This window comes from Bemisia tabaci, chromosome 8, assembly GCF_918797505.1.
Source record: "Bemisia tabaci chromosome 8, PGI_BMITA_v3".
In the NCBI taxonomy this organism is placed as follows: domain Eukaryota; kingdom Metazoa; phylum Arthropoda; class Insecta; order Hemiptera; family Aleyrodidae; genus Bemisia; species Bemisia tabaci.
The window spans coordinates 4,410,104-4,482,035 of record NC_092800.1 but is presented as its reverse complement, the minus strand read 5'-3'; the positions used below and the strand labels follow the sequence as shown (position 1 = coordinate 4,482,035).

Sequence of the window (71,932 nt, the reverse complement as noted above, 5' to 3'; positions counted from 1 at the left end):
GCACAGTGGCATCAAATCTAGCCGCACTGGGGAAGAAAACACATTGGATCTAGAGTCCAGACTCTTAAAAACACCAACAAGAAAAAATACTCTTGATTCAATCAAATTTGAGCTTAAATCAAAAGGAAATCCGCTCAAATTAAGAGGCTTGGTTCTAAGCTCTTGCACCTGCAACGAAAGCTTACATTCATCATAAAAATCTGTTGTAATACAAGGTAAAATATTTTTATTTGAAAAAAAGAAACACATTGGATCTAGAGTCCAGACTCTTAAAAACATCGACAAGAAAAAATACTCTTGATTCAATCAAATTTGAGCTTAAATCAAGAACCAAGCCTCTTAATTTGAGCGGATTTCCTTTTGATCTAAGCTTAAATCTGATTGAATCAAGAGTCCTTTTTCTTGTCAATGTTTTCAAGAGTCTGAACTCTAGATCCAATGTGTTTTTTTTACAGTGCGGCCGGGAAAACGAGAATGGAGCATTAGACATCATACAAAACGCTAGTGGCAGTGATTTTTGAGTCTTCCAGGGATGCTAGAAACTTTTTTTTTCAGGGGCTCAACTTTTCATAATAGGAAGCAACTCTGCCGTAATAACGAAGAGACCCGTAAGTGCAAAATTGATGTATTCAGAAAATGGGCTCACCAGGTACCGAATTTTGTCGGCTCTTACGGCTCACAGTGCAACATCCATCGATGATTCCAAGCCGTACCACTGGCCAATCAGAAGTGCTACGCCGGACTTAAGTGCAGTCGAGACCCGTCCTAAGTATATTTAAGTACGGTGGAAGAACCGACAAAATTCGGCCCCAGCGTCTAAACGCAATATTTGATTGAAAGAAGCCTCCATTATTTGTTAAAGAGGTGAAGTTTAGGTACACTGGAAAAGAAGTATAGCAAATTGGATCAAAAGGGATAGAATCAACCTAAGCCCCTAGGTAAGGTGAATGTTATTTATGAGTTTACTTGATTTTTTCCTAAATGATACTGTAGGGTGAAGATTGCCAGACATACCTGGTGGCATTTACCATACTTTTGGTGCATGCAATTAGAATTATGGCATTTGCTACCATAGGGTCTATTGGCGATTACCGTACTCATGTCAGTATACCTCAAACCTTAATTTTTTTGGTGTATTCGTGTTGAAAAAATGAATATAAAATTTACCTCGCTTAGGGCCATTGGCGGTTCTAGCAACTTGGCAGCACCGGATTTCTTCCATTGAAACTTATGGGAATGTATCGATTCTTGGAGGGGCAAGGTGCTCCGACAAAAATCGATTATTTAGCCTAGGTTTAAATGGAGGAAATCTAGTGTTGCCAATTTGCTGGATCCGCATCTGCTTAGGGCTGAGGTTGATTCCGTCCCTTTTGATCAAATTTGCCTTACCTTTTAAACAGCTCTGATGTAGAATTATGTTGAACGTACATCTCATTTTCATAGTGATAATTTTGCATGCACAGCTCATGATGTCAATGGTCAGACAGCAAGCCACCAACATTTGTTGATTGTTGCGCATCCATCGATGAGCGAGGATCCATCCGTATTTCCATCGTCTCGGAAAGCGGAAACTGCCCCTGACATTCAAGTAACCTTAAAGTCTCCTCCAGGATGAGGATAGGAACATCGAGGCATCATCCTCAGCCCCAAATTGGTTTCGAGGATGTTTAATGTATTCACCGCCGCGCTGTCTCATGGACGAAGTCGGACGCCTGACAGGCACATAGATCAACAATTTAAATTTTCCAGAATAACTGCCTTGTCCCCAACCGTCTAGACCGGAGATTTCCAACTTTTAAGCGCTCAGCCGATAGGCGGCGCTTTTTGATTTCGATTTGCCACTAGAGCTCTAGTATAGTAGGGCGCTCAAGCGGTCAAATGGCGCACCAACTCATCGATGCACGGAACGTCATTCAGGAAAATTTATTTTTTGATTACCTCATAATAGCTCTGTGAATACGATTAAATGCAAATTAGCGTGAGAAATAAATAACAGTCCTAAAACTCTCTTCGCTATGCGGTTTATAGTTATTATATAATTACTTTCGAAAGTTCAAGATGCGCGTTCTGATTTCCGAAAACTTTTCCACCGGTGATAACTTTATTCGGAGACCTTAGTAGAATTCGCTTACATCTAGGTTATGTGTCTTTGACTTATTTGTCTTTGGCTCTGGCGACGGTAGGTAGTTGTTACGCGTTTACGGTTTCCTTGGTAACCTTTGTTTGCTATCAGCTGATGTCGAGTAGTATGACTATAGGAAGCTCCAACCACGGCATTCTTCGAAAAAAGCGCGAAAACTTATAGATTTGAATTTTCAAATTTTAAGAAAAAAAAAATTCTATTTAAGAAAGCTTTAATTTAGTTTCTGTAATTTAGTTTTTAATAAAAATTCTGAAATAAAGTAAATATATATTGGTTTAAAAGTTGAATATTTCTTCACTTCAGGCAGACCCTCAATGCTGAGCGCTTCTCTAATACCAACGTATTAGAGCTTTCCCGCTTGTTTTTTCTTCGTTTTATAGCAACACCCTTTGCATCAAGATTGTATGCATTTACGTAAGTATAGGGGGATTGTATGCTCATGCCCCCCCCCCCGGTCGCTACGCGGCCCAACTCCCAGAGGTGCTTCGCGCCCTCTAAGACCCGACTAACGCACGGAGCAAAAACTTCGTGCATGGAACCCGAAGTTGAGGTCATATGGATCTCTGAAGTTTTCTGATCACGCATCCGAAAACGTTAGGTCGAGCTGCCGAAGTTTGGGTCAGACATCTGAAGTACTTCGGTATGTACCGCAGTACTTCAGATGTGTGATCTGAACCCTTCGGTATATATCGAAGTACTTCAGATGTCTGACCAGACCCTCGGTAGCTGGACCTCAAATTTTAGACACGTGCTCCGAAAACTTCAGAGATCCATATGACCTCAACTTCGGGTCCCACGCACGAAGTTTTTTTCTCCGTGCGGGGTCCCGTGGGATACTATAAATAGAAGGGGCTCATTTGCGCACTAATTTCTATCGACAATCGACAGTAGCAAAAATCATGAATGAAATTAAATATATTTATTTGATCTGTTTTTTTGTTTTTTTAAGCATGGTTCTTTCTTATTTCGATCCTGATTTATTGCATGTATTACATATATATGGACGTATTTATGCTGAAAGGAACCATGTCGCACACAAGCCCTATGCACGTAGTTCCTTTCAACATAAATACGTCCATATATCTCACCCAGTTTTTCACAATTGCCACCAAATTATCTGATTTTTTTTATTCTTTTTTGAAGAACACTTAAATTGTTATTGGTATAGTCAGCATGTTTCAACTAAGTTTCTTCAAATCAAGCGTATCCAACGAGGCAACGATACTACGGTGCACCGTATGTTGCCCCATTTCCTTCGATAAAAAATATATTTCCGAGGAATTCGTGAATATTTTCCTTCCAATTGGACGTATTATTATTAAACGGAACTAAGCGCGAATTGAGTTCCTTCGGAGGATTTTAGAATCCCGGATAGGACGATCTGTCAAACGGAACTAAGCGCCATGGAAAAGCATTGCGAGTATAGGACGGAACGAGCATCGCGTTCCGCAACACCCGCCAATCCAAGCCCCCCTCTCCCTTCCTCCCCCTATTGCGCTCAGTTCCGTTTGGTAGAAATACGTCCAATTATTCTGGAAATTTTGTTCGCAATTGTTCGCGATTTCATCTAAAATAACTACGAATTCCAAAGAAAAATATGAATAACTTTCCTCAAAAATAAACATTTTAGTCGGAGGAAATTCGGCACCTCTCGAACGTTCATACGGCGTCCTTCCTCAGCACGACAGAATAGCGCTCTAAGCTTCGCCTATTTTGGGAAGGGCTTTGAGTTTAAACTTGAGTTAAAAGCAGTCGTTCAATGTAACACGGAATAAAAATGCTTCTAAACAACCGTTGATCACGAAAAACGACTCATCCTGAAAGGAAAGGAGGGTACTTGTCTCCTCCCACTTTTTTCCTTTCCCTCTCTTCTTTTGAAGAACAATTAAATGTTCGATTACGGGACGACATCTCTTCGTTCTCCACACGAAAGAACGTAACTCCATTTCAATGTTGCCAAATTTATCCTCGCAAATTTTGTATTAATCAGGAGAATCTTGGGTACTTCTAACTGAAAATGCATGTTACTGATAATTCCTCAGATTTCATACAGAAATTAGACAAATTGTGGATAAAATTTGCACAGGTTCGTTTTTGTAAAATAAATAATTTGTTTAAGTCAATTTTGCAACCTCGCAATAGGGTTACGTTCATTCGTCCGAGAGACGACGTCTAGCAGGGGGAAAAGATTGAGGAAAACACCACAAGCTGCTTTGTCTAGATGCAGTAAATTCAATTTTCGACACGTCTGGCGTAAGAAAATCATTGAAAATTAGGATATTCTGACACGCGATCGCCAAAAGTATCTCGTATTTAATATCGCCTTCAGGCATAGTTGCACTTGGGAGTTAGTCAGTGGCGATGCGTGAATGATCGATTACCGATATTTTCTCATTTGAAACTATGGTTAAGAAATTAGGAATCTACTATTAAGGTGTTCGTTGCGAATACCCACTACCCAGTTTATCGATCCTTTTTCATAGGTTTAAATGGCAGATCAATCGATATATCGCAAAGCACGCCACGTCGTTGTCGATGCTACTCCGAACGAATTTTCTTTTTATGAAAGAAAAGGAAAAAATGACCTTTACTTAGGGACAAAAATCTAAAATTTGCCGCTAAAAAATATGATTTTTTGAATCAAGAATGATGCTGCTTTAATTTAAGCTAATTTATTGCTTACCCTGGACATTTTTTTCTTGGTCCTGGGAAGATTAAACTTTACTTAAAAGAAAAAAACAACTGGCGGCCGATTGAAAAACCATCAAGTCAAGAACAAGCCATGCTCGGCCCCGTACTTTCTTCAATGGTGTTTTTTCGGCAGTGGGCCATTTTCCAAGAAATCAACGTTTTCCTGGAAAGGCCGTTTCGCTGAAAAAATTAGACTTTTCCTCAAAGTTTGGGCTGATTAGCTGGAAAGAGGGTCATTTTCGGAATCTACGTGAACAACTCAGGCAGAATCAGCTTGTGACTTGAAATTGATGAATTGTGAGCCAGCGTATTTATCAAAATCTAGCTTTGTGTTTCCTTAATTTCAGGCAGACAAGAAATGCAAAAACAGCTTCTCAAGAGCCTCTTTAGTTGTACTTGCATATCAGGAAGAACAGAAAAACGATATAACGGAGATTTGCAGCTGGCACGGCCGGCAGTTGTTCCCTCTGATTCTACAACCTACTCACTAACTAAAATTATTTCGGACAGGATATTCATATATTCCAGCTTAGGAGCTGCATTTAATTTTTGCGGATCTTCAGAAGGCGTATGACAGTAAGCCGTTGGTAAAACTTTGGGAGGCCTTGGAAAAGACAAATTTAAACGAGGAGTTGATTCACGTTGTTAAGCGATTTTATAAAGGGAGTTTTTGACTCAGGGAAACAACTTTCAGTGCTGAGGAGAGACATTTTTTCTCTCCTGGGCAACAATTTCTTGCTTTATGACGGACAAATTCCTCTCCTAAGCGCCAACTATTTGCCCGGGAGAGGATTTTGTCTCTCGGAAACAACTTTTCAGTGCAGAGGAGAGAAATTTTTTTTTTCTCTTGGGCAACTACTCAGTGCTAAGGAACAGATACCCTCTCCAAACCACCAACTTTTTCTGGAGAGAAAACATTTCTCTCGGAAACAACTTGTTGATGAAGAGGAGAGAAATTTTCCCTCTCTTGCGTAACTACTTAGTGCTTGGGAACGGATACATTCCTCTCCAAACCACCAAATTTTTGCTCCGGAGAGAAACATTTCTTTCGGAAACAGCTTTTAAATGCAGAGGAGAGAATTTTTTTCTCTTCTGGGCAACTGTTTCGTTCCTAGGAACGGATGCATTCGTTTACAACTTTTTGCTCCGGAGAGAAAGAGCCTCCCAAACTTTCGCCCCTTTTTCGGTATTCGATTCGACCATCGAAGCAAGGTTTAAATGGAAGCTTATAATAACAGAAAACTCTGGAAAAAGTTTCAAGATGAGTACAGGAACCGTTTTCGAGTTACAGGGGGGCAAAGGGGTCAAACTCCGGCCTTATTTTTCGCTATTTTCTTGTTGAATTGATGTGTCGGGGTTGTTATCGTTGTTTACACATCTTATACACATTAGTTCCTACGTATTTTTACACGCAAAATCGAGTTTTAATGTTGACGAGTCGATATATCGATCGGTTATATCGATTTTTTAAGGTTCTTTACGGAAAATCGACGATTTTTTGAGATTGAAATTGTTCGATTTTGATTCGTGGATGACTATTGACTGAATGCACCTAATATGACTGTAGTACACCGACACCTACGTATTTTTTCTTGTAGAATTGATTTTTAACGTTGACGAGACCATATATCAATCGCTTATATCGAATTTTTGCGATTTTTTTAGGAAAATCAATGATATATTGGTATTGAAATTGGTTATTCTCCATCCGAGAACAACCAAATTTTGGGTTGGAGCACATTTCCGGTCGGGTCGATTTCCAGTTCAGTCAAGTTTTCGATTTGGCCACATTTCCGGTCGAGTAGAAATGAAGATTTTCAATTTCCGGTCAAGTGAATTTTCGGGTGGATAACGAATCCCGTTGATTGTGGTTTCCGGTCGGTCAGATTTCCGATCGAATCAAATTTTCAGTCGAGTCAAATTTTCGACAGACACACGCTACCGGTTGGAAACAGTTTCCAGTTGGGTTAATTTCCGGTCACGTCATATACAGATGGATTACGGTTCCAGTGAATTGGAATTTTGGGATGGGTCGGATTTCAGGTTGGATCGAATTTCCAGTTGGGTCAAGTTTTCGATTGAAGCAGAGTTTACGGTTGTCAATTTTCGGTAAAGTAAAATTCGGCCGGACGATTGGTCGATTGATTTGAGTTTCCAATGAGTAAGATCACCAGTTGAGTAAAGTTTTGGTTAGCAGGGTTAGATCAGGTTTTCGGTTGAGTAGGATTTGTGGTAAATTTGAGTTTCCAGTTAATTTAAAGATTCACTTAAGTGAATCAAGTGTCCCGTTTAATTGAACGATCCCAATTTTTTAATTGACGACTTGCGTTGTCCAGGAAGATCATCGATTTTTAAATCCAAGAAATCCGAGGGATGCACCAAAAACAAAAAAGAAACACACATGCTGATTAGAAGAGAGAAAAGTACATGTAAACTTAAAGATCGAAATAAATATCTCTGAAATCTTTATCAGTGTAATAAGTCGCAGGGAGTCAGCAATCGCCAGCAATTTGCAAGCTCCATACTTGTCAATTCGTCAAATTGCAATTACGATAACATCGATAAAGTGAAGATTTCTTTACGCCTTCAAATCCAGCGATACTCTCCGCTTTGCCAAGGAGTTAGTTTAGTTGCTTAACCGAACCTAACACAGATTATTGATGACATTTCACGAACTCGCGAGTGTGCTAGCTGGCACCATGTATCCAAGAAGAAGGGGATAACGTATTTTTGAATTCAAAGCATAATAATCCCTACTTCCAATCTCGTTTATTCACTTTAAAACGATTTAATTTGTTGACTAAACACGAATAGATTGCAATTTGCCGGCGATTGCTAATTGCCTGCAACATATATACCTAAGAATGTTTGTGAAGAAATTAATGAGAAAAAAATTACTGACTGAACAATCGCAATCTTTGCCTGTGCAATGTTAATTAAACAATACTAAAGCACTTTATTGATGGTGAAAGTGCAGACGTGCGAATCTCGGAAAACACGATTTTCCAGGAGAGAATAAAAACTGTCTAAATTCTTCTTTATTGTCGGTAGAAGGGTAATAATTCTTGAGGATGGCAAGAATAAGATGTTTTTTCAAACTCCATCAGCAGTTTCAATAATTTCTCGAACTGTTAGAAAATACGGCAGAAATGCCGAAATTCGCGTTTTTGGCACTAAGAATCGACCCTTCATGGGTAGATTCGCATTTTTGCACTTAGTGTTTTAAACTTGTTGGTGGATTTGGATCATTTAAAGACGGCGCGGCGCAGAGGGAATGATGACGAGAACTTGAGATGAAAAGGAGAAACCCTTGGCGCGGAGCGGCGGTCGGCTTGTAACACATATTAGCGCCTACAAGACTGCATGGATACTTCACGCATTGCGTCAAACACAGTGCGTGCAGCAGCGGTCGGCGTGAAACGCATAGCGCCTACAAGACTGCGGCGGAAGTTAAAATTATTAAACCACATTTATGTTTGTTCTTCCATAATTTGTTCGTTCATTTCATATAAATGGAAGGCCTTATTCACACAGATGTATGTTTACAAAAATTAACTTTCGCGCCAAGTTCCGTGAACTTTTGCTAGTAGTGTTAACAAGGCTCTCGCAAAAAATGTGCCCAGCGCGGTAAACGCGTCTTATACACCCCTCCCCCTCCGGCACGCTCACTTGATGGTTTTTATTGATGTTTCAACACGAATGAGAAGGGGGCGGCAAGTAAATAAATCCGGCCCTGTGCAGAGGATAAAAATGTTTCTTTCCTGGGCAACTATTAATTGCTTAGGAACGGATTCATTCCTCTCCAAAGCACCAACTCTTTGCTCGGGAGAGAAAACATTCCGTTCGGAGACAACTTTAAAATGCAGAGGAGAGAAGTTTTTTCTCTTCTGGGCAACTATTTCGTGCCTAGGAACGGATACATTCGTCTACAAAGCAACAACTTTTTGCTCGGAAGAGAAAACATTTCTCTCGGAAACAACGACGTTTCAATGCAGAGGAGAGAAATTTTTTTGCGGAGACGAGAAAATTTCTTCTTATTCAAAGAATTTCCGCGCATGTCGACTTTTAGTGACATTTCAAACATTGAGCCCAGATAAGACATAATATTTTTACAATATCGGGCAAATATTGTCAGTATTGTCGCAATATTCACACAATATGACAATATTTTGATCATATTTGAATCAAAATCATTTTTTGAAAAAATATATTTAATGAATCTTTATTTAGTACTTCGAAGAATAATTTGTTTACCCAAAATATTATAAAAATATTTTCACAGTATTTGCACAGTATTTTAAAGTATTGGCACAGTATTTATGCCAAAAGGAAATATGGTGTACACTTTTAACATTGGCTCAATATTTAAACAAAATTGGCCTAATGTTTGCATAAATATAATAACAATATTGTTTAATTATTGGCTAAATATTTCTGTCTTATCTGGGAGCATTGAGGCATCGGGCTGAGACGGCACCAAGAGTCCCTTTATACTGAGAGTCAAGACAACACCCCCTCATGGCATGGAGTCACAAACGGGAATAAAGATTACAGAAATTGAACGTTTTTTGTAATCTTTGATCGGCCGATTCTCAAATTCCCTTCTCCGTTCCCTCTCTAATTCCGTTTCTTCCTTGCCGAACCCGTAATTCCCTGGTCCATTCCAGATTATAATCTTTGCAATCGGTGAAAATGTAATCTTTATTCCCGTTTGTGACACTGTGAAGGCCTAAAATACGGGAACCAATCAGAAATGGATTCACATTGTCTTGACTCTCAGTATAAAGGGACTCTAACGGCACCCAGGCGACTTGGCAAAGGCGGGAGCTTTTGAATCGGTTAGCCGGTGCTGTGAACATTTGGCGTCCACTCGAACCGTTGCGTCCGCGTCGCCGTCGCGCACCTATCACACACGCCATTAGCCGCGTCGGGGCCGGGGCCGGCACCGGCGTCCAAAAAGTAATTTTCCCCGACACTCGCGCTCGCCGCGGCCAGAGTTGATAAACGACACCTTGTCACAATACAAGTATTAAGTTGTTCCCCGCCCCCGTCGACCCACCCCGACCCCGGCTCTTGTCCTCGCACCTCGCCCCGATAAATTCACCTACTCTTCACCTACCCAAGATTTCGATACTCGAAAGAATTCGTCGCCTATGCTGCCGAGCTAGGGATGAACGCCGTATGAACATTCTAGAGTTGCCGAACTACCCCGAATAAAACACGTATTTTTGACGGGATTCATGTATATTTTTCCGCAAAATTTTCTGATGTTTTAGATAAAATTGCGAACGAAATGGTCTGAAAAATTGGAAGAAAAATATTTACAATTTCCCCAATAAATTCGTATCTTATCAGAGGAAATTTGGCAACGCCTGAAGGTTCATACGGCGTTCTTCCTTGGCACGGCAGTATATTTCCACGTTCGAATATTACCAAGACAACTGAACTTACTCACTTCGAGATTTTTGGTTTGCAACCCGGGAGAGGAAAGGCAGGTCTGGATTTGCCGATGGGGCAGATGGGGCAGCCACCCCTAGCGGCTTTCAGGGGAGGGAAATCCCGACCTAAAAGAAGGAGGCGGGAGAAAAAATAAAAAATTGAGACCACAAATTTGCAACAAACAGCGGCATCGAATTCCGGTGCATTCGTAAATATGAACTCACAGCCGTACGCCTGTTCTACAGCCACCTATGAAACATTTGATTGATACTAGTAGGTAAAGAGTATTTGGAATTCAAAAATGCACAAAATAATACAGCAAAATTATGGAAAAATATGTGGGAAAAGTGTTAAAATTAAGGTTGTAATTTTATACATTTTATTGGTTGAAATGGACTTTTTTGGTTAAGAGGGCAGTTTAATTTCAAGTATTTTCCTCAGCAGAGCCCCTACACCCCCCGTTTCTGGCCAAAAAAAAACCCCGCCATCGCAGTCCTCTTTCACACAAGTTGGGAACGGTGGCAATTTTTCCGTTGCCCTCAGCGGCAAATAAGTACATCCTGGCCTAAGGGGGTGGGCCGGTGGGGGTGCGTTTGCAATGACGTAATTTGTAGGGGGGACTGGAGATGACACGGGGAAGGAAGGGGTCAAAGAGTCGGGAGAAATGGGTGACGTAATTATGGACGGTCTCTAAAGCTGCAAATAGAGGTCGCTCAGATTCGGAAGAAAAGTTAAAAAAGCGAGGCCCGATTACGTCTCTTCTATCTTCTGCTGTGTTCCGCTCCAGTGGCGTGGCGTAAATAATCGATTATCGATATCTCGCCATTTGAAGCTATGCTAAAGAATCGATTACTGAGGTGTTCGCTGCGAACACCCTGATAATCGATCTTTTTTCATAGGTTCAAATGGCACCGCAATCGATGTATCGCAATTCACGCCACGCCACTGTTCCGCTCGTATTAGCCCTTGAAGCATCACTACAAATAAGATAAACGGAACTATCGCAAAATTGAAATAGAGCAAGAGAATGGTCGCTTCTTAAAGGACGTCCGTGTGGTATCTGCAAAATGGAAGGCGCGATGGCACGAGCCGTGTACTTGCAATGATTCGCATCATGCTAGCAATTAGGTATCACTTGGATTCCAGGCATTTTTAAAACCTAGGCTTGTTTACGTCCCTTCAATTATCCGCTGAGTTGCTCACATAGCCCTCGAAGTATTACTCCGAATAAGATTTACGGAACCTACAAAACATTGAAAAAGAGCGAGCGAATGGGAAATTGAAGGCGCGATGACACGAGGATTCAACAAGAATGTCGAATTTTTTTTTCTCCGTCCGTAATCTAGAAAAATCGACAGGGGTTACATGGACTAAATTTTCGGGGTCAAAATCTAAAGTTCTCGGATCGGGCTGAAACACCCTCATGGGCATGGCATGCATGGCAGGCATGGGGCATGTACCCTCCAAAATGAGCCACTGAGTCCGATTTACGGTCGGGAAAGCTCCAGGAGTCCGCTGATTCGCAACATCGGCAAAAAGCGCCTGTTCGGTGAGCTTTTGCAAAAGGGTCAAAAACACTCGTTTAAGAAGCCCCGCGAAGCCTCGGGAGGGGGTCAATTAATTCTACGCCTCGAACACCGTAGGACTCGACCAGAATCTCGAATGTTTTTTCCCCGTCCAAAATCTAGAAAAATCGTCAGGGGTTATACGGACTAAATTTTCGGGGTCAAAATCGAAAGTTCTCCGATGGGGCTGGAACCGAGCTAGGCCCCTTGCAAATGAGCCGCTGAGTCAGATATTTAGGTCGGTAATGCTCTGGAGGGAATACAATTTCCGGGTCAAAATTGAAAGTTCAGATTCAAGGAAATTTAAAAACCTAAGCTTGTCCATGTCACTTCAATCATCCGCTGTTTTGCTCACATCGCCCTCGAAGTATTACTCCGAATAAGATTTACAGAACCTACAAAACATGGAAAAAGAGCGAGAGAATATATGCGCGATGGTGGCGGCGCAGAGATACAACTATTCGTACTTGATGGATGTCCGTGTGGTATCTGCAAAATGGAAGGCGCGATGGCACGAGCCGTGTACTTGCAAAGATTCGCATCATGCTGGCAATTAGGTATCACTTAGATTCCAGGAAATTTAAAAACCTAGGCTTGTTTATGTCCCTTCAATCATCCGCTGTGTTGCTCACTCAGCCCTCGAAGTATTACTCCGAATAAGATTTACGGAACCTACAAAACATGGAAAAAGAGCGAGAGAATATATGCGCGATGGTGACGGCGCAAAGATACAACTATTCGTACTTGATGGATGTCCGTGTAGTATCTTAAAAATTGAAGGCGCGATGACACGAGGATTCGACCAGAATCTCAAATTTTTTTTCCCCGACCAAAATCTAGAAAAATCGATCGGGATGATATGGACTTTTTCGGGGTCAAAATCGAAAGTTCTCTGATCGGGCTGAAACCGAGCTAGTCCCCTTGCAAATTAGCCGCTGAGTCCGATTTTTCCGTCGGTAATGCTCTGGATGGAGTAAAATTTCTGGTTCAAAATCGAAATTTAAGTTTTATTCATTCTTTATTTTATCGGAAGTCAAGAGGAATTGATACCTAGGCGTTTTTCTGGGTCATAATCGAGGCGTCTCCGATCGGGCTGAAATCAAGTTAAGCTTGTCCTGAGGAGTCCTATTTTCTGGCCTAAAAAGCTCCTTGAGCCTGCTGGTTTGCGGCTTGGGCAAATAGTTACTTGAAAAGTGGGTTTTTTTTTTATCGGGTCAGTTAAGAAAAAGGCACTTTTTTGCTCCCTCCTTTTTTTTCTATTTTCTTGTGCTTGAATTTGATAATAAGAGTTCATCATAATATTTTTATTTGTCTATGCTAAAAAAACAACAAAAAAAAATAAGTGAGAGAAAAGTTTTTTTTTTCTAGAGAGTAAAACTCAGATCCCCCCCTGGATTTAAATTACCATGAGATATGCATCCTCTTTGTTTATTTGCTACAAAAACGGCATTATTACAAAGATATATTTCTGTTTGTTGGACAAAATTATGAATGAAAAAGATGGGAATTGTTCAACTTATGCTCTGATGTAATACTTGAACTCAAACTGATAACAGAGGTCAAACAGAAAATGTGCAGACTTTTCAAGACAAAAGTTATTATCTTTAACATTCCCTCTTTTTATGAAAAAATGGATCACATTTAGCAAAAATGAACCAGTGCAGTTACAGTGTTTTCAAAATTGAAAAACTTTCCTTTTCTTATAGAAAAACTTAATAAATGTACAGTATTAAAATTTACACAATCATTTTCCCTTCAGGATTAACAATTTTTAGGAAGGAAGCCACAAGTATTTGCTATTCTGAGATATTTTTTGATAATTATGAACAGGCAACATTTTTACAACACTGAAAACACTCTGGTTCCTTTCTGCTAAGTACGATCTGAATATTCTATCAAAAGATAAAATTATCATACAGGCTTGTCTTTTACTCTGTATGAAAGTTTGATGATTACAAGAGTAAAAGGCAACCACATTTCCGGCCTTCATCCAGGCTAGTTATGCATATATTTAGTACACATAGTACAGAGAGAAAATGAAACAAGTCAATAATCGAGGAAATCTTCTCCAATTTTTTTTATTTTTAAAATTGAAAGAAAAACCGAAATCCCGGATATATATTCATAATTACACAAAGTAATTGAAAACTAATAATTGAACAATAAAATTATTATAAAACTAAAAGATAAGAGATAGAAAAGAAAAGGGAAAATATTACAAACCAAAGAGATGGGACAAGGGACTAACCTACATTTGTATTAGTAAGCAAATAAATTTTTGTTTTAAATACAAGGATTCACTTCTTCATCTCCTATTTCATGTTTCCTTCTTCGAATGATAAAACAAAAAATTTGGGTAACAGAAAATAGTACATATCAAAATTATATATGTATAAAAACAGATACATATACTGATAACATCCGAAATAAAAAATAATTTTGAAAGAGGACAGGGGTTACTATAAAAATATAATCATTGGGAGCAAAATTCAACTAACTTGAAGGTGAACGCTTCTTTAATCTAACTTAATTACATTAAGCATTACGTGGGCATTACCAGAAAGAAAAACACAAGATGGAAGGGATAAAAAATATTTCCTTTCTTTCCTTCTTTTTACATCGAGACTGTTTAGGAGAAAACCAAAAGAAAAATAAAACGGAGAAAAATAAAATAAAAAAAAAAACAGTAAGTACAATCAATGCAAACGGTAAAACATTGTTACTAACATGTCACAAATTAGTTGCGATTCAATCATTCTCGCCTTCTTAAATATCTTACCCACGATGAGAGAAAAATGTACAAGTGCTGATTGAACAACCATTTATAGGAAAATAATGAAAAGAGTGAGAGTGTGGTGTGGACTGGATCCAGACGATAATCAAACACAAAAACGGAGCGGGGACACAGTCAAAGAATATTGTACAAAAATTCTTAGTTCTTTCATATCGAAATAATTCTCTTTCCTTGGCATTTTAGTCAACCAACATGCTGAGGAGAACTCCTTTGTATCAGTTCTGCGGCCAGAAGTTGGAGGAGCTGTAGCTTGGTTTGGAACCTGTTTTATTCGGCTGCGCAGAGGCTGGCGTTCGCGATCCGGCCACATTGCTGCTGTCCTGCAATTTGAATTCAAATATAAGATATTTAAAAATAATAAAAGTCAAATGTACAGCAGCGTTAGAAACTTGTATTTTAACAATATAGAAAAATCGAACCACTTAGAAAATCTAAGTCTGCTTCTTATGTATAACAAGGACAGCAACACGGTAACAAACGTTTACAACTTCCTAAATAAATCAGTGAGTTTGAAAACACACCAACTCGATAACTCGAAAATACTCAATTTTCATTGAAGTCAGTCAATTTTTATAAAGGGTATGAAGTCAGTGCATTTGTTCCAACTTGGACCTGCAACGTGTCCTTAAAACTTGTCTTTTGGCACCAAAAGTCTTTTTCTTGGACTAACTTCTTCACCTACTGTGCAGTTTCGTGTCTGCCTTCATTACTTTCAATTTTTCGAGTTGGTGTGTTTTCGTTTTTGCTAATTCAAATGCTGCTAGGAGAATTAGGTCTTTTATACTTAATGAATGAATGAATAGAAAAAATATTGGTTTGTTAAAAACTGAACAATGTCTTTGAAAAATTTGTTGAACTTCCTTTGTGAAACCCACAAAGAGTAATAATAAATAATTATCCATCAATCGATCTATCCAATTAAAAATAAAGGATCACCAACATGTACATACACTTGTTAATTTAAATTAGGAGCAGGCCTCCTCTAAAGTATTTTCATTTAAGGCTTCACTTTTAACTTCTATGGTATTTTCAGATGCCGCTCAGCTCAGTCAAAACAATGGGCCTCTAAGCAAGGCATGGATTAGAGCACAATGCTACCTGCTCTCTCTTCAAAATTTTAGGAGGAAAAGGAATCACACTACGAGAAGACTGAAAATCAACTCCTGAACAAGGTATATGTATTTTCTGTAAACAATGGTTAAATGGCAAGAATACAAATGATGTCATTTGTATAGAAGAACTTCCATTTGATCTGTGTTTAAAAAACTTGTGAAAATCTCCTTCAAAAACTTCCTGTTGTGTGAATTGTGTTCTATGTAAGATTTTGAAGAGAAAACATACGTTGTTTTCCACGACTTTATACCTCGTCTCGTGACCCATTAAACAAAAAGTGTCTTTCACGATATTGAGTGCCTTGCGTGTGATGTCTCTGCATTTTTATCCTAATTTGGATATTTTGTTCACCATTGAAAGGAAAATTGGTGTTTTTTTATTGCCTCAAAAACCTCAAGTGTCAAATATTTTTGTATGTTCGACATAAATTTTTACCCTGATTATTTAATCATTACTTGACAATCTTTCTTTAGCTGGTTGAAATGAAAATAAATGATGGCTCCAACCAAATTAGGGCCTTTGTAAAAGCATTTAAAATGAAAAATTTCAAGCTTCAAGATATTTACTAAATATATGGCTTCATCATCTGCCATCAATAAGTAAGGGTAAAAATTTCTGTCAAACATACAAAAATATTTGACACTTGAGGTTTTTGAGGCAATAAAAAAAAAACACCGATTTTCCTTTCAATGGCGAACAAAATATCCAAAGTAGGATAAAAATGCAGAGACATTTAGGTTATTACTCAAAATTCAAGAATTTGCAAATTTGCAAGAAATTTGATAAAAAATTCAATTTGTTTACTGTCTAGAGGAGGGCATTGATGAAGAATACTATACACTTACCGGACGTCTGGCTGGATTCAAATGTAGAGCATGCGCTGACTGCACCATAGGGTTGGTCGCTGAGATGAAAACTTGCTGATATGCTCCGGCAGACTGATTGCCAGGCATCGGGAACGGTGGAGGGTTTCCTGAGTGAAAACCTTGCTTGTCGTAGGACTGAAAACAAAAATAGCGTCAGATTAAATATATTCAGCAAAAATTTAAAATGAGACAATACTGAGATGCTAATCCTTGAGTTAAAAGGTTTGAGTAATCAAAAACCAATCAAAATCTTGTCCTTCTGACTCCATAAACAAGATTTCTTCATCTTGACAATTGAATAAAGGCCGCGACAAAAGTTGAAAGAACTTCCAAATATTCGAAATGCTGCTTCGTTGCTGCCTTTTCATGAAAATAGAACCTGAATTGAAATTGCCAATTGAATACTTAAGATTCTGGAAAATTAGAACAAGCAGGTATTCTATTTTTGCTCTTGCAAGGACTGACGTTTTATTTAGGTTACCGTACTTGCGACTAAAAAAAATGAGGTTCAGTCACTCATATTCTTTGATTTAGCATCCTTGTTTAGAATGACAACTGCATATGCAAAAAATTGGGAATTGACAATGCAACTATGCAAACAGCCAAATTATCAACAATTGCAGTTCCAACAAGAAATGTTCAACTTACAAAACTTACTATGGCGATGCTCTCTCCAAAAAAATCCGCTGTAAGCTTGAGCTGCTAATCAGGTGAAGTACAGCTCTCTCTCTTTCTCTTTCTTTCTATGGACACACTTTAAAACGAAAAGCAGGGGTTGCGATTTGGGCCGAAATGGGCCCCTCCGCGGAATTGAATAATTTTTGGATATTTGGCAGTTGACGGTGCATATATGGCGGAAATAATCGAGTTTTGCCGATACTCACGTTTTTTGACTGCGAAACAGGGGCCTAGACGTAGCTGCAAAGGCAAAAATAGCTGAAATTTCGCATTTTTCGCAGTTCTACCTCAGATTTTGACCTGGGCTCAAAGGCGACATGTGATGAGCTTGGAATATGGTGTCAAGGACACCTGAACACGTACAATATATACATGAAAATGATCAACCGTCGCCTTTGGGCCCAACCTCAAAATCGAACTTTTCCAACTTTTTAGCCCCAAATACCTAAAAATTCATGTTTTCCGCGGTTCTACCTCAGATTTCGACCTGAGCCCAAAAGCGACAGGTGATGAGCTTGGAATATGATGTCTGGGACACCTAGACACATAACGTACTTGAATATGATCAACCGTCGCCTTTGGGCCCAACTTCAAAATCGAACTTTTCCAACTTTTTAGTCCGAAATAGTTGAAAAGTCCTGTTTGTCCAACGCTCAATTCAGGTTCTGGACTGAACCCAGAACTTGCCTTCGAATACAGAGAATGGATTCATATCTTCTTGCTATATTGTCTGTCACAAGTCGCTTGAATGACTGTGAAAACTGAGTTTTGTACTATTTCACGTAGAGGTTAACTTGTCAACTCCAGATTCTTTGATCGCTTGCTTGAGCTCTCCAGTGCTTGGTAATGTTACCTTTATGAAAAGCTCACTGTAATTAAACAGCATACAGGTTTGTATTTGATGACTATCACAGGTGAGTGATATCTGATGATAGGAACTTCAAGATAGGTTCTTTTTGACTGAATGCAGCTTTCACCAAATGTAACTCTACAATGCCTATCATGGCCTCAGGAAGTCAGAGAAAGTTGCTTTGTTGGAAAGTTGGAAAAGTTTGATTTTGAAGTTGGGCCCAAAGGCGACGGTTGATCATATTCAAGTATGATACGTGTCTAGGTGTCCCAGACACCATATTCGAAGCTCATCACCCGTCGCCTTTGGGCCTAGGTCGAAATCTGAAGTAGAACCGCGGAAAACGCGAAATTTCAGCTATTTTCGGCCACAGAGCCATGTTTAGGCCCCTGTTTTGCAGCCAAAAAACGTGAGTATCGGCAAAACTCGATTATTTCCGCCATATATGCACCGTCAACTGCCAAATATCCAAAAATTATTCAATTCCGTGGAGGGGCCAATTTCAGCCCAAATCGCAACCCCTCCTTTCTCTAAATCGAACAATTTTCTGGTCTATTGCTCACCTATTATACAGAGAGAGTACTTTTGTGAAAAATAGCCACAGTGATCACAGTACTGGGGAAATAATATGCTGAATTACTCAGAATGGGGGTAATTACTTACATTTACTTTGGCAAGTGTAGAATGCGCTGACTTAGAATACATGTTCGCGGTTCCTAGATCTGACGCTGTTGCTGAGGTTGTTTGGGTGGGATTATTTGTCGTTGCTACACCTTTTCCACTCTGCGACTGGGAATTGGCATAGACTCCACTGCCTTTGTAATCACTACCGGTCTGACCGCTCAATCCGTTCGCATCATAACCAGTTCCATAACCAGCAGCAGTACCATATGCACCAGGTCCTTTGCCGTACTGGCCACTTGTTCCTGCGCTATGACCTCCCGCTGATGCAGCTGTTGGCGTTATCTAAGACAAAAGAAGCAATAAATGTGGATGTAAACTCGAGAAATCTGTATTGAAACACAATCTGAACGCTTGACTAGTGGAAAACAATGAAGAATAAAATATATTGTAAATTTTATCAACATGGAACTACAATTAATTCCTGAGATAGAGAACTAAATTGACAAGAAATGTAAATGAAATAGCTGACATGATTTATAATAAAAAATTCAGCAGAAAAAGTTGCAATTCTACTGTTATCACAACAACCCGACTTAACTTACATCATGGATTAGTCGAACTTTTATTAATAAAATGAGATTTCTACTAAAGTTACTCTCAGCATCTCAAAAGAAATATTGAAATATTGTAGCACGTTTTTCTCAAAACCACATTATTCAGTATGGGCTCTTTCTTCAAAAAACTTCTCGTCAATAATCAAAATAACTACATTAACCCATTGACTGAAAGCGACGAGTGGGACTTGTCCGCGCTGCGCCGGGCCGGATCTGAAGCGACGAGTCCCACTCGTCCTGAGACTTGGCAACATTATTTGCGTTGTTTTGGATGTCTCCCGATAGAGAGCGCCACATATATCGACTCATGTGAACACAGTGACAAAAAGTTCCCATATTTTCCCGATCTGGTCCATTATTTCTCCGATTATACGATAAATTTCAAGTTTAGAAAATAACCCTCATTTTTATTTTTGCTAGGAATTTTCTAGTTTTTCTTTGAGTTTACGCTTTCTATTTTATTTGTTTTGCACTGGTTGCTGCTTTATTTTTTGCACTCTATCTTATAATATAAGTAATCTGCGTTTTCTCTTGGGTTTGCAAACCCTTTTCTCTTGTTGCATGCTGTTTTTTTGTCAAAAATACATGATTTTCCCTAATTTTCCATGTGTTTTTTTTTTCAATTTTTCCTCACAGACTTCAACAACACAGATGTATAAAAATGGAAGTCATATTCATCAACCACGCAATTTTTCTCTCTTTATAGTCTAGTAATAAGACAATAAAAACACACTAAAATACAAAAAACAAATGGGTATACAAGGCTAGAGGAGACTTCTCCTCTAGCCTTTTATACCCATTTGTTTTTTGTATTTTAGTGTGTTTTTATTATTGTCTGCATTCGGGCTATTGTGTGTCTCTCTCTCTCTCCAGTAATAAGTAACCAATTAAATTTTTTTGAGTTAGTGGCTCTACAAGCCCCAAAAATCTGATTTTATAGGGTAAATGTGAAATTAGCAAATCAGGGCAAAAATCAAATATTCATTCTGGGCGTGTAAACCCAAAATTAATTAATCAGTCAATGGGTTAAAACCAAAGCACTGAAAGCAGAGTTTATAATAAAAACTGAATCAATATTCACTTACGGGATACAGAGCTCCAGGTGGTCCATACAAATTTGGTTGCACGAAGTTAGGACTGATATAATATGTTGCATAGCTCGGCTGGAAAGCTGGGTTCATCAACGGCTGCTGATGCGCTTGCGAAGCATTTTGTTGACTAATCGTGGAGGAAACTGGGGAGGCATTATTGTCTGTCCTCGTAAACCTGGCATCCGACATGGAATATGCTACATTTGGTATTCCTTCGCGGCCTGCAGCTAGACTAGTGGGAGCCGGGTAGCTCGTGGCGGAGATATCATAGTACCCGGTAGGCACTGCCGGCAGTCTTTGAGGAATCATGTGAAGATCTTCGTAACTGTATATGGGTTGTTGGAAATACGCAGGAACATTGCCTTGACTCATGATAGTGTACGGCGTGCCCACCATCTGAGGTGGTACACCAGGCGGGAGACTAGGGACGATCCCACTTTTAGCACCTGCAAAAATAAAAAAGAGGGAATGATTTTCATTCATTTTCACCACACAATTTTCATTTTACTGAATGCTTCTACAGGAATAAAAACATTTCGATTTATCAATCTCTCTTCATATAACCGCATGAAACAGGATCTGAAACAGGATCTGACACTTCACTCCTGTTATTTTCATTGTACTAAATAGAAGTAGGTACCCCTTCTTAAAATACAAAGGCTGTTAAAAAAGTGTGTAGACTGAAGCTGTAACTTAAAAACCAATGTATGTAGATAGCTGTTCTTGGTTTCATTTTAAAGATCAACTCATTATCTATCGATTGAGACCAAGATCAACTCATTTGGTCAAAAATTGAAAAAGTTATGCAAGTTTAAACTTTGAAAGTAGGTTTTAGCCCTACGGTTTTTATTGAAAATTTTCGCTTGCCAAAAGTTGTCACTTGAAATACGTTTTGATACATCATTTTACCAGAAACACTTGGCAACCATGAATAGCACACTGTGTAAACACTTTTCAAAGGCCGACCAGACTTTGGGAGAACTTCAGCAGACTTCCAACCATCTTCAATTTTTTTATGCCAACGGAAAATTGCGGCCCGACACCAACACTCATCTCCGTACACGTCTTTCATCTCATTCAGCATGTCCGTTGCTGATAATCCACGTCGAACACAATAACGAATGACAAAGTGTTGTTCTTTTTCAACTTCCTTATGTTTTTCCAAATCGACTGCATAAAAATTAGAGCAAATTGCAACAAAAATCACTAAGAGACTGCGATAAACCCAGGCGCACCTGTGACTTGTCACCGACTGAGGAAACTTCTCAAGTTTACGGGGGTAAGTCTAGCCGATCGGGCTTCTTGCCCTTTGGATCCGTATGTACCCTAGTCGGTCGACGATTACGGAAAAGTATTTACACAGTGTGTTATTCATGGTTGCCAAGTGTTTCTGGTAAAATGATGTATCAAAACGTATTTCAAGTGACAACTTTTGGCAAGCGAAAATATTCAATAAAAACCATAGGGGTAAAACCTATTTTCAAAGTTTAAACTTGCATAACTTTCTCAATTTTTGACTAAATGAGTTGATCTTGATTTCAATCGATAGATAATGAGTTGATCTTTAAAATGAGACCAAGAACAGCTATCTACATACATTGGTTTTTAAGTTACAGCTTCAGTCTACGTACTTTTTGAACAGCCTTTGTATAACTTGAGTTCTACTCCTACATGTTGTCTACAGGCTTGGCAGGAGAAAATTCCCAGACCTTTCTAGGTTTTCCTGACCAATATAATTAAAGTTTCCTCACATTTCACATCAACAATTTTTACCTATCAAACTGAAAATTAAAAATGTTTGGCGCTAATTTTAGACAAATGACAAAAACCTGTGAACTCTATCGATTCAATTATTCAAAACTGACTAACATTTCAATTCTTCACTGGAGATCGTTCCTCTTCTTCACTATTTAGTGTAACTCAACGCATTGAACCCCAAACCACAGAAAGACTCAGTTTGATTGTGCTTAGCACTGAAATTTTTCCAGATTTGTTCAATATTTTCAAATTTCTAGTCTTGATTATAGACTTCCTTGGCTTTTCCCTGATTTTTCTGGTCTGATGAAATTTCCTGCCAGTTTCTATTTTTTCAGACTTGTGGTCTACACTGTCTTGATGCTTGCAGAAAATCATACATAGCGGAGGTTGGCTTTTACTTGATAAGTATAGATTCAGATTTTCAAGTCAAAATACTTAATCCTTTTATGAAAAAGCTGCCATGATCAGAAATTTTAATTATGATGATGTCAGAATTCTCACTTCGTACCGATTTGATCAATAGACACATGATAGTAAAATTTAATTCTACCTGCCATTCGGGATATTTAAACGATACGATTGGTTTGGAAAACTTACCAGTTGAAGTGGAGGAAGCTTTCGTTGAAGAAATAGTAGTTTGAGATAAGGAGGATAGAGCTGGGGCAGCTGTTGTAATAGCAGTGCTGCCAGTGTCGTACTGAAAAAAGATAAAATCAAGTTAATAAAACCTATATGAGGTGGGATATTTTCAAAACGATTTTCTTATGGGATATCTGGTCTAGAAAACATGAGTGATATCAAAACACCTAAAAAAATAAATTCAAGCAAAATGGATTTCCATGGTTTGCCACAGGCAATTTTCTGGGGGAGAAAAATTAAAGCAGCAATCACTTACGCTAATGACTCGCAATTTTCTTTTTTTCATTCTTCTAAATTCTGATTTGAGGGTAAAGCTTATTGAGAAAACAGGCTATCCTGGGGTTTGGAATCATTGCTACGGGGTGTTAACCTGACCAGACATCGACTGATCTGTTGTGAGGTCAGGACAAGACTTTGATTCTCAAAAGCACTGATTCTTAAAGCCATTCGTTGCAATTTGTTATTTTCCAAGGTTGCTGTTTGTTCGAAAAAAAATCTAGAATTTGGCACCTCAGCAGGCATCTCAGTTTTTAAGCGAGACTTAGTGCTTTGGAAGTATATCGAGATAATATGTTATGGGCCTGTTGCACCAATTTTTTTTTATTGCTTTAATCAAAAGAACTAAGGCTCTTGATGTCACAGGAATTTTCCAGGAGTTGTTCGATCACCGGAAACCCCCAAAAAATCAACTTAAAAACGCCTCAAAATTCGGATTTTCAAAACGGTCTTTTTGATGCGGTAACGGATCCGCCATACTTGTGAAGTGAAATGGTTCGACAAACCTGGTCTTTTCATCACTTACAATGTATTTTTCCATAAGGAATTGGCAGCCGCTTTTCAAATGCAAATATCAAGTCAATCTATGATTTTTTGAACAAAATGGAATTCAGAAATGGATTCCTCGCACGTTTAAATGATTAGAACCTTCATTAGATAAATAAGAACCGACAGGATAAACACTATTTTAAGGAAGACTGTATTCAATGGGCGATTGTTTATATCTGCTTAGTGATAACAGGTGCATGGACATTAGCTCAATATTTAGCCATTTCATGAGTTTTTACTTTTTTGTCACTATTTGGAGGTAAGTTTCATTTGTAAATCAATTGTTTAGTGCCTTAGGATCATGCTAAAAGCTGTAACGGTGCACACTGTTACTTATTAATTCAGAACACACTCCGGCAGCCCAATGCTCAAACCAAGGATGTTCTCTCAATGCGTGTAGATCATTCTTAACTCTTCAACGACGATTCAATATCATTCAGAACGTTTCCACGTTTTATAAACTTATCGTTATTTTAAAATCCTGTGTGTTTTTAATGTAACACTATACAGAAAAATTTATCGATAAGTCTGGTAACCGCACAAGGATTCTACGTCTACTTTTCTTGCCTCCATCTAAAACATACCGGTCTCCTCATCTCATCAGCATTGTCAAAGGTAAGTTTTTTTTATTATCAATGATTGATACTATCATTTTGGTGTCTTCAGTGAAACATTGAAGGGTGAAATATTAAGAAATAACAACTGACTCGCAACATCCAGGTTTGGGCGTTGGACTGCCGGAAAGTGTTCTGAATTAATAAGTAACAATGTGTAGTGTTACAGCTTTTAACATGACCCTAAGACACTAAACAATTGATTTACAAATGAAACTTACCTCCATATAGTGACAAAAAAGTAAAAACTCATGAAAATGGCTAAATATTGAGCTAATGTCCATGTCTGTTATCAATAAGCAGATGTAAACAAACACCCATTGAATACAGTCTTCCTTAAAAATAGGGTTTATCCTGTCCGTTCTTATTTATCTGATGAAGGTTCTAACCATTTAAACGTACGAGGAATCCATTTCTGAATTCCATTTAGTTCAAAAAATCATAGATTGACTTGATATTTGCATTTGAAAAGTGGCTGCCAATTCCGTATGGGAAAATACATTGTAAGACCAGGTCTGTCGAACCATTTAATGTCACAAGTATGGCGGATCCGTTACCGCATCAAAAAGACGTCAAAATGGGTCGGTTCCAAAAACAGCTTATTTTGAGTTTGAGAGGTCATTTCAAGTTTTTTTAGTAGTGCCATCGTTCTTTTCGTGAAATTTGCCATAGGAATCAGGCATCAATTTGCAAATCCCCGCACCTTGCAATAGGCCCATTAAAAAAACCATTGCGTTGAATACACTCAAAGAATGGCAACATGCTTCAAAGAGGTAAAATCTTTCCTCTGTTAAGTATGAGGGTGAAAATCATCCTCATTTTGAATTAAACTTTTCCTGTGCTTTGGCAGGCGTTTCTAATTATACAATATTTTATAATAATTTTTTTGATAAATTTTATCACCAACTTTACACTGTAGCTCAAAAATTTCAAGTCAATGAGATTATAGGCAAACGTAAGGTTTTAAAACTACTAAAAATTACATGTCCTTCCGAAGCCATAGACAAAAAAAATCACTGAAATCAAGGAGTAGTAAATTGTAAGAAAAAGTTGAAGAGAAAATTTACACTTACTTTGACCTGAGATTCTTTAGAAGCGGATGAGGAAGTTAGGGAAGAGGATGAGATCTTATGGTTTTGCTGGGATGCAGATGAGCTACTATTGTAAGTTGTAGGGTATGATCCACCGTAGCTACTTGAGTTCCCAGTTAAACTTGAAGAGTTACCACTATTGTATGAGGACTGGTTCTGATATCCTCCGCCAGATTGACTGCCTGAGTTATTCTGTAAAACAAAGAGAAATTGTTAAAATAACTTAAGTGGCAGAAAAGTAGAGATACAATCTACAAGAGCAAAACTAATTATACTTTGGACCTGATCTTGACTTCATTCAAAAGATCAAGTGTGTTACTACTGAGTAGGACAATCAATTTAAAGAGAGAAAAAAAAAATTAATGGAATTATGACAGATTTTAGGGGAAAAAGTTGGTTCCCGTGCGGTTTTTAGTGACTGTTCATCTAACGCTGAAAAGACCATGTTCAAGCTGAGTTCTCATTTTCCTCTAAGTCCCCTAGATCTCCCTTGTATTTTACAACGTAAATTAAAGTAAAATTAAGCCTAACGCATTCCGTCATTTGAATATAGGGGTATTCTTAAAATCTCCTTGTCCCATTGACGTAAAGTATTTCAGAGCTTCAGTTTTTATTTCTTCTCTTCAAAGTTATGACTGCGAAGCACTTTCTTGGGCTGTGAACTTTCTCAAGATGCTTTGGCCAGAGAAAATATTAACTAGAAACCTTCAGGAGGTCTAAATTTTTTTCTATGATAATTCCCTAAAACTTGTGAATTCTTAATCAAATAAGATGGTCTTGTCTGGAATGATGAAAATCCACTTGATCTTTCTGATAAAACTAAGATCAGGTCTAGCGCTTTAAAAGTTTTTACATAACAGCGCCAAACCTAACACTTTCTGGACAATCTGTGTAGATGTAGTGGTTTCCTGTAAAATCCCTTCGCAATAAATGTATTTTATGACAAAATCTAACAACAGGGTACATTTTTTACTCAATATTTAAGCTTCAGGGTGGATTTCAGCTAATGGGAGAAAATATGGGAAAGACGTGTAACTGGTTGCTCAAAACTTTCAATCATAATATTTTCTTACGATGTTTGGTTTTTGGCGTAGAAGCAGGTCACACCAACCACAAAAAAATTTCTCAGAAGATTTGAATAACTCTAAACCTTTTTTTCAACGTGCTAAACAGTGAAAATGTCAGTTTTGTGACATGTAACTTGGAGGTAACCAATGTATCAAATCGTTATATAAATAAACCAAGACCTTTTGCGAGCTTTGTCTAATTTTTTTTTTTAAGTCTTGAATGTATATTGTTTGATATAATATGCATTGAAACACCAGAAAACTATATTATTCAATTTAATTTGAGACTTGAAGCGTGTAACTCAATATTATGTCAGTTTGGTGACGCTATGCGTTTTAGTTTGTGGCCACTCAAGAGATTGCGCTGGTGTGCGGATTAAGGCATGACTGAGTGCGGAAAAGGAGAACAAACAGACGTGCACTTGATAAGTCCACATATTTCTTCTAATTTCAGCATAATTTCAGTTTTTTCCATGGTTTTTGGAGTGTCTCACTTATTCAATGTCAGTTTGGTGACGCTGTTTCCATCAAAACTTTTGGTGGAATATGCAAAGAATATGTGAGCAAATATTTTTTTCTTACATCTACAGGTGGCCTCTCAACCTAACCTCAATGATTCGTTTGATTTTGTTGCTGTAAACTGGCAGAAAAAATTAATAACAGCAAAATGTCAGTTTGGTGACGTCACCAAACCTGACATGCCAAACCAATCTGATATGTCAGGATTGGTGAAGAAAAATAATCGAAAAGATATTACAATTCACGTAATCAAATCCTATGGAATGGAGCTCTACGATAACAGAAAAGTAGTTTATAGCTTGATATGGCTAAATCACTTTTTAACTTTTTTTCAGAACCATTTTCTCCCATTAGCTGAAATCCACCTTTAAATTTTATGGATACCATTTCTCAATATCACAAAAATTTTACTTAACCATAATGTTCAAATTAAATATTGGTGGAAATGGTCTGAGAAGTGCATCTTTTGACAATTATTCCAGATAGGTAGAAAAAAAACTACTCTCATTAGAGGTCTTGAAAATCCTGATGCAAAAACAGCAAATTTAAAAATCGCCTGTCAATACATGTTTAACCTCTTCAATAGTGCACTTCATTAACTGTGGCCTACCAAATTCTTTGATTCAAAATGCTGCAGTAACAAAATTAGAAAGAGGAAATTGATGAGGATCAAGATCAGTTCCCTCCCAAGGTCCATTGATTTTCATATGCTTCACAGTTAAAAAGGGAACTTCAAAAAAATATTTGGTTTTTGCTAAAAAGTACTCTAGTTGACAATTAAAAGGAGGTCCAAACAAAGTTCTTAAGGAGAAATTCAACATTAGTCGTCATTTTTAGCTGTCCAATTCAGATTTTACACTATGCCTCTTGTGGATAGCGAATAATCCACTTGAGAAATCTTGGTACGGATATATATATAAAGTCGCTTTACAACGCACTTCGGCGTTCTACGACACCCAAACGCCACATATGCCGGTCTTCCCAGAGGTTATCGGGCAACTGACACCGCAACATCTCGGAATCGGATCATCTTGGTACGGATACCTTGTTAAATAAAATATCAACATTGAAACTGCAAAAATGCGTATTTCAGTTGTAGTGTCTCAAAATATCCAATCCTATTTTATTTTCAATGCAAAGCAGACTGAACCAATATCTTGGTTTGAAATTTTCACAGAATATTCTTCACGTAGAAAAGAAATATGTATCACCAAAGCTTTCAAGAAATTATGTTGAATGATTTTCCATGTCAAAAATAAAGTATAACAGGAAGTCTGCAACACCGCAAACTAAGATATGCATTTCTGTTGTTTCACCATCAATGTGTGAAACTGGTTATACACCACCTCTGAGCCTAAGAAGGGAAAAAACTTCTCTACTTAAAGGCGAGCGATTTTAAATCCATTATATTTTCTAGGGCTGTGCGAATGTGGTTTTTTTGATGTCGAATCGAATATTTTGAAAAAGTTTCGAATTTGAATTGAATTGAATATTTTTAGTTTTTATCTATTTTTTACCAAAACCAACCTCTGTGTTGGTCGAAGTAAAAATCAAATAAATATTTTTTTTTTTTTTTCTAAAATTCAAATTTTGAAAAAAGAAATTACTATTATAGATAAAAGGATCAAGAATTAATCAATTTACTTCATTATCAAATGGTTTTGCACACATTTTGATTTGCTGGGGAAAGAATAGAAGGGAGAGAAAATTGTTTCCTTTAATTAAGAACAAGCAATTGATAGAACTGTCGCAAAAACTGCTGCTTACTGTCCGAAAATCCATTTTATTCTGTTTTACTGCACATCAATGCTGATCTTGCAAAAATAGTCCAGCAACATTGTAAAGACCAGGGTGCCACGCGAGGCGGAGGAGGATAGGTTATGGAGATCAGTACATTCACCCATTTGTACGCCATGTTGATGACGTATTCGGTGGAACAAAAATGGCGCGAATTTTGAATTGACCCATCTAATAATGCGAGTCCGCGAGGGCCGTGCGCTGAATGAACCAATGAAACGTTGGCCTTTGTTTACCTGACCTCAAAATAAGTAGTTTGAACTGCGCGCCTGTTCGAGTTCTTTCTAGTATGTCATCAATATGGCTGAATGGACGAGTATTCGATCTTTTTCTTTAGATATTCGAAGTTTTGTCAATGTTCTCGAATAATTTGATTATTCGAGGTTTCTAAGTTCGAGTTCGAATCGAATATCGGAAAAATTATTCGAACTCGAATATTCGAGATTTTCGAATCTTCGCACAGCCCCAATATTTTCTTCAAAAAGGACCTCTGAGACACAAAGCTGATGGTCAATTTTACTTCCTCTTTTCCTAGATAAACACTTGTAATTCCTTTCACAAGCTTTCTCTAAACATCCCTTTTAACTGCAAAGTTTTTCACATAGACAACGTAAAAAATACAAACAAAAACTAAGAAAAAAAAGTGGATAATCTGCTGGATTTTGAGGTGGTTTGAAATCCATTTTCATGAATATCTCTCCTTTAACCCAAAATCGAAAGCTGATTGACCTAAGATTTTATCTTTAATTTCAAAAAGGACTTACTTGGTAAGTTTGCGAATTAGGATAAGATGGATAAGTAGAGTAGTTACTAGACGGCTGGTACGACGACGAATTAGAAGTGTAGGATGATTGTTGACTATTGTAACTACTATTTGTTACAGGGGTGTAAGAGCTGCCTTGCGACTGATTACCTCCTGATGAGTACGCAATACTTGAAGATGTGACCTGCAAACAATAATAAGAATTATGGATTTTGGAAGTAAAAGTGACTTAAAAACTAAGTTCCTGACTATTACAAAGACAACTACTAACTGACATTGACATTTGCCCTTACGTTTTGCCTTTGAGCTATTTGTGAAAAATTTTGAAAACACGAAATAGGGAGAGAAGATACAACAAATTTTGGCTTAGCAGAATTTATGGTAGGGGTTTGCTAATATGCCGTTGAAAAATGATAATCTATGAATTCAAACGATATTGTAATCTTTCTTCAAACAGATGTGATTTTTTTACTAATTGACCTTTCGGTAAAATATAGCAAAATAAATATAAAGACTACTCGTTAGTTTGGAATTTTGAAAGTGACTTTCTGTTTCAATATTTTTCTTTAAATTTTAACGAAGGTTTAAAAAATGTTTTACTCATTTAAGACAATGATTTTAAAAATGTATCACTCACTGGTGACGATAATTTTAATTTACTTCTTAGACGTGTTTTGGGCTGGCGACCCATCATTCTCAATGGACCACTGGACAAGGTAAGAATCTAAGCATTATAGTACCTACATGATGTCTCTTTGAATTTTCACTAAAAACCCAATTTGTACAAAAAAAATTACTGAAAATAACTCCCAATAAAGATATTAACAATTTTCAGTGCATAAATTCAAACTATCTGCTCATAAAAGAAAACTGTAATCTACTTAACTCAAATTGCGCACTTTACATTGGCGTAAATATGACAGCCTCAATATCTGCACATTGGCTGCGCTCTTGCAAGTTGTTTGCACTTTGGAAAAGCAGGATGAGGAAGGAACACTGTTTATTGAGAATCCTGCCAAAAGCTATTTTAGTGTGAATTGAATCAAGCACATTCTGGTTTATCATGTGAGCAGGAAATTTTAGGATTGGTATCTCCCTCTGATCTTCTACCGTCTCATAATTACAACAGCAGACATAGAGATATCAAAAACGTAAAAGTCCGATTGAAACTATCTGAGCAAGATTGCAAATTTTCGGCTATCCAAATTATAAATGCTCTACCCTGGAATATCAAAAAACAACTCCGTGACGGTGATATCCGGAAGTTTTTCAATTTACTTCGCGATCTTCTTTTGAGCAAGGCTTTTTATAATTTGAACGAGTTTCTAAACTCATCTGTTGAATAACGTTCTAACCTCCAACTAATGTACAGTTGTAATTTATATTTTTAATTATTGTATAGTGTTTCTTGACCTGTGCCATAGCCCTAATAATGGGGCTCCCATGTACAAAGTTTTAATAAATAAATAAATAAAAATTTAAAATTGATTAATGAAAATGCTAATCTTGGTTGGGAATTAATTTCATTAATTTTCCTTGTGCAAATTGAGTTTTTTGTAGAATTTTGAAGTGGAAAATGTGTACCAGAATGAAGAAATTCCTACCTTGTCAAGTGGTCCATTCTTACGTGCTAAGGAAAAGCGCCGTACGAACATTAGAATGTTGCCCAATCCCCCCCCCCCCAATAAAACGTTTATTTTGGAAAAAAATTATGTATATTTTTTCTTAAAATCTTCAGATATTTTAGATTCAATTGTGAACAAAATTTCCTAAATATTAGAAAAAAATACATGATCTTTTCCAATAAATTCATCATAATATATCAAAGAAATTTGGCAGAGCCTGGAGGCTTATACCGAGTTTTTCCTTAGCACAGCAGCCTTGCGCTGTGCTGCAACACATGACATATATTCAGCTCCTTTAAAAAATCCCACCTGAAGTTGACTATCTCTACAAGAGATATTAAGGTTGTAATTTTAAAGCTTTTTAATAAGTGTCTCACGTTTTCTTAAAATTAAATTATTTACGGGCAACTAACTTAGGCTTGCAAGAAAAATAGAAAGAGAGCTTACCTGAGAAGGATTAGAATAACTAGAAGCATTGTAAGAAGAACCTAGAGACTGGGACGGCTGATGATACGACGACACGGATGAATTTGGTTTTGGGTATACTGATGTGGCCGAAGACTGTTGATTGTATGAAGCAGGAGGGTCTGGAACTCCATACGATGATAGGGACGGGACTTCACTGGCCCCGACACTTGCGGTGTTCGCTGCGGCTTTGGCGGCAAGGTCTTGCAAAGCTGTTGACGTTGAACGAACGCTCTGAGATGCTGACCCGGAAGAATAGCTGCCCATTGTGGAACCAGACTGTTTATCATTGGAGGACTGGAGGAGTGAGTCGTTACCCAGGGCCTGCAAAAAAAAAACAAAAAAAATAAATGAACAAGGAAATAAATAAACGAAGGGTATGGATTCGATCGACACCGATTCGATCGACAAATTGTTAAAAAACCGGTGTCGATTCAATCGACATGAATCGATCAAAAAATGAAAACGTGAATCGATCGACATGAATTGATCGACATGAATCGATCGACACCAGTTCGATCGACAGTTAATTTAAAAACACCGGTGTCGATTCGATCAACATGAATGGATCGAAAAATGAAAACGTGAATCGATCGACACTGATTCGATTGACAACCGTGAATCGATCGACAAATCCGTGAGTCGATCGATAAACCCGGGAGTCGATCGAATTTTGTCGATCGAATCGGTGTTGATCAATTCACGTTTTCATTTTTCGATCGATTCATGTCAATCGAATCCATACCTTCCTAAATAAACAACGGTGTAAAGTTGAAAACTCCGGCATCACAAAATATTAAAGAGGAATTTACATCTTAATTCACTTTACGAAGAGGAAGGGATCTGAGAATATAAAAGGATGCATTATTCAATGCTTTTAGCACAATAAAAAAATGCATTCAAGTGATACTGAGCATATCTATAGGTAGGTTTGATTTTCATGATATTGTCATTTCCCAATTCTCTGATTGTCATTAGTTTTTCCTGACTGCAAAATTTCTAAATGCCCTAAACGTCTAAATGTCTTGGAAATGGAGACATTTCACCAAGGAACAAGAGTTTTCTTCAAGCAGTCCTCTCCATCGAATTTTTCACACTGAATTAAAAAATTTGACGAAGATGTGAATTATATTGCTCGCTATATTGTCTGAGTCCGAATTGCTGAGGCTTCCTGCAGCAGTCCAAAATAGAGATTCTCCTGTTTTGGATCATGTACCATTCTAGAATCTCTGCTAAAATAAGATAACAGGTACATGGCACCTATTCATTTTCATTAATTCATTTTCTGAAAGTTTGAGCAGCAATTTATTCTGATTCTTTTCACTAAACTGACTGAAAAAATCAATTCAAAGCCGCCAGAATCTGGACCCATTTGGACTGACATTTTTGGTGGTCTGTTGTGATGTTGCCAGGCAAGATAGTCAGCGTTTGCTGATTGGCTGAAGCCCGGTAGGAGACGTGGCTTAGTTCCATCATCACAACTCTTCACCTCTCATTAGTCTGATTTAAAAAAGCTTTTTCTCTCTTCAGAAATGCTTTATGAAACTTTTTAATGGCCTTTGTGAGGTTTTTTTCCCCGTGAAATTTTATGTTGGGAACAACTGTTGAATACTCTACAGAAATGTCACGTCACTGGCCCATATGATTTTTAACAATTCATTATAGATGATGTTAGCTGATACCTTAGATGCTTGATTCAAAACCGACGAGACGCTGGAAGGCTGCGTTGGTTTCTGCTGGGATGAGACAGAGGACAAGTTTGCGTACGGATCAATTGAAACAGGAGCGACATTGGAGGAATTCTGTAACGACAGTTCGGCTAGAGAGGTCACCACACTGGTAGACGAATTGAGACTAGTATTGTTGGAGCTGTATTTGTTCTGATCAGTCGAATTGACTAAGGAATTGTCGAAGGACGTATCGTTGGTTCCGAATTCAAGCCCTCCGAATTGCACATCCAGGAAACTGATATTACTGCTCACAGACCCATCCGCTGGGGGCATCTCGACAGCACTTGAAGGGATCTGTAAAATAATAAAGAGTATTACATTAATCAAAAATTAAGGGATTGTTAAAAAAATAAAACTTAATGAGATTTATAAAATCATAAACACAGTGATAAAAAAAAAAACTTAATAAGATTTATGGAATCATTAACAGTCTGTGAAGATCTTAGATTGATTTTCTGGTTGGGTGAAGTTGTATGAACGATGAATTTAGTTAAATTTTGAGGGAAGACTATAAAACAAAGTAAAAAAAGAAACCTGAATCTGCGGAATAAAGAGTAAGAAAACAAAAATAATCGTTGCTATCAAATCATACTTCTCTGCTATTTGAAAATCACTATTCGGTGGCTTTTTGGTTCCTACCTGTCTCATATCCCTCACTGCATTGGCAAGTATATAAACTTTAACCCTCTTAAAGAATGCATTTTTGCTTTTAATTCAATGAATGAGTTTGCCGAACCTCCTAATATCTTTTTATGATCTTCATCATGACAGACTTGAAATTCGTTGTGTTCCCTACTGGATGATCAGCAATGTGACATCCAGCAAGATGGAGCTGGTAGCTGCGTCAAATAGATTTGAAGACTTCAACTTTCCATACTTGGTGCTGCTCAAAATCACATTCGGCCCACTTTCTGAACATTCTGGACTTGCGAGCACAACCCTCCACTTCTACAATTTTCTTTACGGCGTTTGGCAAATCAAGATTTTGCGACAGCTTAAACGCCACAGCTTCATTGTAATTGTCGCAGAGGCATTATAGAGGGCAGCGATGACTCGAAAATCTTCCAATATAACAGGAATTTTTGGAGATGGAATAACATATCAGAAATACTTAAATCGCTTGAGGCTACTATTTACAACTTCCACAATCCACTGTATGGCGTTTGGCAAATCAAGATTTTGCGACAGCTTAAACGCCACAGCTTCATCGTAATTGTCGCAGAGGCATTATAGAGGGCGGCGATGACTCAAAAATCTTCCAGTATATCAGGAATTTTTGGAGATGGAATGACACATCGGAAATACTTAAATCGCTTGAGGCTACTATTTACAACCTCCACAATCCACCTTCGTTTTGTGCTAATGCAACTGAGGTTTGCCCTTTCAGTTGTAAATTAGCCTTCATCTCTCCTAAGGAACGAGATAAAACCTTATATCCTGTATCTCCTGTGACTTGATTTGCTCAAACCCTTGGTCAAAACAAAATACGTCCTCAGATTTAATAAATCTTCTCAAGTAGACAATTGTAAAAGGTCTCTCAAACTGGTATCCGAGTCATTTCTTGCCATAAAATTTTCTTGGCCAAAAATTCTAAAACATAGCCATTGGTGACGCGAGCTAGCATTGGTTTAAAAAGCTTTCTCTTCGTCTGATCAAAAATGCTGTTGAAAAAAAATGAGAAATTTGATCGAAATAAAGGTAAGTTCTGTCCCTAACAGTTACTATGTACTTTATCCTTGCCAGGCTGTACTTGGCTCAAACTAAAGGCTATTTTGAAGGTTTCGTTTTTTAAGTATTCTGCTTAAACTGTCTGGAATCAGCAATAAGTCAACTGATTGTCTGCTGACTTACGTCCTAAGTAGCAGCAACTCGTGTCTACAAGAGTTCAGCGTTAAGATGCACCGAATGCACTACTAATTTTGTGCTACCTATATTTCCAGGAAAATAGTGGAGCAAGGCGGCAAATTGTTCTGCTGTTAGACCAATCCAAACTTAAATGTTTCTAGCAAAGAGATTCAAAAAGTAGTCTTTTGCAACCGTATTTTTTGCTTCAGTTCCAGCTTTCTAGAAGCTGAAAAACAAGCTCAACTATATTATCTCATTCCGTTGCGATAAAGACAGAATTTTTAGGGCCAAATATTCAATATTAAGGTCACGGTGACTGTAAATAAAATGCTGAGCTCAACATTCCCTTGCTCAGGTGTTAAAGGCATTTCACCTCTCACCAATTTCAGATGTTTTGCACCCAAAAAAACATCATGACGGCATTTGAAGTATGCTTCAAAGCTTTTCAGGAGAATTCTGCAGCACATTTCGGTAGGTAGGTCTGGCTCATTTAACTAACAGTCATCTAACGCATAATTTTTCACCGTTTCTACAGATGATCGGGTCTAAAAATAAAATCCAGTGAAAATTTCTGATTACCATAATTAGTTGAAATTACTACTCAATTACGTTTGTTACAGCAAATTTTGGCCTCAGTAGAGTTTTGCCTTAAGTTATTTGGCAGAAAAACAGCATGACTCAAAACTTTGCTTAAGTCAGATAAAACTGCCAATTTCGAACCTATCTAACTTATCAAAATTTCACCGTACTGCATTATTGGTTTTTTTTGGTTTTTAGGGATTTGACTTAAGATTTCATTGTTAGATTCCGTGTCAAAGGCATTGTACAAGCATAATGTATATTTTTAGATTAAAAAGTAAAAATAGAACTAATGTTAATTTATCATCATTTGATTTGAGTTTTTGGACTTGAAATAAGGAAAATACCTTTGAAGGTGGAGGAACCCTGGCCCTCTGAGGTTTGTTACGAGGAGGCAATGACTGAGACTGCGAAGTTACGTCTTGAAGCGCACCATAGTTGCTCACCATCGAATTTCCATAACTGCTAGGTGGGAATGGGACTAAAATAAGAAAGAAAAAAAAATACAAATTAATTTTAGATACCTGAAATAGTCATCTTCAGTATGTGAGTAAAGTATTTGAAAAATTCAGAGTGAATTTTCTGATTAACTCCGAAAAAGTTGGAAAGTTTGCTTTGTTGATGGAAACACTAGGGTGTATTCTCCATGCAAAAATGGAAGTGAAATTTTTCTGACATTAACTTACTACACTCACCACCTCCAGAATATTTGATGTGTCACAGGGTATCTATAGACTCGAAGAGCAAATATTTCATAACTTTTCCTCGTTTTTCCAGACCGAAATGGTTATCTTTTCCTAATTTCACATCGACAATTTGCACTCTTAAAACTGAAAATTAACCACTTTTAGCATTTGTTTTACAGTAAATTACAGAAACATGTTACCCTTAATTCTTCAGATATTAATCATTGAACTAACTAAAAGTGCAGTTTCTTCTTATATTTGGATTACATTTTGCAATATGGAACCAATACCTTTGGCTCTTCTATAAAAGCACCTTTTTGCTTAAGAAAACCGATGGCCTATTTATTGTTTCTAAAATTAGGCAGAAATAATGGTTCCTTATTGCAAAATGCAGTTCGTTTATAGTTCATATAGTGCCTCTCAGGCTGTTGAGTCGCAAAACAGACACCCTCAATTTGATTGTGTGGACAGCGCTGATTTTTTATCAGATTTTGAATTCTACGATTTTTCAAAATTCCAGGTTTTTCATGCAATTTCCAGTTTTCCAGACCTGTCGACATCCTGCATCGAGGTGTTTTTTTGCTGATCCTACGTGTTAACCAGAGACTTTAACCAGCATTGCATGAGACAAATATCGTTTCCCAAAACTTGAACAGGTTTTGTTTTCCTGATTCCTCATTACTTAAGGGTTCTACATGTATTTATCAAATCATCTAACCAAAAAATGAACCATGAAAAATTGAACCATCATAAAATACATGTAAAAAATAAGTTGAAAAATTAACTTTTGATAAATGACTCCTGCAACATTGCATCAGCTCAATTAACAAGCTAAGATTTGATTGGGTTGTCAATAAGATTTTAGAATTAGAAGTACAAACTTCTTTTAAACTTTTTAAAACCTTTTTACAACCCTATCACAAAATTTAACTTTACAATATTGTGGAAGTTTTACCTGCTACGCTTTGCGCTTTAAAACATATTGTGAATTGCATCAACAGCTCATCTCGTAATCTATAATTGAAAAGACAATTTTACGTTACGCACAATAACCTGTACCTGATGATGTTGAATACGTAGAAGTAATTGACTGACTACTCGGGTGATACATCGACTGGTACGAATTCGACTGCGTATTCTGCTGCTCCGGTTCATTATTAGTCTGATACATAGATGAGTATGAATTTGACTGCGTTGCTGATGTGGGAGCAACTGAGCTTGGTTGTTTCATCGCATCGGTCGAGTGCTGGGAATGCTGTTGCGTTAGTTGGCTCAAGAACTGCGTTTGGGCTGCTGTCAGTGTTGTCCCCATGCCCATGACACCCTAAAAGTATAAGATTGCACAATGAATAAATGACATTATAGAACAAGAAAAATTAAATGATAGGTGACTGTAGAGAGGGATCTGATTTCCCTGAGGCAAGCTTTATAGGAGAAACATTTTTGTCTGGAAAATAGTGAGCGAGTTTTTAATAGAAAACACTTCCTTACATTTAAAAGAAAAAAAGCACAAGGATGTCCATTCATTTGTTTGTTAATACAGAATGTGAAGCTGCATTTCAAGCTAGATTAAGACTTTAAATTCAACTACTTGGACTGAAAATTCCATGATGTACAGAGTTTTTCCTGGTGCAAGTTTTTGGAGCCCCAAGACAATTGTTTTGTTTCCAGGGCAAAAAGTTGGTACATATGACAGGAATGTACCCTTTTCTAAGAATGAACTAGTTGCTCGGGAGAGAAAACATTTCTCTCCTCTGCATTGAGTAGTTGTTTTCGAGAGAAATGTTTTCTCTTCCGAGCAACTAATTAGTGCTTAGGAGAGGAACGTATCCGTTCTTCAGCACTAACTAGTTGCTTGGGAGCGAAAACAATTCTCTCCTCTGCATTGAGTATTTGCTTAAGAGAGAAATGTTTTCCCTCTCATAGGACTGTGCGAATATTCGCAATTCCGACTATTCGCTTCGTCTGCCTCGCGCACTATTCGCAAATTGCAAATAATCGCGCCGTCGCGAATAGTGAATTTTTGAACTGACTTTTTCAAATATTCGCGCCGTCACGAGGAATGAATTTTTAAATATTCGCGCCATCAAAAATAACGAATTTCCGAGTGGCAATCGTGAAACGTAAAACGCTTCTACCCGAGACATCGCGAACGGCGGATCTCCTGTGATCTGCACCGACTTTGCCGAGTTTACGAACAGCGAGCGCGATTGCGATTGGGGGAATAAGCAAAGAGCCCAAATTAAGGATTGAAAGACACAGAAATGTCTGAAATTGAAAAAAAAAAGTTCATAAGCACAGTTTTATTTACACCAAAAAAAATAAAATAAGAAAATGTGTCTAGTGATCCTTCGATACTACCTTGACTGCCCGCGCAGTTATCTCCCAATCCTGGAAATGCATGCGTAACTGCAGGGTGACTGTCAAGCCAGCATCCAGAGATCTTCGAACAAATTCTTAACAGCCTGGGCTACTATCATAGCATTTCATTGTTTTCTGTGCAGGCATATGAGCAAATGGAAAATTCTTAAAAAATTGATCACATTTTTTTTGTCGACTTTTGTAATATTCGCGAATTTTCACTCTTCAAAAAGTCATTTCCAATTATTCGTTTTACTATTCGTAGCTGTGAATAATTGACATAAATTATTCGTTATTCGCTTCGCTATTCGCGAATAGTTACCGAAATTATTCGCTATTCGCTTCGCTCGGAAAATTCACTATTCGCACAGCCCTACCCTCCCAGAAAACTAGTTAATGCTTACGAGAGGAATGTATCTGTTCCTGAAACTGTTAATTAGTTGCTCAGGAGAGAAAACAATTGTTGTGGGGTTCCAAAAACTTGTCTCAAGAAAAGTTGTAAATGGACTAATTCACAACCAAATGAGCTGAAAATTTGATCTGGAAGACCTTGCAGTCTTCAGGTATCTGCTTTGATTTGCTCAAAAAGCTAACCTTGGCATTAATTTTGAAATGTTTCTTCTGCCAACACTTTTAGCTTGATTTACAAATGTCTAATCTTGAAAATTCATTATGGGCATGACAGAGAGATGATACTTTGCAAGGATTATATAAGAAAAATGTTGACAGGGTAATTCACAGACCTATTTTGGAGATACAGTAAAAAGAAATTAACAAGTTCTATTTCATTAAATTCAAAAACTTAACCATCTCTGCTCCTAGAGCTCGAGACCAAGCTGATGAAGAATGGGCTTGTGGCAAACTTTTGCTAGAGCAAAAATAAGAATTGTTCCTTGTATGTAGATAATGTCTCAAAAATCACGATGAACTCATCGGCAAACTCTGAAATGCACTTCTAACTTCGCAATCTGCATGAGAAATTTGCATTTTTTTTTAAGCTTCCTGCTTCAACAAGGATACCACAGCACGGATGAACATTTCGTTAGAGGAGTCATTCCATTCAATCCCTGCTCAACATGGGCGACTCTTCCGCGCATAAGTTGAGGAGAGCACAAGATCAATCAAGCCGGATATCTACCAACGCGAGAAAAAGGTGAATTTAAACACGCCAATTGTTATCAGGGGGTTAAAATTATCGTCCCGTCACATAAGTTCCGGCGGATTGGCGTCGGCTATGTTAAATATTGCGTGGTATCCTTGAGACCAGGGGTTGGATGGAATGACTCCTCTAATGAAATGTTAATGCATGCTGTGGTATTGTTTTTGAAGCGGGAAGCTCAAAAAAACGCAAATTTCTTATGCAAATTGTGAAGTAAGGAGTGCATTTCAGACTTTGACGATGCCCTCATCTTGATTTTTGAGACACTTTCTATCAGTAACAACTCTTATTTTTGCTCTAGCAAAAGTTTGCAACAGGACCATTATAGTAACTTAGTAAGGTATTTAAATGGGTCCCTAAAGAAGAACTTCCAAAATGAAACCTGCCATTACAATTTTTTTTGAAGCATCAATATTTGATTGTCTAAAAAGCGGACTAAAAACAGTCTCAGACTTCAAAAACTAGAAATATATTTTGAGAGGAACTTTAAGAAATTGGGAGATTTAGAGGTACTTGTATTGATGGTACCTGTTGTGTATGCGGGGATGGCGCTTTGGTGATCGAGGACAAGTCTTGGCTTTCTTCAGTCGGGAGGGTTGAGGTAGTCTCAACAGTCGGTTCTTCAGGTACAGCTGAGCTGGGTGTGAAGACTTTGGTTTCAGTGAGCGAACCAGTATATTCTTCATTATCCCACTCTTCGGGCACAGGGAAATCGTTCTCCCAGTTTCCTGGAAACGAAAAAATGAGATAAAAACAGTTACTACAAAATACTCGAAATAAAAACTGAAAGAAGACTTAAATTAGCTGACACAGAATTCTGTGGTCTCGTATGAAAGATTCTTTGAAAAGAAATCCAAAAATACTTACCAACTTTTTAAGGAATCACAAGCTTTGATTTGATTTTAGCTTCAGAAGACATAAAATCTATGAACTAATTCAATTAAGGATTGTTACATAGGGTAAATAGAATTAGAATTGTAATGTAAGTGGGAGAGCTGGCGCCACTTTTAAGCATTTTCCAGGTACCAAATTCCAAGACTCCTGTGTGACGCCAGGTCACTTTTTCGATACATGATCAATTGTTTGCGATACACGGGTACCCAGCCATCCTGTGCAAACGAAGAAGATAGGAATCACCTCGTATTCCACACTGCCATTTTGAATCGAACATGTATTGAAAAAGTAACTGAAGCTCGGCGCAAACTGGGCTCGGAACTAGTCGAGCAGAACATGGCGGCAGTTCTTCCATTTACATTACAACTCTATGTATTCTATGGATCATTAGCATAATTGAATATCTGATTTGAAATGCAGGGTTGCCATAATTTCTTTATCTTCAAATTCCCTGATTTTTCCCGACTATTTTTACTTTTCGCTGACTCGAAAAGTTTCTAATTCCCTGACTTTCCCTGACCTCCGAACAAAATGTCCATCACCCTTTATTTTCCACTTGAAGTATGCTATTTTTCCCTAAACTTTGGACATTTCCTTGTTAAAATATCAAATGATAGTAGTAGTATATTAACAGATGACAAGCCTTAAAAATGACCAGAAAGGTAAGCAGATGGAAGATCAGTAATGTTAAAGTGATTAGTAGATGTCGCAGAAATTTACCTGACTTTTACTACAAATTCTTTGACTTATTGCACAAAGTCCCTGACTTTTCCCAGCTCTTTTCCAGACCGCCAACAGCCCGATCTGGAAATGGGATTGGGTTGGGATGGTTCACAGCAGTCCACCATCCAACAACTGATGGGAATATTCATTTAAGCTCATCTGCACCATTTTAATGAGCAAAGGTGAACTTTCTCGTGCCAGCAAAAACTTTGGTTGGTGCTACTGGGGAAAAAAAATATAGTTTACCATTGCTTTCTAAGTTTTACGGCCTAAAACTACGAGGCCAACAATTTTAAGCCTGATAAATGAACTGTCTAAATTAGTTTTCATTCTTCATCAGATAATACTTCATTTTTATAGAAAAAGAAACATTTGAAGAAGTATGAAAAGTTTTTTCGAAACCCAAGGGCATGGAAGGAAAGCTGGAGGAAGAAATTAATTGTTACTCACCCATTTTTTCCGTAGCGGAATTTTCAACTGAAGGATTGTTCCACGTATCGATAGTTCGGGAAATACCAGGTTTGTCACCACGAGGTTGATAAGTGCGAGTGCTCAACCTTCCACCTCCTCTGCCACCTCTACCTCGGCCACCAAGACCACCTCGGCCAACAGAGCCATTCGCCATTCCTCGACCGCCCCTGTCACCACGATCTCGACGAAAACCTCCGTCTCTACCTCTTCCCCTGCTGTCTGAGGCATTCTTTTCGTTCTCCTTATTCTCCTTACCTTTCCCTGAAGAAGAAGAAAAAAAAATTTAAAGGTTGTGCTAGTTATGAAAAAATTAAATACAAAGAAACTGCTTCAAATAACAAAGTTGTTTTGGTCTTTAAGAGCTCTTAAGAGCCGAAAAAGTGAAGTAGACTCTTGCTTCCGGATTTTGACTAATTTATACAAAACAGAAGCTTTTAGATCTACGAAACTCAACCACAGAAAGGAGTCTTTTTTTAATAAAGAACTAAAGTAGTGGTTAAAATCTTGGATCACGACAATTTGAGTCTGAGGATCCTTAGAGGAATCCGGATCCATGAGGAATTTTACATCTATTTAAGGTCCCATTTTTCTCTAAAGGTCTTTCAGAATATATCTTGGGTATTCAGAAATAATACCTCTTCCATCACTAACGTAAGCAATCACAGCAAAAGACTGAAGATGAAATCTGTAGGTATGTCACACATGTTCCTCAACATAGAGACAAAAACTATTGAATATGTTTGAACCATATTTGAAAAGACAAAATTTTACACACAAGTAAGAAGCATTAAAATTAACTGGACTGAACAGAGACTCTATTTCATCAATTCATACAAAAACAATCGGACCGCGTTAAGCAGAAAGGAACCAAGCCACATCAGCTATTGCCAAATTTAATTAGGATATACAATTTTTTACATGAAAACGGTTGTGCGGATATTTATGCAAATTTCGGTGAATTTTCTGCACAGTATGAAACAGATTCCTTAAAATTTTCAAAAGAATCCGCACAAATGCTCTCTTGTAAAGAAGTAAATTGCCCAGTTGAATTTGGCAATAGCTGATATGGTTTGGTTCCTTTCTGCTAAACGCGGTCCAATTGACCAAAGATCTATGCAGTCTAGACAAATTCTTAGCATTTATTTCACTATAAAAACAGCCCACTAGAGAAGATAATCTGGCGGGCATTTCTTCTGGGACAATTAATTTCAGATTGTAAGCACAGGATTGCATGTTTGATAAATTTTCAAAATTCCCTGATTTTCCGCAACTTAACTGGGAAAATCTCTGACTGTATATCCATTTATGTACGCCAAGATTTTTAAACTTTCTTTGTCTCCTCTGAAAAAATCATTGGCTTATTGTTAGTATGCTAAAATTACCTGACTGTTCCCTAAATCCCTAGCTTAACATAAATAATTCTGTGACTCCATAGACCAAAAATCCCTGACTTTTCAGAGAAAAAGAAGCCATGATGGCTGCAACCTGACAGTCACAAAGGGCACTTTAGCAATCCCAAAAAAAATTTACTGTCATACACCTGACTTTTCCAGGTTTCCCATGAGAGTTTCAACCTCTCAGAAGTAATGATGGTTCTAAAGCTTCTAATTTTAATTCTGAACTGTTCTGTGCTGTCTGTTTAGTTCTGTACTTTGACTTTGCATTCATTGTTATTTTGTAAATTGAAAAAAAAGAAAAAAATTAATCTATTCTATTCTGACACTTACACTTTCCAGCATCGGCGCTCCTATCGTTGGCACGTGGTGGACCCCCTCGCCGGCCACCTCTTCTGGTGTTATTCGCTGTGGCTGTTCCGTTGCCTGTAACAGCTGCCTCAGACTCTTCCTCCTTCTCCGCCTCTGCTTCGTTTGCATGGTGGTTTGTAGCAGGCTCGCCGCCTGGTTTTGATTGGCTAGCAGCCCGTCTCTTCTTCTTTGATACAGACCACTGACTGTCCTGTAAATTAAAAACAATAACAGTTGATTTAAATGAATGCCATTCTTATGAAACAAAACTTTTGCAATAATAATACTAACTTCCACTTGCAGTGTTTAAAATTTACAAGAGCCAAAGGCAAAAATGCCCCTATAAATTCATTACTGGCTAATTCAAAATGAGTCAGTTAAGCTCGAGAGGGATTTGCTTGCAAATAGTCGAATCTTACAGTTTTCGGTACGAGAAGAACAAAACGCACGTTAAAATTTCACGAAAAATTTCCTCCGCGGAGAGATAACGCTTCCTTTTTTTGGGTCCTCGAAAACATGTTTGAACCGACCGCCGTGAATCTTCGAATCTACGCATCAAAGACGGGAAGATGGCGGCACCGAAGCCGACCTGCTTACTACCGCCACGCTGCCGTTGTTGACATCACGATTTTTCGTTTGAGCTTAAGTAAGTTCTGTGTGAATGTTTCATATCCTACATACATCTGTATCGCATTCTGATTGAAAACCTTAGAGAATTAAGAACAATGGATATGAATCTCAAACAAAGTAACCTATATGACCTCAAATTGACCAACAAAAACACACCGCTAACGCGATGCCGCCGTGTATTCTTCCACTACGCATTCCGCCACCATATTGATCGTGACATGTACATTCGAAACCTACGAGAGCGCGGTTCAAACGCTGTTTTAGGCCACCCTATAAGATTATTAAAAGAGGACGTGGCCCCATGAAATGTTAGTGAGTCTTTTTCAGTCTTCTTTAGATAGTCCTTGTCTGCAAAACAGTATCATATCTAGGGGAAGAAATTGTGTTTTCATGATTTACTGCCCTTTGCGCTACTAAAACCTTTTATCATTCCATTTATTTATGATATTCCATACTCCACAAGGCCATCTAAATTCATCACAAGGGAGCAGAAACTTTGCACTGAAGTTTTTTTCTGATCATTTTTACCAACAGGCTCACTTAACACTGCATAAAGATAGACAAGACACCTACCCCGCCCCACTCTCAAAGCCATTTATATTGTACAGATGACCTTTTAGAAATGAGAAAAAAAACACTAAGAAGACATGTAAATCCCTTAATGTATCTTTAACCAAGTTTATTCCAGGCATAAGTTATTATTATGAAACAAGGCTAATGGAAAATATCGGAGATCCGATCTCTTTCCAACTTTACATTCTTTTTTTACTGGAACACTTATCAAAATCTCGTAACTAGAGTAGGTTATTAAAAATATCTCAGCAAGAATTTAAAATCATTGCAAATCAGGCAATGTAGGTAAGGTGTGGTAAAATTCATCATGTGATATTTTTGTACCCAAGTACAATAAAAAAAAATAAATAGGAACATATATTCCACTAGACTGGTTTAAAACTGATATATATGATCTTTTATTAGCTACACTCCTAAAAAATTGAAATTACCTGGAAGAAAAATGGGCTGTTAAAAATTGTCATAATAAATGTTAGCTCTTGTGCTTTTGTACCCACTCATCGTTACCTCTCTATTCTTGTATGATGACTTCGTTTTAATTTTTATTTTTTTGCAAACTGAAAATGAAACAATAAAGTTTATTCTATTCTATTCTATTCTATTCTATTCTATTCTATTCTATTTTATTCTATTCTATTCTACCCTCTATTTTAAAAAATTTGTACTGAATAAGAAACTTACCACATTTTCTGAAAGCAAATACTCTATAGCTCGTTCAAGGTCATTATCACAGTCATGAAAAGCCAAAATTACTTCATCTTCTGACCTTGATGTGAACTCCATTACCTGTCAAAAAAAAGAGGAAATGTTAAAAAGAGAAAAACAATCTACCGGGGCACTTGAGAAGAGTAAGAAAGGCTCTAAATTTAGTAATTGTACTTAGGACAGTAAAAAATATCGGAAGTTGCCTAAAAATTTGCATATGCGTAAGGGAGCAAGAGACTTCATTCAGTGCAAAGAAAACATGCATAAGCTGACATAAATATCTAGGGACCTATGTTATTGATGAAATTATTTCATATTTTGGCTTTAAACCTACGATGAAAAAAGGAACGACTTCAAACAGAATTCACGCGCTTTCATAATAGAGCCTTCTTTTCCAATTAGGACCTGAAGGGGTAAAGGAGAAAAAGTAGGTAATAATTTGATCATGAGTAGAGACTTTTTTCATTAACAGGGCTAAATTAAAAGAAAACCAGAGCTGAGCTTACCTTCTTGATTTTAGAAGCTAGCTTTGGATCTACATCCGCTTTCGTGTCAATGGTGGTTGTTTGTGCCATTCTGATTTGCTCGGCAGTTGCCTGTAAAAAAGAGAGACTACACTTAAAAAAACTGACAAAAATTACCACAATGGCAGTAGAAATAAGCTGATACGCGGAAAAAAAAATTAAATTAATACAAAATTAGGGAAGAACTTGATAATTAGAAAAATTTATTGGGGGCCTCATGGTCTTCACATGGTGGGATAAGCAAGATCTTTAGATGAAATGGACCGCGTTAAACAGAAAGGAACCAAGCCACATCAGCTATTGCCAAATTTAATAGAGCCGTTTAATTTTTTACATGAAAACGGTTGTGCGGATTTATGTGCAAATTTCAGGGAATTTTTTCTATACTACAAAGCATATTCCTGAAAATTTTCAAAAGAATAAGCACAAACGTTCTCTCGTAAAAAATTGAATTTCCCCATTAAAATTGGCAGTAGCTGATGTGGCTTGGTTCCTTTCTGTTAAACGCCGTTCAAATGAACGTTGAAGTAGATCATCCGAAGGTAGACTAAAATACAGTTATTTTAGAAAACTGAAACATAATGGTGAGCTGGTGTTTTAAATGTTACAACACATTTTTGGGTTCTTTGAAAATAGAATAATTTTTCTATGGCATGATGTTGCACATTTGGACCGCGTTAAACAGAAACGAACCAAGTCACATTAGCTATTGCCAAATTTAATTTGGCAATTCTGTTTTTCACATGAAAACGGTTGTGCGGATTTTTGTGCAAATTTCAGCAAATTTTCTCTATAGTACGAAGCAAATTCCTTAGAATTTTCAAAGGAATCCACAGAGACATTCTCTCGTAAAAAATTGCCCAGTTAAATTTGGCAATAGCTGCTGTGGCTTGGTTCCTTTTTGTTAAACGCAGTCCATTAGTATCGGTATTTTTGTTTTTGAAAACAAGAATACCAATATTTTGACATTTTGAGAAAAAACTAGAACTAAATATTTTTAAGAAACTAGGTACACAGCATGTTCCTTAGAATCCAAATTCGAAAATTAATTCATGCGATAGGGGGATAATACGTTCTCCACCGATTTCATCTTACTTTTTAACCGCTAGGTCAGTAATATAACTTAGCTACCTAGCTAGTAGTTACATTCAAGTTCAACTAAATTAAACATGAAGTAGTTAATTACCCTTTCCGGTACGAAGTCGGATATTTTCGACATCGCAAAAACAACCCGTTCAGGTCCGATGTCGGATAGAGTAGCCAAAAAGTTTGAGCTTGTGTGCAAATCAGTTGTCGAATATTTCTGAACCTACCAGCGAGTGGCAGCCTCTAAAGGACTCTCTGGGAACTAGTATCAGCTAATTTCCGAAAAAGCATGCAGACCTGCTACAGCGGCCGCGGCAAAATGGCCCCCGGACCGGAAACGGTTAACAATAAATATTTCAAATTGAAGTAATCAAAATTAATAGAATACAGAGGCATTATACCTTGTGAGTCACATGAGCAGACTCTGTCTTTTTGGCTTCATTCTTGTGTGCTTTGCTGACCACCGGAGCAGACTCATTCTTCTTGACAGCTGTGTTTTTGCCACCGGAGCGACCGGTAGTACGGTTAGAGGAGCTCATTGTATAAAGCACACACCACACTCTATGTACAATGCTATTTACACTGTATTCTGGAACAGACAAAAAGAAAGTTGATAGCATTACAAAAGTCAATTGGCTTTCACTGAGCATTTTTGATAAGAGGAACCATGATGTACGACAAGGTGCACTCTACTACAGGTATGGACAAACAGGGTGCCAAAGTGGCAGCGCTGAGAATACAGGCCATTGAGTGACGTCGCAAGTCGTACCGTCTTTGATGCGCAGTTCCAAATGAGGTCCTGGCAGATCTGGTAGCTTCAATAAGCTATCAGATGAATTTAAAAATTTGATAAAACTCAAAATAACGAAAAACTTAACTAAGGACACGAAAAAATAACACGAAATTGACGAGACCCACTCTCAGAACAGAAAGTGAATAAGTTTTCAATATAGCGTTATGCAGTCATACCATTGGACGCTGTCAAATCTACGCGTTTCAACAATTTTCTAAAATTCCATTTGTTCATGCCTGTAGTAGAGTGTACCTTGGATGCACGATACTTGATGAAACCAATGAAAAACATAAATTCTATGACTCATTCCCATGACTTGTGTAACAGAAATACTTCCAATAAAATAAAGTAGAACATGAGAGATAGGCTAAAAAAAAGAGCTAAATCCCAAAATATTTTAACCTGCTACTTCGTCATTCTAGATCTGCCAAAAATGATTTTTTTTAAAAAATATCAAAAACTTAAAAACACACATTGCAGTAAATAAGTGGGCAGATTATGATTTTAGACAAGGAAAGCCTTGCTAATGGAAAGAGTGAGACAGACCGTTTGAGGATGCAATTTGCCTAGGAGAATTTATCTTTGGCACTAAATCTGAAAATGGCCTTGGTTTTTCTCTGTCTTAAACCAATTCTTCGGAAAATCGAATTCTTCTCAATAAAATCAAATTTTTTTAAAAAAATTTTGGTTTCCTAGGAGACTGGCGAGTCTAGGAGAAATGCGCTGGTAATTTTCAACCAAGCAGTTAAAAGTAGAAGGATATCTCCGAGGGTGAACTGAAAGATATACAGCTCAAATTGATGCGAAGATGTACTCAAATAAACAACAGAAAATTTGGAAAATTAAGAAAAATTATCCTGCCATTTTCTGAAAACAGAATCATGCACAACCAGTAAATGATAGCCTCTACTTGTGAATATTTGTCCTTAACACCCAGAGGACATATTGAAACTTTTGTTGATTGAAGACAGATGGTCAAAGCATCATCTGTCGCTTTTATGTCCAGCTGCAATGATATGACGCAACAAACGAGAGTCCAGCAGTTTAGGCTGCAGATCAATAAAACAGTGAGTTGGGCAGGGAATTTTCATCATGATATAAACAACCATATCCTGTAATTATACCTATGGCTGCGCTGCGTTTCCATGATAAATGAGAGGAAAACAATGCCGTAAAATCGTATTTTCTAACAACTTCCTTCATGAGGATGCCAAACCCCTGCTAGTTTGAACATCAAGTAGACAACGCAGATTACTTCTGGGTGTTATCAAGTATGAAGCAAGCTTACAGGGTGCATTTAACACCCCAAGAAGATAAAAGATACTATGTTAACGAGAATGATCATTTCAACTTAAGTTTATCTTGGAAAAATATCATAGGAGAAATTATCTTCAATTCGTAATAAACTTTGAGATGTTAGATTTCGAAGCAGATAGAATAAGCAGAGGAGAGGAATGGTCTAGAACAAAGGTTAGCTCAATGTAAACAATGAATTACTGACATAGCTGAACCTCTAAACTACAATGCAATCATCACTAAGGACACAAACTACATGATAAAGTGATGCTTGAAATTAAATTTGAAAAAACCCTTGAGATATTTGTTTCTGTGGGATAAATTCTTTTCTCCTTGGTCCAAGTAAATTTATTCAGAGAGAAAATCATGAGCACCGCCATGAGATGTGATTATTGAGTTCAATGAATGACAATGTAAGAAACAAAGAAGAAGACGGAAGTTCATGATGAAAAATTCATTGCGAGTCAGATACAGATTCATAATTCAGTTTCAATTAGACAATAGTGAAGTCCAAGTTCAAGCAAGGGTTAGAATGTCATTAACTGAATTTCTAAGTCTTCACACCTGATATAAATCCACTTCCATGCTCAGGTGCTGATAAAGAGGAGTTATGTACTGTGGTCTAAGGATCACATCCCCGAATATGTTACTGATTTGTGATTAAAAGTGAAAGGAAATAAAATAGGCCTATTATCACGAGGAGGAATGTACAGCTAGACAACTGCAGGTCTATGAACTATCATGAATTTGTAGACTGACGCCCACACGTGTAACTTTCCTAGATGCAGCACATCTCTTATCACATGGCGAAATATTACTACCAGATCTGGGTCAAGATCTGAGATAGGATGAGTCAGAGTGAAAATTTGCCGCAAACAACAAGATTTAGGAAAAATAGAAGTTAATAATGAAAATCAGATAGGGTGAGAGCAAGGATAAAGCGCAGTTCAACTGGCAGGATGATTAGAGACTACTCTCTCGAAAAGTTTCCAAATGACTGAATGTTTGACGTAACTAGAGGGGAAGCTAGATATGTTTCCGCTCCGACTATAATTAAAGTGAATCCAATAAATTTTTGTTCTACTTACAAAAATAGTTTAGATGCTACTTCGGAGCATGGCGCATACCTAATCTCAAAGGGCGAGCAAACTTTACAATAGACGGTTAGGGGAGTCAGGAGTTTCCCGAAATGTTGCTGAGATAAGGAAATATAATCGGGAGCTCGGATGTAATCTCGAGATGAAAAGAAAAACAATCATGAGTCAAGCATTCTTCCTGAACCATTCATGATACCATCCAACAGGTAACAACAAAGAGATATCCTCTCATAAATGCGGCGGACTTCGTGAATAATATCTGCTTGATAACGCGATTAGCCACGGAGCGCCGCTCACAAAGGTGAATAACGTTTTTCTACGAATCTGAATTTCAAGAAAGTGAAACCGGGTGCGAAGATTCCATGTGCAGAAGACGCCATTTCGGATAAGCAAGCTGAGCTCGGCCTGATCGCGGAGAGCACATCCTCTTCGTATCGAGATAGAATCAGTTGGAGCGCCAAAGAATTAGGAGAAATATGGTCAGACTTACTCAAAACTTAGGAAAACAGACGAAAAACAACAATTAAGACATTAAATTACGGAAAAAACACTTAGAAAGTTTACCTTAGGAAAGACCCGAGAACTCTTGTTGTAAAATTATCATCACGTGACCACCGAACCGCACCACTCACCGGACGATGCATTCGTGACGCGCAATTTTTAAAATTCTTGGCGGTTGTTCAAAATGACGCGTCCGCGCCGATCGCCCGAAAACCATGACATTGAAAGTCCTTTCACGTTGATGCCATTACTGCAGCTACCTGGGATTTTCTTCCAATTCATGCTATTTCCCTACTCTGTATTCGATCTTTACCCTCATAATTGCTGAATATTCTTCTAATATTCATATTTTAAATATTCAGAATATAATGGAATTTATTTGATGCGTACAGCCTACTATACAAAAGCTCTGGCACAAGTCAATTTTTATTTTTTTGTACAATTTATACACCTAAGAGTTACAATGTTCATAACGAGTTTTACACAAACTCAGGGGCGGACTGGTAGTCGAAAAGTTAGGAGGAGACCTAAACGTAAGGGCCCCTCCTGTCGTTCGGGGGGCCCTCCCCCGGTAAATTTTGAAAATTTCACACATTTTAAACACGGAGGCATTATTGGAATTGGATTCTACAGTACTTGAACTTCAAAATAACCCATTCTCAGGATTCATCGGGGATCCCTTCAACACAAATGCTTTTAGCGACCTTCCATGTCTCTTAGAGACAAATTTTCAAGGGATTCAGGGCCTTTTAGTGATTGGAAAGGATAAGAAAATTACAACATTCGGGGAAAAAACGATGACTCGAAAAAAATTCGCCGCGGGGGCCCCTTCGGGACCTCCGCAGCAAATTGGTAGGGGGCGATCGCCTCCCCACCCCCATGGCCAGTCCGCTCCTGGCGGCACAGGAAAACCGGAAAACCAAGCGAGGACGCTACTTCAATATAAAACTACCATCGCCTTGCTAAGGCGCAGGGATACGACTATTTGAACTCTCCGGAACGCGTGAGGTATCACGCTTCAATTGAAGGCGTTTTCGAATCTTCTGTATTTTCATGACGAGATTTTCCAATTTTTTTTGCATCACATTGTAGATTTGAGTTCCTTTTATTATTTGCTTAAATTACTCCTGCTCCTTAATTTTTAAGTATTCTGCAAATACTATCCATTTGCGAAATACATCCCTGGCTTTAGCGCCCTGAAACTACGTTAGTTTTTCGCATTTTATTGTAGATTTGGATTCCTTTTGTTATTTAGTTAAATTATTCCTGCTTCTTAATTTTTAATGATTATGCAAAAATTATCTTTTTGCGAAATACAATCCTGGTTTTAGTGACCTCAAACTACGGCCTAAACGGTCGAAACTGCAGTAGCGGCAAAGCAAAGCCGAAAAACCAAGCGGGGACGTTGCTTCAATATTAAACTTCCATCGCCTTGCTAAGGCGCAGGGATACGACTATTTGAACCCTCCGGAACGCGTGAGGTATCACGCTTCAATTGAAGGCGTTTTCGAATCTTCTGTATTTTCATGACGAGATTTTCCAAATTTTTTTGCATCATATTGTAGATTTGAGTTCCTTTATTATGTGGTTAAATTACTCCTGCTCTTTAATTTTCAATTGTTCTGCAAAAATTACCTTTTTGCGAAGTACAATCCCGGCTTTAGCGCCCTTACACTCCGGCCTTAAGGGTTGAAACTACAGTAGCGGCACAGGAAAACCGAAAAACAACTCGGGGACTCTACTTCAATATGTAGCTTCCATCGCCTTGCTAAGGTGCAGGGATACGACTATTGCGACCTGCTCCTTAATTTTTAAGTATTCTGCAAATACTATCCATTTGCGAAATACATCCCTGGCTTTAGCGCCCTGAAACTACGTTAGTTTTTCGCATTTTATTGTAGATTTAAGTTCCTTTTGTTATTAAATGTTGTTTGTTAAAACATTATGTTTGTACATTATGTTTGTTAAAATATTAAATTATTCCTGCTTCTTAATTTTTAATTATTATGCAAAAATTATCTTTTTGCGAAATACTATCCCGGCCTTAGCGCCCTTAAACTACGGCCTTAACGATTGAAACTACAGTAGCGGCACAGGAAAACCGAAAAACAACTCGAGGACGCTAATTCAATTTTAAACTTCCATCGCCTTTACGGAGTTTAAAGTGCGGAACCCTGCAAATGGTTTCATTTGTGAGAAAATAATGGGGAAGAAATAAAAATTGAGAAAAAAAATGTTTTAAAACGCGCCTCAAAGAGCCTAAAGTTGCAAGCGTGGCGTGCGAAGACGCGTTTTTTCGTCATTTCACGAATTTTTTTCCTCCCTTTAAAATGTTCCTACGGCTTTGAAATTTTCAGAGGTTATACACTGTTTAGAGTACATTACGAGAAAAATAATGAAATTCACATAGCTCAGTTTAAAATTCTCTTTTATCCCCATCAAAGAGGCTACGTCGTGCGATTTTGCCGATTTTCCCTTTATATCGTTCATTTGCATGTTAGCCCCGAAATACCCTTAAATCGACTTGTTTTCCAGCAGCTGAACAGAATTGTTTATTTTTGGTCTAAATGACTCGGTAGACACTCTACTTCTAGAATCTGAAGAATTCTTGCTTTTGACTCTTCAAAAAATTTAATCTCGTTCAGGCAAACCGTGCCGAGTGAATGTTTTGAACAATCATCGACAAAATCGCATGATGTGGCCACTTTGAAGGGGAAAAGGGAGCATTTTAAAAGTAGCGAGGCAAATTTTGTTATTTTTTTCGTTATTTACTATAAAGTATGCGACACTTCAGAAAATTTCAAAACCAAAGCAACAATTTAAAGGTGGAAAAAAGACACGCCCTGCGGGGAGATTATGAGGGAAAATCTAATTAAAGTATTAAAGTACTAAAGTATTAATTAGTTAAATTATTCCTGCTTCTTAATTATTAATTATCCTGGTAAAATTTTCTTTTTGCGAAGTACAATCCTGGCTTTCGCGCCCTTAATCTACGGCCTGAACGGTCGAAACTGTAGTAGCGGCGCAGGAAAACCGAAGGCAAGGCGAGGACACTACTTCAATTTTGAACTTCCATCGCCTTCCTAAGGCGCAGGGATACAACTATTTGAACTTCCCAGAACGCGTGAGGTATCACGCTTCAATTGAAGGCGTTTTCGAATCTTCTGTATTTTCATGACGAGATTTTCCAAATTTTTTTGCATCATATTGTAGATTTCAGTTCCTTTTATAGGTGACACCCAAGACTCTTTCCATTCTGTCGGTACCTTTCCACCGTCCAAGCAATCTTGCATCAGGTATCTCAACCGTTGAAACAGCTTGCAGGTTCCACACTTGATCAACTCAGCAGGGATATTTCCCGGACCTGGAGCTTTATCGTTCTTCAGCTCTCGTACGGCCTTTACCACGTCCTCCATATGGATCTCCAAGTTATGATTATCGTTAGTATACTCCAAGCTTACGCCTCCATCTTGAAATTCAGGTCGCCTTTCTGTCAGTAAATTTTTAAAATACCCCTCCAGTTTATCAATGGATATCGGAGATATTAAGTCACGCTTCATGTCCCTTCGCAGCCCTTTCAGCAACTTCCAGCTCTCAGTGCTTTTCCTTCCTCCTATGTACGTGTCTATTTTGTTACAGCTCCTCTCCCAAGATTCGTTCTTTTTCTTGGTTATGAGCCTTCGTACCTGCGTCTGAGCTTTTTTATACGCCTCTTTGTCTTCTGTTTTTTTAGAGGAAAGGAACTGATGATATTTTTTCCGTTTCTCCTGAATCTCCTTCTCAATTTCTTCGTCCAGTCCTTTCTTCGGAAGTAGAAAGTAGTACTTCGTACTAGTATTACTTCGTAGTAGTACTTTCGTCTTTCGTCAGTCCTTTCTTCGTCAGTTCCTTTTATTATTTAGTTAAATTACTCCTGCTCCTCAATTTTTCAGTAGTCTGCAAAAACTATCCATTTGCGAAATACAATCCTGGCTTTCGCGCCCTTAAATTACGGCCTTATTGGTCAAAACTGCAGTAGCGGCACTACAAAATGAATAATAAAGGGTCCTCAAAGAATTTTTTCTGACTATAATACTCCTTATATTTCAGTCTTAATTCAACCGGTGAAGGAATATATTGACGGAACCTTCCCTCCACATCACTTTCAATTCGCTGCTCAAGGTGTTGAAAAACGTTATCGCTTGATTTATCATTAATTTACTCTCCGTAGTTGTTACTATATATTATTGTTCATGAAACAATGTCTGGTGCCATATCCAAGATTAGGGGTTATTCTGTCAATAGTTAGAATTCCAGTATATACGTACACCTTCATTGATAGTCTCGTACATGTACAGGGAATGAACCGTCAAAATACCCTTTTCCGAAAATAAAGTTCTACAATGATAATTGTAAAGTTTATTACAAATAATCCTGAAAATTTTCTATTGTAAGGGGAAGTCATAACAACATATAATACAGAGGTCATGCTTTCAATATGAGTATTGGGCAATTATTTATGAGTAGGGTAATGTGTGCATGTAGTATACGAATGGCTAAAGTGCGAGACCACATATCACCGTTTGTGACGTTGTAGACTTCCAGTCACACTTTAGTTTTCCCTTAAAAATTTAGTCAACGTAATTTCTTATAAACTTCTCTAATTTCCATTCCCTGTAAGTAGAATATTCTGTTTAAATTTTAAGCTATTAAGTTGACTTGTTCCCTTTCGAAAAAGTAAATTCGGAGTGGAGATTTTGAAACACCGTAATGGAAATACATGGTCTCGCACTTTGCCCATCGATATAAAATGCCGAGAACCCGCATGCTTAACTCAAAACCCTCGAAATCTACGGAAATAAACTTTGAAAGTTCAAGTACGTATATATCCATTGAATACATGAATATTAATTTCTTTTCTTCCTCTCCTCTCTCTTTCTATTTAAGATTGAAAACCCTATCTTTCTTATTTAGTCTTAAAAATAAAAGCCTTTTTAAAAAGACTAATAAAATTTTAAAATATTCAGCGGCACGCGAGCCGAGGAAGGGAACGCGGTGGAGTCATCTTTGCAGTGTGACTCGCCTTTCATCCGGCTAGCGACAATATGCCTTACCTGCACCCATGGTCGAATAGTTATCTCGTTACGCCTGCCGAGAATGAAATCAAATATCGACGCCTGCATGCGAAATAAAGTGTGCTTGTCTCTCGCAATGCGTTTGGTGCAATGCTAGAAGTATTCACGCAGTCTTGTAGGCGCGCTAGTATGCGCTTGACGCCGATCACACTGCTTGGCGCAATGCGTGAAGTTTTCCTGCAGTCTTGCAGGCGCTAATATGAGTTTGCCACCGATTGCACCATGTTTGGCACGATTATTTGAACTCGCTTTAGGATAATCGCGGCATCGAACAATGTGGCTGAAAAGGCTCATGTTGTATTTCGACGCCGTAGGAGCATTCCAACTTTGCCTCTCTCCCGATAATTATTTGTACTGAAAAAAATTAGGAAAGTTCTTTATGATCGCTTTTTTAGATTGAATGGACCATTTAAGAAGATAAGCATTTAGGCACTCTGGTACATAATTCCTCACCAGAATTTCACGTAGAACACGATTCGGGCAACGAAAACTACTGAAATCAACTCCTAGCTAAAATATTAACATTTTTATTGTCCATTGGTTTAGGGAACCTTGAATCGGCCGGTCACAAGAAAAACAAAACTCCGCACTTGCGGACTATAATGGCTTCAGCAGACTACTCAATCGAGCATTGTTTCTTTCCCACACTGTGTTGTTTAAAGAGTGTGCAGCTTGAGCTGAGCGTCAAGATTGCGGTTGCCATATTTTCATATTACGGAGACTGTCATAGTGACGTTTGGCCGACTGGCACGCTGTATATATCTACGTCATCCTTATTCCGCGATGAGGGAGGATTTGTAGTTTAGGGATGAAAATTATGCCGTCTTGCTACGGAAAAACACTTTTTGCATCTTCGGCTGCTGCCTAATTTCATTTGATAAAACACAGATTTTTTGGAGGAATGTTGGATATTTTTCTTCAAAATTTTCAGTGAAGTTTGTTCGCAGTATGTTTCAAATCACCTGAACACGCGAAGAAAATATTCCTAACTTTCCTTTGGAGCAGTACTTTTCCGAAAGAAATTTGACACATTCGAATATTCCTATTGCGTTTTTCTTCAACATGGCAACTGTCAAATAATTGATACTTTCTCAAATGTAAGGAGTCTGTCCTCAGGATCTGTAAAAACATTCTGAATACAGCCATTCGATGGATACAACTTAATCAACTTCGGTGTAGGGTTGGGTTGCGTCGCCAGATTTGGAGGCGGACTGACAGTGATTTCGATTTCAAGCTATAGGGCGCTGCGTGCGGGCGTGCCGCTCCAAATGACATGCTGTAAGTACCACCGTCATCCTCGTTTTGCAATGAGGAGAATTTGTAGTTTAGGAATTGTAACTGCGCTGCCTTGCTAAGGAAAACAGCCGTATGAACCTTTGGCTATTGCCAAATTTTCCTTAATGAAACACAGATTTTGAGGAGAAATTTTGGTGTTTTTTTCTTAAATTTTTCAGTGAAATTTGCTCGCTATTTTATAAGAATCACCTGAAACATAAAAAGAAAAATTTGCTTAACTTATTCCTTTAATTACCACATTTTCGAGAAAAATTTGGTAATATTTAAATGTTCCTACTGCGTTTTTGCATGACAATATCGGGTCTGTCAAATAATTGATACTTCCGAAAGTGTAATCTTCAAAATAGGTAAAAACACTCAGAATACCGCTAACTGGCGGATGCAACTTAATTAACTTCGGTGTAGGGTTGGGTTGCGTCAACAAATTTGAAGGCGGACTGACAGCGATTTCGTTTTCAAGCGATTTGGATTCAGCGCTCCTAATGACATGCTGTGAGTATCACCGTCAGTAGGAGAATTTGTAGTTTAGAGGTAGAAACTATGCTTAATCCAGGCGCCTAGTAAGTCTACCTGGAATTTTGGGTACACAGCGATTTTTTGGCTTACTACACGTTTTTTGGGTCGCTGAATCCGAATCTGAAGTTTTCTACCGCGTATCTGGTGAGCATTTTCCGCCATTTTGAAAAAAATGGCCTAAAAAGGCCTTTTTTTGCGGTGTTTTTGATACAGCGGCTACGCATGAGAAAAAGTACCGGATTTAGTTAATGCTTTGAATAGCTGACAAAATTTGGAAGAAAATGATATATAAATATGCTAGGATTGCTCAAAAATTGAGGAACCTCGGATCACGGAACTTTAGAACGCTTCGGAACTTGGCTGACCGCGGCGAGCCGGATCGCGCGTTGACGGGTGCGCCGCGAAAACTTGAATGGGCGCGATGTTCACGATGCTGTATCCTCCTCAATTTTTAAGCAAATGTAGATTATGTATACACCATTTTCTTCCAAATTATGTCAGCTATTCAAAACATTAACTAAATCCGGGACTTTCTCTCATACGTAGCCGCTATATTAAAAAAACCGCAAAAAAGGCCTTTTTAGGCCATTTTTTCAAAATGGCGGAAAATGCCCACCAGATACGCGGTAGGAAACTTCAGATTCGGATTCAGCGACCCAAAACACATAAAGTAAGCCAAAAAAAATCGCTGTGTACCCGAAATTCCAGGTAGCCTCATTTTTAGCTACCAGGCGCCTGGGCTAAAAGTCTATGCTTTAATTAAACAGGGGAAAAAGAAGTCGGGGTATAGGAACCCTCGAACAAATAAAAGCAGACCCGAAATTTTATAACACTGGACGTAAATGAGCCCGAAGAGGTTATAAGACACCGAAACGTACTAAATGACAATTACTGTTATTATCAGCTCGCTAGCAACACATTTAAATAATGTATTTTGCTCACAAAAAGGAATCAAACAGGTGCCGAAATAGCATCTTAGACCACATTCACTATCTTGAATTTTTGAATAATGAAAATCTGAGTTGAAATTCAGGTTTTCCGTCAAAAAATACCACGTGGTATTGAGTTTCAAAAAAATTGATCGATCAGGAGTCGCATATTGTACGATAAACGCTACCAGTCAAGTTGCCTACGTTAGTGCGCCTTCAATTTCGTCTGATACTGTGCAATACTTTCGAGATGATATAGTTGCTCAGAGCGCCTTCAAGAGTTTCGCCTCGACTTGATTGCAGAAGATCACGATTGCCGCCGTCAATACACTCCAGGGCGTTTCTTGAAACTCGGTAGAAGGTGGCATTGTTTGACGGAAACCTTGAATTCCAACTCAAATTTTCATAATTTAAAAATCCATTATACTGGATGCTGCCTAAAATGCTATCTCGGAACCTCTCCGATTTATTTTTGTGAGACTTGGTGGCAGTGAATGTTTTTCACGTAGAGGTCGAATTTTCAGTCAAAGTTTTGAATTTTAAAACTCCAAGATGGCAGAAGTGGCTTGGAGTGCTATCTTGGCACCTTCAAAATTATCAAAAATTGGTAGGTATCTGTCTTAAAAAGGAATCGTGATCAAAAATCTCGGAAAACAATTGAACTTTTGAATGACTGTCAAACAGTAAAAATATTTCATTCTCCGTGAAGTATTTTAATGAAACGTCACTATGAGCTGTAAATTCTTAACAATTTCCAAAAATCGCCACACATTTTTTGGCTTAAAATCATCAATTTTAGTCTGAAGTAATCATCGCAATTTTTAAATCGTTTTACTCCCGGCGTTTAAGTCTCCAAAGATGTACATAATGACACTAATTCTACCACACGCATAGGTGGGCATGCGTGAATCTATGCGAGTGACAAAGCTACCTGAACAAGTTGCATTGGTAATATTAATTAGTAACTTCGCAGATCAGCGGGCTGATTATTGAAATCGATAGACTAAACGATAGACAAAGAAGACAAAGGGAAAAAAGAGCGATCCCATTGGTTGAAATGGGTGATTGTTGTAGACCAAGGGAGAAAAGGATGAACTGACTATACGATCCCTCGTGAATTGCCGTTGATTAGTCTATTACTCACTTCATTTGTCCATTGTAACCACCCGCTTCCACTCATATAAACACCTCATTTTCCCGTTGTCTTCTTTGTTTATAGCTTTGTTTATCAATTTCAATAATTAGCCCGCTTAAGTTTGTCTTTATACCTATTACCAAAAACTTGGAATTGGCGGCTTTCAAACCTGAACCGTAAGGTAATTGGATAGCTCTACCTACAGACTGATTATTTAAATTGGTAGACAAAGCGATAGATAACGAGACATAGGGAAAATGAAGCGACCCCATTGGTGAAACGGATGACTGCTATAGACTAAGGAGGAAAATGATGGACTAACTATTAGGTCCCACGTAAGTTCCCGTTCGTTACTTGTCTTTTTTGTCCATCGCAACCACCTGCGCGCTTCCACCAACAGGATTGCTTCATTTTCCCTTTGTCCACTATATCTATCGTTGGCATGCTCAATTATTTAAATAATCGAATGATCGATAATCGGTAATCGAACTATGTAGCTAATCGGTCAAGAGATTAAACAACGACACAAAAATTGGGATAAAAGCTGTAAAAACAAGAGAGGGAGAGAGACATCAATCGACAGCGAAATAATTGATTAATCGATATTCGATGGTTAATCGCTGTTTTCGAAAAGTGCTGAAAATGGCTAGTTTGACCACTAAAATCTTTTGAATGTTAGATTTTTTGGAGCTAGGACACGTTTTTTTAACATAATCTCAAATTGCTGATTAATCGTAAACCAACAATCGATTAGACGATTAATCGGATAGCTGTAAAGCGATTACTGTAATCGATTATTATGCACTCGATTAATTATTATGAATCGATAATCGGAACATGCATAGTCTATGTTGTATCAGGTTTTCCGTCAAAAAATGCCACCTGGCACCGAGTTTTAAAAAAATCGAGCGAACAGGAGTCGCAGATCGTACGATAAACCCTACTAGTCAATTTTCCTACGTTAGTGCGCCTTCAATTTCGTCTGATACCGTGCAATACTTCCGAGGTGGAATAGTTGCTCAGAGCGCCTTCAAGCGTATCGCCTCGACGTGATGGCAGAAGATCACGACTGCCGCCGACATTACACCCAAGAACGTGTGGATTTACACATTTTCTCATCATCGACGGAGAGATGAAATACATCCATACCACAATTTGCAACTTTTTCACTGCCTATTTTGAACACGTAGAAGAACACGAACACTTAAAATCTGCCGTAATTTTCCCGAAGTATGACAAAAAGCATTATTTGAATGTGCTGCTAGTGAGCTGATAATGACAGTGATTGTTGAATTTGACTTTTTGATTTTAGTCTAATGTCTAAAGTCTATGCTTTAATTAAAAAGGGGAAAAGAAGTATAGGAACCCTGGAACAAACAAAACCAGACCCGAAATTTTATAAACCTGCACGTAAATGGGCCCGAAGGGGTAATAAGGCACCGTAACGTACTAAGTGACAATCACTGTTATTATCAGCTCGATAGCAGCACATTCAAATAATGTATTTTGTCTAATCTCGGAAAAATCACGGCAGATTTTAAAGTGTTCATATTCGTTTACTCATTCAAAATAGGCAGTGAAAAAGTTGCAACGTCGCAAATTGAGGTATGGACGTTTTTTTATCTCACTTTTGGTGATGAGAAAATGTGTAACTGCGCACGCGATAGTGTGTAATCTCAGCGGCAATCGTGATCTTCCGCCATCAACTCAAGTCGATACTTTTGAAGGCGCTCTGAGCAACTATACCACCTCGGAAGTATTGCACAGTATCAGACGGAATTGAAGGCGCACTAACGTATGTAAATTCACTGGCATCCGTAGAGTCCTATAGATCGTGTGATATGCGACTCCTGTTGGAAGTGGAATAAAAAATAAATGAATGAATAATTTAAAAAAAAAAAAAAAAAAATACAAACCAAACAAGCAGATTCATTTTATAGCGGTTAAAGAGCAAGCCGATATCGACGTTTAAGTTAGCTGAGAGTACATCGATTTGAAACTGAACTTTAAAAGGATAGATTAGATTCCTCTATTGCAAAGTCAGATAATTTCAAAGGCACCAAGATAGCATCCTCGGCCACATCCGTCATCTCCGACTTTTGAATTTTACAATTTTGTATGATAATTCGACCTCATGTGAAAAACATCCATCGCCACGAAGTCTCACAAAGAGGAATCAAACAGGTGCCGAGATAGCATTTTAGATCACATCTACTATCTTGAATTTTTGAATTATGAAAATTTGAGTTGAAATTCAGGGTTTCCGACAGAAAATGCCACCTGGCACCGAGTTTCAAGAAAATCGATCGAACAGAAGTCGCATACCGCACGATAAACGCCATCCGTCAATTTGCCTACGTTAGTGCGCCTTCAATCTCGTCTGATACTGTGCAATACTTCCGAGGTGATATAGTTGCTCAGAGTGCCTTCGAGAGTATAGACTCGACTTGACGGCAGAAGACCACGATTGCCGCCGATATTATACTCTAACGCGTGCGTAGTTACACATTTTCTCATAACCGACGGTGAAATAAAAAATATCCATACCTAAATTTGCGACGTTGCAACTTTTTCACTGCCTATTTGAACCAGTAAACGAATATGAACACTTTCAAATCTGCCATGCTTTTTCCAAGATACAATAACATATCGGCTACGCATGAGAAAAAGTACCGGATTTAGTTAATGCTTTGAATAGCTGACAAAATTTGGAAGAAAATGGTATATTAATATGCTAGGATTGCTCAAAAATTGAGGAGCCTCGGACCTCGGAACTTTAGAACGCTTCGGAACTTGGCTGACCGCGGCGAGCCGGATCGCGCGTTGACGGGTGCGCCGCGAAAACGTGAATGTGCGCGATGTTCACGATGCTGTGACTTCTCGATTTGCGCGGTTGGCAGCAGTCATTCGGAATAAAGGAGAGTGTGTAGATAAAGAGTGTTCCGAAAGGTGATCTTGATTTTCCAGGATCTTTGTTGCCCAGGAGCCCACTATGAACTCAGTGAAGTATCAATTTTCATAGTTGGCAGCAGTCATCCCGAAAAAAGGAGAGTGTGTAGATACAGCGTGTTCCTAAAAGTGATCCCAATCTTCCCCGGATCCCTATTGCTAAGGAGTCCAGTATCAACTTCGTGAATTTTCAATTTTCACAGTTGGCAGCAGTCGTCCCCGTCGGAGGCGGAAAGCGCGGATACAGGGTGTTCCAAATGACCGATCTAAACGGCTCATCGATGCTTTGTTCGAATCGGGGCGGCAACTTGTGATCGGGGAATTCCCAATTTGCACGGTTGGCATCGGTGAGCACTGATCAAGAAAGGAAGCGATGATACGGCGTGTTCAAAAAACTAATCTAGAATATTCTTGGATGCTTGCTGCCAAGAGGGGCACGCTTTAGTTACAGTGACTTCTCGATTTGCGCGGTTGGCAGCAGTCATTCGGAATAATGGAGAGTGTGTAGATAAGGAGTGTTCCTAAAGGTGATCTCGATTTTCTAGGGAGCCTTGTTGCCCGGGAGCCCACTATGAACTCGGTGAAGTCTTAATTTTCATGGTTGCCAGAAGTCACCCCGAAAAAAGGAGAGTGTGTAGATACAGCGTGTTCCTAAAAGTGAACCCAATCTTCCACGGATCCTTGTTGCTAAGGAGTCCAGTATCAACTTGGTGAATTTTCAATTTTCACAGTTGGCAGCAGTCGTCCCCGTCGGAGGCGAAAAGCGCGGATACAGGGTGTTCCAAATAACCGACCTGTACGCCTTATCGATGCTTCGTTCGAATGGGGGCGGCAGTTTGTGATCGGGGAATTCCCAATTCGCACGGTTGGCATCGGTCAGTACTGATCGAGAAAGGAAGCGATGATACGGCGTGTTCCGAAAACTGATCTAGAAGATTCTTGGATGCTTGCTGCCAAGAAAGGCACGCTTTAGTTACAGTAACTTCTCGATTTGCGCGGTTGGCAGGAGTCATTCAGAATAAAGGAGAGTGTGTAGATACAGAGAGTTCCTGAAGGTGATCCCGATTTTCAGGGATCCTTGTTGCCCAGGAGCCCACTATGAACTCGGTGAAGTATCAATTTTCAAGGTTGGTAGCAGTCATCCCGAAAAAGGGAGAGTTTGTAGATACAGCGTGTTCCTAAAAGTGAACCCAATCTTCCACGGATCCTTGTTGCTAAGGAGTCCAGTATCAACTTGGTGAATTTTCAATTTTCACTGTTGGCAGCAGTCGTCCCCGTCAGAGGCGGAAAGCGCGGATACAGGGTGTTCCAAATAGCCGACCTTCACGGCTCATCGATGCTAAGTTCGAATGGGGGCGGCAGTTTGTGATCGGGGAATTCCCAATTTGCACGGTTGCCATCGGTCATCTCTGATCGAGAAAGGAAGCGATGATACAGCGTGTTCCGAAAACTGATCTAGAAGATTCTTGGATGCTTGCTGCCAAGAGAGACACGCTTTAGATACAGTGACTTCTCGATTTGCGCGGTTGGCAGCAGTCATTCGGAATAAAGGAGATTGTGTAGATACAGAGTGTTCCTAAAGGTGATCTCGATTTTCAAGGGAGCCTTATTGCCCGGGAGCCCACTATGAACTCGGTGAAGTCTCAATTTTCATGGTTGGTAGCAGTCATCCCGAAAAAGGGAGAGTGTGTAGGTACAGCGTGTTCCTAAAAGTGAACCCAATCTTCCACGGATCCTTGTTGCGAAGGAGACCGGTATCAACTTGGTGAATTTTCAATTTTCACGGTTGGCAGCAGTCGTCCGCGTCCAAGGCGGGAACCGCGGATACAGGGTGTTCCAAATATCCGACCTGCACGGCTCATCGATGCTATGTTCGAATGGGGGCGGCAGTTTGTGATCGGGGAATTAACAATTCGCACGGTTGGCATCGGTCAGCACTGATCGAGAAAGGAAGCGATGATACGGCGTGTTCCGAAAACTCATCTAGAAGATTCTTGGAGGCTTGCTGCCAAGAGAGGCACGCTTTAGTTACAGTAACTTCTCGATTTGCGCGGTTGGCACCAGTCATTCGGATAAAGGATAGGGTGTAGATACAGAGTGTTCCTATAAGTGAACCCAATCTTCCGCGGATCGTTGTTGCTAAGGAGCCCATTAACAACTTGGTGAATTTTCAATTTTCAAGGTTGGCAGCTGTCCTCCCCGTCGGAAGCGGAATGCGCGGATTCAGGGTGTTCCAAATAACCGACCTGCACGGATCATCGATGCTTTGTTTGAATGGGGGCGGCAGTTTGTGATCGGGGAATTCCCAATTCGCACGGTTGGCATCGGTGAGCACTGATCGAGAAAGGTAGCGATGATACGGCGTGTTCAAGAAAATGATCTAGAAGATTCATGGATGCCTGTTGCCAAGAGAGGCACGCTTTAGTTACAGTATCCTATCGATTTGCGCGGTTGGCAGCAGTCATTCAGAATAAAGGAGAGTGTGTAGATACAGTGTGTTCCTGAAGGTGATCTCGATTTTCAGGGATCCTTGTTGCCCAGGAGCCCACTATGAACTCGGTGAAGTATCAATTTTCACGGTTGGTAGCAGTCATCCCGAAAAAGGGAGAGTGTGTAGATACAGCGTGTTCCTAAAAGTGAACCCAATCTTCCATGGATCCTTGTTGCGAAGGAGACCGGTATCAACTTGGTGAATTTTCAATTTTCACGGTTGGCAGCAGTCGTCCCCGTCGGAGGCGGATAGCGCGGATACAGGGTGTTCCAAATAACCGACCTTCACGGCTCATCGATGCTAAGTTCGAATGGGGGCAGCAGTTCGTGATCGGGGTATTTCCAATTTGCATGGTTGGCATCGGTCAGCACTGATCGAGAAGGGAAGCGATGATACGGCGTGTTCCGAAAACTCATCTAGAAGATTCTTGGACGCTTGCTGCCAAGAGAGGCACGCTTTAGTTACAGTAACTTCTCGATTTGCGCGGTTGGCAGCAGTCATTCGGAATAAAGGAGAGTGTGTAGATACAGAGTGTTCCTAAAGGTGATCTCGATTTTCTAGGGAGCCTTCTTGCCCGGGAGCCCACTATGAACTCGGTGAAGTATCAATTTTCATGGTTGGGAGCAGTCATCCCGAAAAAGGGAGAGTGTGTAGATACAGCGTGTTCCTAAAAGTGAACCCAATCTTCCATCGATCCTTGTTGCTAAGGAGTCCAGTATCAACTTGGTGAATTTTCAATTTTCACGGTTGGCAGCAGTCGTCCCCGTCGGAGCCGGTAACCGCGGATACAGGGTGTTCCAAATAACCGACCTGCACGGCTCATCGATGCTTTGTTCGAATGGGGGCGGCAGTTCGTGATCGGGGAATTCCCAATTCGCACGGTTGGCATCGGTGAGCACTGATCGAGAAAGGAAGCGATGATACGGCGTGTTCCGAAAACTGATCTAGAAGATTCTTGGACGCTTGCTGCCAAGAGAGGCACGCTTTAGTTACAGTAACTTCTCGATTTGCGCGGTTGGCAGCAGTCACTCGGAATAATGGAGAGTGTGTAGATACAGAGTGTTCCTAAAGGTGATCTCGATTTTCTAGGGAGCCTTGTTGCCCGGGAGCCAACTATGAACTCGGTGAAGTCTTAATTTTCATGGTTGGCAGAAGTCATCCCGAAAAAAGGAGAGTGTGTAGATACAGCGTGTTCCTAAAAGTGAACCCAATCTTCTGCGGATCCTTGTTCCTAAGGAGCCCATTAACAACTTGGTGAATTTTCAATATTCAATGTTTGCAGCAGTCGTCCCCGTCGGAGCCGGTAACCGCGGATACAGGGTGTTCCAAATAAGCGATCAGCACGGCTCGTCGATGCTTTTTTCGAATGGGGGCGGCAGTTTGTAATCGGGGAATTCCCAATTTGCACGGTTGGCATCGCTCAGCACTGATCGAGGAAGGAAGCGATGATACGGCGTGTTCCGAAAACTGATCTAGAAGATTCTTGGATGCTTGCTGCCAAGGGAGACACGCTTTAGTTACAGTGACTTCTCGATTTGCGCGGTTGGCAGCAGTCATTCGGAATAAAGGAGAGTGTGTAGATTCAGAGTGTTCCTAAAGGTGATCTCGATTTTCTAGGGAGCCTTCTTGCCCGGGAGCCCACTATGAACTCGGTGAGGTCTAAATTTTCATGGTTGGCAAAAGTCATCCCGAAAAAAGGAGAGTGTGTAGATACAGCGTGTTCCTAAAAGTGAACCCAATCTTCCACGGATCCTTGTTGCTAAGGAGTCCAGTATCATCTTGGTGAATTTTCAATTTTCACGGTTGGCAGCAGTTGTCCCCGTCGGAGGCGAAAAGCGCGGATACAGGGTGCTCCAAATAACCGACCATTACGGCTTATCGGTGCTTTGTTCGAATGGGGGCGGTAGTTTGTGATCGGGGAATTCCCAATTTGCACGGTTGGCATCGGTGAGCAGTGATCGAGAAAGGAAGCGATGATACGGCGTGTTCAAAAAACTGATCTAGATGATTCTTGGATGCCTGCTGCCAAGAGAGGCAAGCTTTAGTTACAGTATCTTATCGATTTGCGCGGTTGGCAGCAGTCATTCAGAATAAAGGAGAGTATGTAGATACAGAGTGTTCCTGAAGGTGATCTCGATTTTCAGGATCCTTGTTGCCCAGGAGCCCACTATGAACTCGGTGAAGTCTCAATTTTCATGGTTGGTAGCAGTCATCCCGAAAAAGGGAGAGTGTGTAGATACAGCGTGTTCCTTAAGGTGAACCCAATCTTCCGCGGTTCATTGTTGCTAAGGAGCCCATTAACAACTTGGTGAATTTTCAATTTTCACGGTTGGCAGCAGTCGTCCCCTTCGGAGCCGGTAACCGCGGATACAGGGTGTTCAAAATAACCGACCTGCACGGCTCATCGATGCTTTGTTCGAATGGGGGCGGCAACTTGTGATCGGGGAATTTCCAATTAGCACGGTTGGCATCGGTCAGCACTGATCGAGAAAGGAAGCGATGATACGGCGGGTTCTGAAAACTGATCTAGAAAATTCTTGGATGCTTGCTGCCAAGAGAGGCACGCTTTAGTTACAGTAATTTCTCGATTTGCGCGGTTGGCAGCAGTCGCTCGGAATAAAGGAGAGTGTGTAGATACAGAGTGTTCCTAAAAGTGATCTCGATTTTCTAGGGAGCCTTGTTGCCCGGGAGCCCACTTTGAACTCGGTGAAGTCTCAATTTTCATGGTTGGCAGCAATCATCCCGAGAAAAGGAGAGTGTGTAGATACAGGGTGTTCCTAAAAGTGATCCCAATCTTCCGCGGTTCCTTGTTGCCAAGGAGTCCAGAATCAACTTGGTGAATTTTCAGATTTCACGGTTGGCAGCAGTCGTCCCCGTCGGTGGCCGAAAGCGCGGATACAGGGTGTTCCAAATAAGCGATCAATACGGCTCATCGATGCTTTTTTCGAATGGGGGCGGCAGTTTGTAATCGGGGAATTCCCAATTTGCACGGTTGCCATCGGTCATCACTGATCGAGAAAGGAAGCGATGATACAGCGTGTTCCGAAAACTGATCTCGAAGATTCTTGGATGCTTGCTGCCAAGGGAGACACGCTTTAGTTACAGTGACTTCTCGATTTGCGCGGTTGGCAGCAGTCATTCGGAATAAAGGAGAGTGTGTAGATTCAGAGTGTTCCTAAAGGTGATCTCGATTTTCTAGGGAGCCTTCTTGCCCGGGAGCCCACTATGAACTCGGTGAGGTCTTAATTTTCATGGTTGGCAAAAGTCATCCCGAAAAAAGGAGAGTGTGTAGATACAGGGTGTTCCTAAAAGTGAACCCAATCTTACACGGATCCTTGTTGCTAAGGAGTCCAGTATCATCTTGGTGAATTTTCAATTTTCACGGTTGGACGCAGTCGTCCCCGTCGGAGGCGAAAAGCGCGGATACAGGGTGTTCCGAATAACAGACCATTACGGCTTATCGGTGCTTTGTTCGAATGGGGGCGGCAGTTTGTGATCGGGGAATTCCCAATTTGCACGGTTGGCATCGGTGAGCACTGATCGAGAAAGGAAGCGATGATACGGCGTGTTCAAAAAACTGATCTAGAAGATTCTTGGATGCCTGCTTCTAGGAGAGAGGCACGCTTTAGTTACTGTTTCTTATCGATTTGCGCGGTTGGCAGCAGTCATTCAGAATAAAGGAGAGTGTGTAGATACAGAGTGTTCCTGAAGGTGATCTCGATTTTCAGGATCCTTGTTGCCCAGGAGCCCACTATGAACTCGGTGAAGTATCAATTTTCACGGTTGGCAGCAGTCGTCCCCGTCGGTGGCCGAAAGCGCGGATACAGTGTGTTCCAAATAACGGACCTGCACGGCTCATCGATTCTTTGTTCGAATGGGGGCGGCAACTTGTGATCGGGGAATTCCCAATTTGCACGGTTGCCATCGGTCATCACTGATCGAGAAAGGAAGCGATGATACAGTGTGTTCCGAAAACTGATCTAGAAGATTCTTGGATGCTTGCTGCCAAGAGAGACACGCTTTAGTTACAGTGACTTCTCGATTTGCGCGGTTGGCAGCAGTTATTCGGGATAAAGGAGAGTGTGTAGATTCAGAGTGTTCCTAAAGGTGATCTCGATTTTCTAGGGAGCCTTCTTGCCCGGGAGCCTACTATGAACTCGGTGAAGTCTTAATTTTCACGGTTGGCAAAAGTCATCCCGAAAAAAGGAGAGTGTGTAGATACAGCGTGTTCCTAAAAGTGAACCCAATCTTCCACGGATCCTTGTTGCTAAGGAGTCCAGTATCATCTTGGTGAATTTTCAATTTTCACGGTTGGCAGCAGTTGTCCCCGTCGGAGGCGAAAAGCGCAGATATAGGGTGTTCCGAATAACCGACCATTACGGCTTATCGGTGCTTTGTTCGAATGGGGGCGGCAGTTTGAGATCGGGGAATTCCCAATTTGCACGGTTGGCATCGGTGAGCAGTGATCGAGAAAGGAAGCGATGATACGGCGTGTTCAAAAAACTGATCTAGATGATTCTTGGATGCCTGCTGCCAAGAGAGGCAAGCTTTAGTTACAGTATCTTATCGATTTGCGCGGTTGGCAGCAGTCATTCAGAATAAAGGAGAGTGTGTAGATACAGAGTGTTCCTGAAGGTGATCTCGATTTTCAGGATCCTTGTTGCCCAGGAGCCCACTATGAACTCGGTGAGGTCTTAATTTTCATGGTTGGTAGCAGTCATCCCGAAAAAGGGAGAGTGTGTAGATACAGCGTGTTCCTAAAAGTGAACCCAATCTTCCGCGGTTCCTTGTTGCTAAGGAGCCCATTAACAACTTGGTGAATTTTCAATTTTCACGGTTGGCAGCAGTCGTCCCCGTCGGAGCCGGTAACCGCGGATACAGGGTGATCCAAATAACCGACCTGCACGGCTCATCGATGCTTTGTTCGAATGGGGGCGGCAGTTTGTGATCGGGGAATTTCCAATTAGCACGGTTGGCATCGGTCAGCACTGATCGAGAAAGGAAGCGATGATACGGCGTGTTCCGAAAGCTGATCTAGAAGATTCTTGGATGCTTGCTGCCAAGAGAGGCACGCTTTAGTTACAGTGACTTCTCGATTTGCGCGGTTGGCAGCAGTCATTCGGAATAAAGGAGAGGGTGTAGATACAGTGTGTTCCTAAAGGTGATCTCGATTTTCTAGGGAGCCTTGTTGCCCGGGAGCCCACTATGAACTCGGTGAAGTATCAATTTTCACGGTTGGTAGCAGTCATCCCGAAAAAGGGAGAGTGTGTAGATACAGCGTGTTCCTAAAAGTGAACCCAATCTTCCATGGATCCTTGTTGCGAAGGAGTCCGGTATCAACTTGGTGAATTTTCAATTTTCACGGTTGGCAGCAATCGTCCCCGTCGGAGGCGGAAAGCGCGGATACAAGGTGTTCCAAATAACCGACCTTCACGGCTCATCGATGCTAAGTTCGAATGGGGGCGGCAGTTCGTGATCGGGGAATTCCCAATGTGCACGGTTGGCATCGGTCAGCACTGATCGAGGTAGGAAGCGATGATACGGCGTGTTCCAAAAACTGATCTAGAAGATCCTTGGACGCTTGCTGCCAAGAGAGGCACGCTTTAGTTACAGTAACTTCTCGATTTGCGCGGTTGGCACCAGTCTTTCGGATAAAAGGATAGGGTGTAGATACAGAGTGTTCCTAAAAGTGAACCAAATCTTCCGCGGATCGTTGTTGGTAAGGGGCCCATTAACAACTTGGTGAATTTTCAATTTTCAAGGTTGGCAGCTGTCCTCCCCGTCGGAGGCGGAAAGCGCGGATACAGGGTGTTCCAAATAACCGACCTGCACGGATCATCGATGCTTTATTTCAATGGGGGCGGCAGTTTGTGATCGGGGAATTTCCAGTTTGCACGGTTGGCATTGGTCATCACTGATCGAGAAAGGAAGCGATGATACAGCGTGTTCCGAAAACTAATCTAGAAGATTCTTGGACGCTTGCTGCCAAGAGAGACACGCTTTAGTTACAGTAACTTCTCGATTTGCGCGGTTGGCAGCAGTCACTCGGAATATAGGAGAGTGTGCAGATACAGAGTGTTCCAAAAGGTGATCTCGATTTTCTAGGGAGCCTTGTTGCCCGGTAGCCCACTATGAACTCGGTGAAGTCTTAATTTTCATGGTTGGTAGCAGTCATCCCGAAAAAGGGAGAGTGTGTAGATACAGCGTGTTCCTAAAAGTGAACCCAATCTTTCATAGATCCTTGTTGCCAAGGAGTCCAGAATCAACTTGGTGAATTTTCATATTTCACGGTTGGCAGCAGTCGTCCCCGTCGGTGGCCGAAAGCGCGGATACAGGGTGTTCCAAATAACCGACCTGCAAGGCTTATCGATTCTTTGTTCGAATGGGGGCGGCAACTTGTGATCGGGGAATTCCCAATTTGCAAGGTTGCCATCGGTCATCACTGATCGAGAAAGGAAGCGATGATACAGCGT

General features: G+C 39.3%; 1 protein-coding gene across 2 annotated transcripts; it reads right to left on the bottom strand.

Annotated features, from left to right (window-relative positions):
• Positions 1–13,900: 13,900 nt before the first annotated feature.
• On the bottom strand, positions 13,901–51,246 carry lig (ubiquitin-associated protein-like lingerer). Of its 2 annotated transcripts, none has more exons than XM_019052852.2 (18): positions 51,093–51,246; positions 47,744–47,931; positions 46,239–46,328; positions 45,709–45,813; positions 43,807–44,035; positions 42,059–42,340; positions 40,520–40,719; positions 37,531–37,795; positions 36,133–36,266; positions 33,314–33,655; positions 31,614–31,955; positions 29,543–29,725; positions 25,378–25,587; positions 22,824–22,923; positions 20,463–20,914; positions 18,803–19,105; positions 16,591–16,746; positions 13,901–14,952 (listed from the first exon to the last, which is right to left on the bottom strand). In XM_019052852.2, exons 2-18 carry the CDS (start codon positions 47,879–47,881, stop codon positions 14,848–14,850), a joined length of 3,636 nt encoding a protein of 1,211 aa, XP_018908397.2. In that variant the 5' UTR covers positions 47,882–47,931; positions 51,093–51,246; the 3' UTR covers positions 13,901–14,847. The 2 variants fall into 2 exon arrangements, with proteins under 2 accessions (XP_018908397.2, XP_018908398.2); XM_019052853.2 differs by having other exon boundaries at positions 51,019–51,141.
• Positions 51,247–71,932: the final 20,686 nt, after the last annotated feature.

Bases quoted from the DNA above. Each gene is read 5' to 3' on its own strand.
- lig (XM_019052852.2), bottom strand. From the start codon at position 47,881: ATGAGCTCCTCTAACCGTACTACCGGTCGCTCCGGTGGCAAAAACACA. The intron at 46,329-47,743 runs GTATAATGCCTC...TCTTTTTTACAG, and splicing joins CTGCTCATGTGACTCACAAG to GCAACTGCCGAGCAAATCAG. The intron at 42,341-43,806 runs GTAAGTGTCAGA...CTTCTTCTTCAG, and splicing joins GAGCGCCGATGCTGGAAAGT to GGAAAGGTAAGGAGAATAAG.